This window comes from Vicia villosa, linkage group LG5, assembly GCF_029867415.1.
Source record: "Vicia villosa cultivar HV-30 ecotype Madison, WI linkage group LG5, Vvil1.0, whole genome shotgun sequence".
In the NCBI taxonomy this organism is placed as follows: domain Eukaryota; kingdom Viridiplantae; phylum Streptophyta; class Magnoliopsida; order Fabales; family Fabaceae; genus Vicia; species Vicia villosa.
In genome coordinates this window covers 146262642-146334730 of record NC_081184.1, presented here as the reverse complement: position 1 = coordinate 146334730, position 72089 = coordinate 146262642, and the positions used below count along the sequence as shown (strand labels likewise).

Below are 72089 nucleotides of genomic sequence, written 5' to 3'. Positions count from 1 at the left end.
ATTAAGGATTATCACGACACTTTTAGGTATCCGATAAAATTTCATTTTTTTTTATTTTTTTATTTAATGTTGTATTGTTTTGTAGATGTATCTATGGAACCGTTTAGAAACGTTAAAAAAAATTTTATATATATATATGAAACAATTCAACATTAAATAATTAAAAAAATATATATTTTCATAGATATACCTTGGAAAGAAAGCAAGGAATATATTTGAAAACGAACGTGAAAAACCCATATTATTAGGGATGTAAATTGATATTCATGAGGACGGATAGTATGATATTTGTGTCCGCCTCGGTAGATAACTATGATATCCACATCAGCCTCATATCCGTGCGAATATCTGCAAAACGGATAATCTGCGGGTATTAAAGTATCCGCGTATATTTACAAATATTCATGGATAATACTCTTTTTCTAAAATCATATTTTGAAAAAAATATTTTTTAGTTTTTTTTAAAAGAAACAAAACGTTATTATTACATAACATTCATATAAATCTCTCTTATTTTAACAATAGAATTTTATCAAATATTTCATTTTCACCAAAGTTTAATATCGCATACATTTCATTTTTAATAAAAAAAAATGATATTATGATTGTGAGTTATGGTGGAAGAGCGAACGACAGAGGAGTATAAAGGATGACACTAGTTAGAAGGAAAAATAATGATACAAGTTGATTGGACGGTGGAATTGTTGAAGTGAGATATGGAGTATAGAAGAAGCTTAAATATGAAATGCCCAATAAATTTTGTATAGAATATAAATGTTTTCTTTAAAGAAAACCTAAAAAAATATGTATATGAGGAGACTAGTTTGTTAGAAGATGAAAAGATAGTGTATAATAAACTAATAATATTTAAGTAATTTTTATAATTTATTAACGGATATAGATATCCGCGGGCACCGTAACATTAAATTCATATCTATATTCATTAATAAATGGATATTTAAATATCTACTTATTTTATCTGCAGATATCTATTAAACTATCCACCTCGTATCCATGACTGATTTTACCAACGGATGTCCGCGGGTATGGATATTTTTGTTATCCCTACCTAGGATTAGGGGTGGGAATAGGCCAGGCCGGCTTACAGGGGCCTACGGCCCAGCCTACATAGGCCTAGGCCAGGCCTATTTAATAAAGAGGTCAGGCTTAGGCTTTTTAAAAGCCTATTTTATTTAATAGGTCAGGCTTAGGCTATTAAAAAAGTCTATGAAGCCTTATAGGTCAGCCTATATTTTCATATATATTAGAGATATGTTAAATAAGTTGGTTCATGTATGCATATATATATTAGAAAAAAAAGCTAAATAGGCTACCCTATATATATATATATATATATATATATATATATATATATATATATATATATATATATATATATATATATATATATATATAACAAATGCTAAATAGGTTCACTTATATATGTATATATAGGTCGACCTACAAGACTTCTTAAGTTATACAGATTAATTAAAAACTTTAATAAGATACAGACTTTTTAAATAGGCTTTCAGGCCAGGCCAGGCTTTTAAAAAGGTCAGGCTAGGCTAAAAAACTGAGCCTATGATAGGCCTTAGGCCAGGCTTAAGCCTTTTAAGTTTATCGTAGGTCAGACTCAGGCCTTCTAAAGCCTAGCCTAGCCTAGCCTATTTCCACCCATACCTAGGATGGAGTGAAAGATTCTAAAAAAATTAAAAGACTAAAATGACTACCCTCCTACCAAAAACCAATGCTAGAATAATATTGACTCTATAAAGTAGTCAAACCAAAAAGGTTGTTGCAACTTGATAATGTTAAGAAAAAGTAGTTGGAAATAAGTTATTAGTTCTAAAATAAATGTTACATTTGAAAGAAAAAAAATTATTTTAAAATATTTGTTACTTTAGATTATCAATACAATTTTATATTTAATTTTCTAATTGTACTCTCTAATAAATATTCTTAATTTATTGTTTTTCACTTATATTATGTTATTTCAAATACATCAATAATTAATCAAAATAATTTAGTAAAGTCATCATTCTTTCTTTCATTTATTATTATTTTTTAATTTGTGTAAAGTGAGTCATTACGACAAATAATTTGAGACGGAGAAAGTATAAATTTACAATTAAAAAATCAACAATTTTGTAAAAAAAATAAAAATAAATAGATTTAATTTAATGAATCAATTTGAATCAAATAAACAGTATAATAATGAGACATGAAATCAAATAACACTGCACCAATATACAAATAAAATAAGGTCACATTAGGGACATGAAATAATTAATGAAACAAAAATGGAAGAAAATGCCATATTTTTTTATAGAACTCACTTATTTAAATTAAAAAGAGAAAAGTGCCCTGTTTATTTCAATTTAAAAAATATTTTTGTATAACATACTTTTTTTTGTTAAATAATAATATATAAAAAAAACTTAACAAAACTAAAATAAAAAATTTAATAAACTAGTTTTTTTATATAATATTATTTTAAGTATTTCATTAATTTGCTATGATATTTTTTGAATTTAAAAATATCATTTAAATTTAAAAATATCATTTAAATTCAAATTTATTTTGAATAATTTTTCATAAAAAATATTATAAGTTTTTTTTCATAAAAAATTATGTAATTTTAATTACGCTTTAATCTTAAATAATATATATTTATGTTATTAGATATCAAAATTAATGTTATTTATAAAACATAAATTTGATATAACTTTTATTTAACTTTTCTAAAATTCATAATAAAAAATATATAATTAAATAAATATTTTTGAAAAATATAAAAAAATTATTTTAAATAAAAAAAATACTCGTTAATCATAAAAAAATCAAAAATAAATTTTTTATAATACATGTTAGTTGAATTAAATAACTATAAGTAGTTGGTTTAAAGTTCAAATCTTCAATTATTCATTATATCAATAAATTGTAAATATTTTTAAATATATCATATTTTGATATAAAAGAAAAGAAAAATGTATCGATCCTATTGTAAAAAATCTTGATCGAAAAATGTTTATAATTGTTTTTGTTCATAGCTATTTGTCCATGCTATATAGGTTAGTTTTGAGAAAAAAAATTAGAAAAAAATTTTTAAATTTCGTCTCTAACATTTCAAAATTCTCCTATTTTGACCTATGTTGAAATCCAGGCACCAGAATTTATATGTCTTAAAAAATTTGATCCATGAGATTCGAACCTAGGGATAACAATTGTATTCATTCCCAGTTAATACCCTCAAAAATCATTCATAATGGGTAGGGTACAAACCCATAAAATGGATACGGGCATGGGCACGGACAATTATCCACACAATATATATATATATATATATATATATATATATATATATATATATATATATATATATATATATATATATATATATATATATATATATATATATATATATAGGGTTAATACCATTTTACCCCCTTGCCATATAGGTCATTTCTGGTTTACCTTCCTGTAAAATTTTTTTTTTCGAAAAACAACCTTGCCATTTCAAAATACTAACATTTTAGTCCCTAAAGTCAAAATCCGCAGGAAAATCCGAAAGAAAATCCGCAGGAAACCTGCAAATTTTCCTGCGGATTTTGACTTTAGGGGCTAAAAAGTTAGTATTTTGAAATGGCAAGGTTGTTTTTCAAAAAAACAATTTACAGGGGGTAAACCAGAAATGACCTATATGACAAGGGGGTAAAATGGTAATAACCATATATATATATATATATATATATATATATATGCTTATTAATTTTATTAACCACGTATTTATTAAACTTGTATGTATTACAATTGATCGATAATTTTTTATTAATAATGCGGATAAACAGTTACGGTATGGGTACTTAGGTATCCATAGAGTACGGATATAAACTTGATGTCCACACGAATATGGGTTCGGGTATAGAAATTTTTTAAACTGCGAATATGGAGATGGATACTATAGGATCCTATCCAGAGCCCACTGTCATCCATATTGGAACGCTGTATATTGACATGGCAGCAAATACCCTCTTCCACTAAGCTTGATGTGATTTCTAATAAATTTCTAGAAACAAATATATTTAATATTTTTAATATTTATTTATGTCATTTTATATATTTAAAATTTATTTATGTCATTTTTAATACTTTAAAATTTGAGATAAGAGATTGAATATATTTATTAAATAAAACTTATTCATTTCATATTTAATATTTTTAAATGTGATTTAATTTAAATATAACTATTTTTACTAAAATTATGTAATAATTATTTTCAAAATATATACTTACTAAAATGTTTTTTCAATATTTTTTTAAATGTGATTGAATTTTTTAAAATATGCTCAAATATTTTAAATTATTTGTTAAAAATATTAAATATAAAACAAATAATTATATTTATTAAATAAGTATTAAATGTTAAAATTTAAAAAAATTTAATCACATCTTAAATAATTATAAACAATATGCATTGATGATTTTGCATTATAATTTAATAAATTTTATGTAATAAATTTATAATTTAACAAACAATATGCTAATAATTTAATAAATTTTATTTAATAAATATTATAATAAATAAGAAACAACCTTAAATTTTGATCATCATCTTTTAAACTAATTAATAATTTATTACTTTAATTTAATTTAAAAGGATTCGTCAAATATAGTAAAGGATAATACAGTAGAAACTCTTTAAACTAATAATGTCAGGACTAGATAAATTTATTAATTTAAAGAGTTATTAATTTATTGATAAATTAATAATTATTAATAATAAGAGTTTTTAAGTAATTATATTGTACATACCAAACAAAAAGACAAATTAGTCTAAGCCTCTTAGAATTACGTTGTAGCGAATCTTGGGATTCAACGTAAATTAGTAACTACTGTGTTCATATGCATTGGAAATCAATAATGACTTTGGAAGTACACTAAATGTAAACAAGAGGAACAAATGTGGTCAATGTATCCTTAAAGGAAAACAAACAACTATTGAATCATATTTCAATAGAGTGTAATATTTTTTTTTTTCAGTTTCTATGAATTATTAATTTATGATTTTCTTGAGACCAAAAATTATAAAGGGATCTCCTAAAAAATTATTATTTTGTTACTTTATCAAGTATTTCAATTTTTTACATTGATTCAAGTCGGGACCGAACAAATTTATTATCTTAGAGAGTTTTACCGAGTATTAATATAAAGAGTTTCTCCTATATAGTACAAATTTTTAATTTATTTGATAATAAAATCAAAAAAACTAATTACAATTAATTAATTTCTTAATTAGTACGAACATAATTATTTTTATTTCTAATTTTATAATTGTGACCGAAGAGCGCATTTGATAAATTTAATACATCAAATTTTTTTAGGCTAAGTACACTGTACATAGTCCTTAAAACGTGTTCTATACTAGGACTGAATGTAAACATTGTTTTAATCTTTTTGATGAATGTACCAAATGAACAATATTTATTTATTTTACTATTTTTAGAGGATTTATTTTACCAATTTTAGTGTAGTATTTTAAGCAAAACAGTGTGATGTTTCGATCTAATCTTCCCAAGTAGTTTACCGATAATCTGACATGATATTAAGTGTAGTTAATAAAAGAATAAGAATGATTCAGAATATACACGTGCTAAACATTTCAGGAAGTATATTCGGAATCTAATTCATACTATTTATTTTATTCACATCATATTTATGGTACCTACTACGTGCAATGCATCGTCAACCCTACCTATAAAAAATGCGACCATTCGCATATTGTAGGAAAGTGTATTTCTTCCTCTGCTTTTATTATTATTATTATTATTATTATTATTATTATTATTATTATTATTATTATTATTATTATTATTATTATTATTATTATTATTATTATTACTTATTTATTTATAATTGTATATAGAGATTCTGTCTATCAACATTCTAATAAAAAATTTATATATCATTTAATAAAAAATATCTATTTAATCAACATTATTTTGTTATGTTTTTCACTTTAATTTTAGAGGTTAAAGATAGTGTAAAATATTTTACAATGCCATCCAATTAAGATTTATCAATCAGTCATATTATATAATTTTTTTTAAATATAATAATGTGATTTGACACTTAACATAGTCGTGATTGGTTGGCACTATAAAATTATTTTACATTGTCAATGTATATTTTTTGTTCTCTTAATTTTATAACTAGTAACAAACTCGTGCATATGCACAGGTTCTGGTTTGGTTCGTGTATTTGTTACATTATATACTTATTTTAAATAAAAGGTTAAAAAAGAAAAAATATTTAAATCAATAATAAATTTTTTTTGTATATAAAATATTTAATGGTTAATACAATTCCCCTTCCATTTGCACTAATTCCGATTTATACCTTCTAAAAACTATTTTTGCAAATGCCCCCTTATCATTTTAAGATTCCATCAATTTAAACCTTCGAGTGATCTGGCACATGCCAAATGCATGTATCAAATTGAGTGACATTTTTTTTTATTTCTCATTTTTTTAATGCAACATAGAAATATTCTGGCCACATCACTAATTAAGCTTTATAATGCTATTAGTGATGTGTTCAGAATATTCCTATGTGTTATTTAAAAAAATGAGAAATCAAATAAAATTGTCACTCAGCTTGTCACATATGCATTTGACATGTGTCAAATCTCTCGAAGATTCAAATTGATGGAATCTTGAAATGGCAAGGGGGCATTTGCAAAAAAAAAATTTACAGGGGGAAACAGGAATTAATGTTAATGGCAGGGGAATAAAATGGTATTTACCCAATATTTAAATAAATAATTTTTTTCCGTATATCATTTTTGAATCATAAATATCATCTTTCGTTTATAAAAATATTTAAATAAATAATAGATTTTTTTCTCGTATACAAATATTATTTGTGTTTAGGTATCATTTAGAAAAATATCTAGATGAATAATAAATTTTCCTATATAAAAATATTTAAATCAATAATCGATTCTTTTCTCGTATACAATTTTTGAATCAAAATTTTTTGGATCACAAATACCATTTTCCATATATACAAATATTTAGATCATTAATAGATTTTTCCCATATACAAATATTATTTATATTTAGGTATCATTTACAAAAATATTTGAATCAATTGTAAATTTTCGTATATAAAAATATTTAGATTAATAATAGTTTTTTTTTGGATCATAAAGACCATTTTTCGTATATAAAAATATTTAGATCAATAATAGATTTTTTCTGTAACACCGAGGCCGAAGAAGGCAAGGGTTGATTGCACCGCATGTAACACTCGAGGTCGAGGTCGAATATGGCAAGGATGGTCGCCACATCGGAATGAGAGGGATCCTGAGGCCGTGCAAGTATGAGACTGCATGGTTAAAGGAAAACTTATAAGGATTGATGGATACTACATATACCAACAAGATGCATCTTCTTTTCGGTAGCCCGTTCCAAAAGAACTCCATAGTTAAGCGTGATTGACTTGGAGCAATTATGGGATGAGTGACCTTTTGGGAAGTTTCCCGAAAAGCGTGTGAGTAAGGTCAAAGCATGCTGAAAAGACCCGTGTTGGTTTGTGGGGTCAGTCAATCATCTCGAAAGCAGTCTGAGGCATTACAAATGGTATCAGAGTCAGACCTCTCCCAGTACGATGTGGATCAAGGACGAACCATACGGAAGCTGGTATGCATGTAACACCCAAGGCCGAAGCGGAAGTTGGTGAGCATGTAACACCCGAGGCCGAAGAAGGTAAGGGTTGGTTGCACCGCAAGTTCGGTAGTCCGTTCCATAAGAAGTCCACAGTTAAGTGTGCTTGACTTAGAGCAATTCTGGGAAGTTTCCTGGAAAGCGTGTGAGTGAGGTCAAAGAATGCTGAAAAGACTCGTGTTACATTTTTCGTGTAAAAATATTATTTTTGTTTAGGTATCATTTACAAAAATATCTGAATCAATAGAATTTGATACTAATAGAATTTGACAATAAATAATAGTAGTATGTTACAATTAAATAAGTAATACATTTTTTTACGTAGATATATATTTCTCCTTTTACATTGATACCATATATTTGTGAAATGACATCAATAACAAATAATTTTTTTAATATTTAATTGTGAAAATATTATTTTAATTGTAAAAACTTTATTAATGACATATATTAATATAATAATATTTTAAATCATATAAATAGAAGTTAATCATAAGTGACACACATTTTTGTATTTTATCCAATAACACACATTTTCAAGTATATTTTTAAATTCATTTCTATTGAAATACTTTTTTTAAAAAACCAAAATTAGTAATATTTTCTTAAAAAATATTGTATCTTAAAATAAAAATTATTTCAAATTATATTTCTTCGTTATTAATATTCAGTTACTAAAGTTCATTTTTAAAAATTAAATACTATTTTAAATGTAAATTAACAATCATTTAAAATGATCATAGTAATTCTTTTTCTTAAAAAATAATTTGATTAAAATAATTTAATTAACAATTTATTATAAATAGTAATAATAAACTTATAAAAAGTTAAAAGTAAAAAGTGAAAAGTGAGTTGGAAAGTGAAAAATAAATTGGAAAAAACAAAAAAAAAAATACATTTTTTGCCCCTAAATTATTAATTTAGACTAAGCTAAAAAAGAACATTTTTGTTATTTCTAAAACAACAACTTTTCTCATATTATAAATATGTTTTAATTATTTTATTTTTTACTTTTTATTTAGAAAGACAGATATAATTTGCTAGTTTTGATGCTAGTTTTGTAGATAATTTTCTTGTTTTCCCTTAATAAGTTCTAAAAAATATCATAACCCCAACAAAAATTTAAAATATCATAATTCCACATGTTTATTCTTTAAATTCAAATTTTAAACATAGTCATCACACAAAACAAAAGTGTTAGAACAAGATTTGTTCTTATCAATTATCTTAGTTTTGATGATAACAATAATATGAATTGTGCTAAAGATAATATGGTACTCTAATCCAATGCAATTTTCCTTTCAGGAAATATATAAAGAGTACGCATAATTCAGCGCTCAGAAGTGGTGTCTCAAATGGTTCAGCATGCAACATCAGAACATGGTCTGGCAAGACATCAGAAGATGGTCGAAGCAGAATCAGAACATGGGTCTATGGAAGCATCAGAAGAACGTGAGATCAGAAGCACTGAAGATCAGAAGATGGTATCACGCAACAGAAGCACTTCAAGGTCAGAAGATCAGAAGATGCTTTGCACCAAGCTGTTTGACTCTGATGATATTCAAACGTCGTATTCACAAACATCAGATCAGAAGGAAGTACACGTGGCAGACTACGCTGACTGACAAAAGGAACGTTAAAGCTACTAAAGGCAACGTCAGTAGACACAGCGTGAACAAGGCTCGAGGTAGTTGACAAAAGCGTATAACATTAAATGCAATGCTGTACGGAACACGCAAAGCATTAAATGCACTCAACGGTCATCTTCTCAACGCCTATAAATATGAAGTTCTGATGAGAAGCAAGGTTAACGATTCTGCACCAAAACAACTTATATTAAACTTGCTGAAACGCTATTCAATCAAAGCTCAGAATCTTCATCAACTCACTACATTGCTGTTGTAATATCTTAGTGAGATTAAGCTTAAACTGTAAGAGAAATATCACAGTTGTGATTATAGCTTTTAAGAAGCATTTGTAAACTCTTGAATAGATTACATTAAGTTGTAAGGAACTAGAGTGATCGTGTTGATCAGTATACTCTAGGAAGTCTTGGCAGTTGGCTGAGCAGTTTGTAACTAGAGTGATCAGGTTGATCAGTAGACTCTAGAGAAAGTCTTAGGAGTGAACTAAGCAGTTGTTCCTGGAGTGATCAAGTTGTGATCAGAAGACTCTGGAAGACTTAGTTGCGGACTAAGTGGAGAACCATTGTAATCCGTGCGATTAGTGGATTAAATCCTCAGTTGAGGTAAATCATCTCTGCGGGGGTGGACTGGAGTAGCTTCGTTAACAGCGAACCAGGATAAAAATAATTGTGCAATTTATTTTTATTGTCCAAGATTTAAAGTCACACTTATTCAATCCCCCCCTTTCTAAGTGTTTTTCTATCCTTCAATTGGTATCAGAGCGCCGGTTCTAAGGTGCAAGCACTTAACCGTGTTTAGAAAAGATTCAGGAAGAGAAAAACGCTTCAGTAAAAGATGGTTGATGAAAGTGAAAAGACTACACCTACACCTGCATCTACATCTGGCTCTGCTGAGCAATACAACGGTAACAATGGTTATACTAGACCGCCGGTATTTGATGGTGAAAACTTTGAATACTGGAAAGATAAACTGGAAAGTTACTTTCTGGGTCTAGATGGTGATCTATGGGATCTTCTGATGGATGGTTACAAACATCCAGTAAATGCCAGTGGCGCAAAGCTGTCAAGGCAAGAAATGAATGATGATCAAAAGAAGCTTTTCAGGAATCATCATAAATGCAGAACTGTTTTGCTGAATACTATTTCTCATGCTGAGTATGAGAAGATATCTAACAGGGAAACAGCCTATGACATATATGAGTCCTTGAAAATGACTCATGAGGGAAATGCTCAGGTCAAGGAGACAAAAGCTCTTGCCTTAATCCAGAAGTATGAAGCCTTCAAGATGGAGGATGATGAAGACATTGAAAAGATGTTTTCAAGATTTCAAACTCTTACTGCTGGATTGAGAGTTCTTGACAAGGGATACACCAAGGCTGATCACGTAAAGAAGATCATCAGAAGCTTACCCAGAAGATGGGGTCCGATGGTGACTGCATTCAAGATTGCAAAGAATCTGAATGAAGTTTCTCTGGAAGAGCTGATCAGTGCCTTGAGAAGCCATGAGATTGAGCTGGATGCAAATGAGCCTCAAAAGAAAGGTAAGTCTATTGCATTAAAATCAAATATCAAGAAATGCACTAACGCTTTTCAGGCTAAAGAAGAAGATCCTGAAGAATCAGAATCTGAAGAAGAAGATGAACTGTCCATGATTTCCAGAAGGCTAAATCAACTCTGGAAGACCAAGCAAAGGAAGTTCAGAGGCTTCAGAAGTTCAAGGAAATTTGAACGTGGAGAATCTTCTGATGAAAGAAGATTTGACAAGAAGAAGGTCATGTGCTATGAATGCAATGAGCCTGGACACTACAAGAATGAATGTCCAAATCTTCAGAAGGAAAGTCCCAAGAAAAAGTTTCATAAGAAGAAAGGTCTTATGGCAACCTGGGATGAGTCAGAAGATGATTCAGAAGATGAGCAGGCCAACTGTGCGCTGATGGCGACAGAAGATGACGGATCAGAATCTACATCAGAATCAGATTCTGAAGAGGTATTTTCTGAACTTACTAGAGATGAGTTAGTTTCCGGTCTAACTGAACTTCTGGAACTCAAGTCTCAGATTAGTCTCAAATACAAAAAGCTGAAAAAGCAATTTGAATTTGAAACAAAGAAGCTTGAGTTGGAGAATTCTGAATTAAAAGAAAAACTTTTAAAATTATCCAATAATGTTGGATCTCCTTCTGATTCAGAAAAATCCACTCCCAGTCTAAACCATATTCTGAAAGAATATGACTTAAGTTTCAGGAAGTTCTTATCTAGAAGTATTGGCAGAAGTCAGCTAGCTTCTATGATATATGCTGTGTCTGGAAACAAAAGAGTTGGCATTGGTTATGAGGGTGAAATCCCATACAAACTTGAACCTGTTGATAAAATGAAACTCACATACAAGCCATTGTATGATCAGTTCAAGTATGGCCACTCTCATGATATTAGGCACACTTCACATGCACAAAGTTTTCACATTACACACACTAAGAAGCATGTGACACAACCTAGGAAATATCATGAAACTCACATTAAGAATTATCATGCTGTTCCTCCTGTTGCTTATAATGTCAAACCCAAGTTCAATCAGAACTTGAGAAAATCTAACAAGAAAGGACCCAAGAAAATGTGGGTACCTAAGGATAAGATTATTCCTATTGCAGATATCCTTGGCTGCAAGAAGGACAAAGCACAACATGTCATGGTACCTGGACTCTGGATGCTCACGACACATGACAGGAAGAAGGTCTATGTTCCAAGACCTGGTGCTTAAGTCTGGAGGAGAAGTCAAATTCGGAGGAGATCAGAAGGGCAAGATAATTGGCTCTGGAACTATAAAGTCTGGTAACTCTCCTTCCATCTCTAATGTACTTCTTGTAAAAGGATTAACACATAACCTCTTATCTATCAGTCAATTAAGTGACAATGGTTATGATATAATCTTTAATCAAGAGTCTTGCAAAGCTGTAAATCAGAAGGATGGCTCAATCCTATTTACAGGCAAGAGGAAGAACAACATCTATAAGACAGATCTGCAAGATCTTATGAGTCAGAAGGTGACTTGTCTTATGTCTGTTTCTGAAGAGCAGTGGGTCTGGCACAGGAGATTAGGTCATGCTAGTTTGAGAAAGATCTCTCAGATTAACAAACTAAATCTTGTCAGAGGACTCCCTAATCTGAAATTCAAATCAGATGCTCTTTGTGAAGCATGTCAGAAGGGCAAGTTCTCCAAACCTGCATTCAAGTCTAAGAATGTTGTTTCCACCTCAAGGCCATTAGAACTCTTGCACATTGATCTGTTTGGACCAGTCAAAACAGCATCTGTCAGAGGAAAGAAATATGGATTAGTCATAGTAGATGATTATAGCCGCTGGACATGGGTAAAGTTCTTGAAACACAAGGATGAGACTCATTCAGTGTTCTTTGATTTCTGCATTCAGATTCAATCTGAAAAAGAGTGTAAAATCATAAAGGTAAGAAGTGATCATGGTGGTGAATTTGAGAACAAATCCTTTGAAGAATTCTTCAAAGAAAATGGTATTGCCCATGATTTCTCTTGTCCTAGAACTCCACAGCAAAATGGGGTTGTAGAACGAAAGAATAGGACTCTTCAAGAAATGGCCAGAACCATGATCAATGAAACCAATATGGCTAAGCATTTCTGGGCAGAAGCAATAAACACTGCATGCTATATTCAGAATAGAATCTCTATCAGACCTATTCTAAATAAGACTCCCTATGAATTGTGGAAGAATAGAAAGCCCAACATTTCATATTTCCATCCTTTTGGGTGTGTATGCTTTATTCTGAACACTAAAGATCATCTTGGTAAGTTTGATTCCAAAGCACAAAAATGTTTTCTTCTTGGATATTCTGAACGCTCAAAAGGCTACAGAGTATACAATACTGAAACATTGGTTGTAGAAGAATCAATCAATATCAGGTTTGATGATAAGCTTGGTTCTGAAAAACCAAAGCAGTTTGATAATTTTGCAGATTGTGATATTGACATATTAGAAGTTGTTGAGCCAAGAAGCAACGCATCAGAAGCAGAACTTCTCAGAAGCAAAGAATCGGAAGATCAAGTATCAGCTTCTCTGGAGGATCTAAGCATTTCTGAAGAGCCATCTGTCAGAAGATCATCCAGACTCATCTCTGGTCATTCAGAAGATGTCATTCTTGGAAAGAAGGATGATCCAATCAGAACAAGAGCTTTCCTTAAGAACAATGCAGACTGTCAATTAGGTCTTGTATCTTTGATCGAGCCAACTTCTGTTGATCATGCTCTAGAAGATCCAGACTGGATAATTGCTATGCAAGAAGAACTGAATCAGTTTACAAGGAATGATGTTTGGGATCTTGTTCCTAGACCAGATGGATTCAATATAATTGGTACAAAATGGGTCTTCAGAAACAAGCTCAGTGAGAAAGGTGAAGTGGTAAGGAACAAAGCCAGACTGGTGGCTCAGGGTTATAGTCAGCAAGAAGGGATTGATTATACAGAAACCTTTGCACCAGTGGCCAGGTTAGAGTCTATTCGTCTATTAATTTCTTTTGCCACTCAACATAACATCACTCTCTATCAGATGGATGTTAAGAGTGCCTTCTTAAATGGTTATATAGATGAAGAAGTTTATGTCCATCAACCTCCTGGTTTTGAAGACTCTATGTCTCCTAATCATGTTTTTAAACTTAAGAAATCATTGTATGGATTGAAACAGGCTCCCAGAGCTTGGTATGAACGCTTAAGTTCTTTCCTTCTGGATAATGGTTTCACTAGAGGAAAAGTGGACACTACTCTCTTTTGTAAAACCTTTGAAAAGGATATTTTAATCTGTCAAATATATGTAGATGATATTATTTTTGGAACATCTAATGCTACACTTGGAAAGGAGTTTGCTAAGTCTATGCAGGCTGAGTTTGAGATGAGCATGATGGGAGAACTCAAGTACTTCCTTGGAATACAAATAAATCAAACATCAGAAGGAACGTATGTTCACCAAACCAAGTATGTGAAGGAACTTCTGAAGAAGTTTAATCTTCTGGACTGCAAAGAAGCCAAAACTCCTATGCATCCAACATGCATCCTAGGTAAGGATGAGGTAAGTAAGAAGGTAGATCAGAAGTTATACAGAGGTATGATTGGATCTCTTCTATATCTGACTGCTTCTAGACCTGACATTCTGTTCAGTGTTTGTTTGTGTGCTAGATTCCAATCAGATCCTAGAGAATCTCATTTAACTGCTGTTAAGAGAATTCTAAGGTATCTGAAAGGTACTACTAATGTTGGCTTAGTTTACAGAAAATCTAAAGAATACAACTTAGTAGGATTCTGTGATGCTGATTATGCTGGAGACAGAATTGAAAGAAAAAGTACTTCAGGAAGTTGCCAATTTCTTGGAAGTCATTTGATCTCCTGGTACAGCAAGAAGCAAGCAACTATTGCTCTATCAACGACAGAAGCAGAATATGTCGCAGCTGCTGGTTGTAGTACACAGATGCTCTGGATGAAGAGTCAGTTAGAAGATTATCAGATATTTGAGAGTAACATTCCTATATTCTGTGATAATACTTCTGCTATATGTTTATCTAAGAATCCTATTCTTCATTCAAAAGCTAAACATATTGAGATAAAACATCATTTCATAAGGGACTATGTTCAGAAGGGTGTTATATCTTTAAACTTTGTTGATACAGACCATCAATGGGCTGATATCTTTACAAAACCCCTGGCTGAAGATAGGTTTAAGTTCATTCTGAAGAACATCAGTATGGATTTATGCCCAGAATGAGAAGATGAAAAGTTTCTTTGCTTTTACATTCAAGTGTCTCTATTTGTCGTTTTATACATCTGAATCTTTTTAAATATTCTTTTTGATGTTATGACAAAAAGGGGGAGAAAGATAAATGATAAATGATTTGATTAAATCTATCAGTTGCTGGGTAAAGGCTCCCACACATTCACTAACAAGAACTGCAAGTTCTATATGGCTTAAGTGTTTTGCAGGTACAGAGAAGTGAAGTGAATCTTCAGAAGCAAACACCAGAAGCAAAACCATAAGAAGCATTATTCTGTAAAAGGAATAAGCTCTTGGAAACTGAAGCAAGCTGAGTGCTGTCAAGCTTCAGAGATCAGAAGCAAGAAAGAAGATTGAATCAGAAGCACTGATAATAGAATTTGAATATCATTGTCTATCCTGTTCTGACAAAATTCTATTTGCTCTGATACATATAATGTTATGGCTCTGATACATTATTTGCTCTGATAGAATTATTTCAGCCTATATGGCTCTGATTCATATAATGTGTTCAAACATACATTTTATGTTCTAACTCGCTCATGCTGACTTTTGTCGTTTAGTTTTTGTTCTGTAACATTTCAGGATGTAGAGATGCTCTGATGATGCTCTGGTACATTCAACAATGTTCTGATACAAATCTAGCATGAAGTGATGTTGGTAGACATTCAAAGTTCTGAAGCTATCCGAGGGAAGCAGAAATCAGAAGATGTGAATGTTCTAAAAGATCCAGAAAACTCAAGTTCTGAAGCTGTCCTGAATGGAAGCAGAAGTCAGAAGCTGTGAATGTTCTGAAGATCAAAGAAATTCAAGTTCTGAAGCTGTCCACGATGGAAGCAGGAATCAGAAGCTGTGAGTGTTCTAAGGATCTAAAGAAATTCAAGTTCTGAAGCTGTCCAATGGAAGCAGAAGTCAGAAGCTATGAATTCTCTGAAGGCAGAAGCTTATATGATCGTCTCTACCGAAATAATCAGGGAAGTCTTTTATCAAAGTTCTTCGAGTATTTATTTCAGGGGGAGATTATTTATCTCAGGGGGAGATTGTTAATCTCAGGGGGAGACATATTCATATGCTTATGCTATAGCTGTGTAATTTGTCTTTTGCCGTCTACTCTTTCTGATCGCAAATTCATATCATTTATATATGTTTTTGTCATCATCAAAAAGGGGGAGATTGTTAGAACAAGATTTGTTCTTATCAATTATCTTAGTTTTGATGATAACAATAATATGAATTGTGCTAAAGATAATATGGTACTCTAATCCAATGCAATTTTCCTTTCAGGAAATATATAAAGAGTACGCATAATTCAGCGCTCAGAAGTGGTGTCTCAAATGGTTCAGCATGCAACATCAGAACATGGTCTGGCAAGACATCAGAAGATGGTCGAAGCAGAATCAGAACATGGGTCTATGGAAGCATCAGAAGAACGTGAGATCAGAAGCACTGAAGATCAGAAGATGGTATCACGCAACAGAAGCACTTCAAGGTCAGAAGATCAGAAGATGCTTTGCACCAAGCTGTTTGACTCTGATGATATTCAAACGTCGTATTCACAAACATCAGATCAGAAGGAAGTACACGTGGCAGACTACGCTGACTGACAAAAGGAACGTTAAAGCTACTAAAGGCAACGTCAGTAGACACAGCGTGAACAAGGCTCGAGGTAGTTGACAAAAGCGTATAACATTAAATGCAATGCTGTACGGAACACGCAAAGCATTAAATGCACTCAACGGTCATCTTCTCAACGCCTATAAATATGAAGTTCTGATGAGAAGCAAGGTTAATGATTCTGCACCAAAACAACTTATATTAAACTTGCTGAAACGCTATTCAATCAAAGCTCAGAATCTTCATCAACTCACTACATTGCTGTTGTAATATCTTAGTGAGATTAAGCTTAAACTGTAAGAGAAATATCACAGTTGTGATTATAGCTTTTAAGAAGCATTTGTAAACTCTTGAATAGATTACATTAAGTTGTAAGGAACTAGAGTGATCGTGTTGATCAGTATACTCTAGGAAGTCTTGGCAGTTGGCTGAGCAGTTTGTAACTAGAGTGATCAGGTTGATCAGTAGACTCTAGAGAAAGTCTTAGGAGTGAACTAAGCAGTTGTTCCTGGAGTGATCAAGTTGTGATCAGAAGACTCTGGAAGACTTAGTTGCGGACTAAGTGGAGAACCATTGTAATCCGTGCGATTAGTGGATTAAATCCTCAGTTGAGGTAAATCATCTCTGCGGGGGTGGACTGGAGTAGCTTCGTTAACAGCGAACCAGGATAAAAATAATTGTGCAATTTATTTTTATTGTCCAAGATTTAAAGTCACACTTATTCAATCCCCCCCTTTCTAAGTGTTTTTCTATCCTTCAAAAAGCTCTTCTAGAATTTCTAGATTTCTTGTGATGACCCTTTTCCCTGTCTTTGTCAAGCAATGGACAACCCGATTTATAATGACCGACTTTGCCACAATTGTAACTGACACGCCGCAAGTGTGCGAAAAATATCAAACCTTTGAGACCAATGGTTAATTACTGAGTTCTATCCTATCGGTGTAAAGATATAGCAATCAATAATGGAAAAGAAACAAACTTAAGTGAAAAAGCACTTAAATCAAAATAACATATTTAAAAAACACTTTTGAAAAATAGCTTAAATATAAATAACTTGGACATAATCAACAAAAATATGATTTATGGTCACGATTTCTTACTCTAACATCTATGTATGGTTAAATTACTTCTACTACAAGAAATCTTGCGCGGGATTATACAAAAATAGATTTTATAGACAACACCTGCTTTTGCCAGCGTGTTGTCCTACTTTCGATGAATAATTCGTTAGCTTTCGCTTATTCAAATGATTAATCAAAAACTCGTTAATATTGCACATTTATTAAGATGAAACATTTCTCAACTTTGTTGAAGCACTTTCGTGTTATGGAACTTAGTTGTTTAAAAACCTGTTGTCGGGTATTGATACAAGTCCTTTCGGATCACTATCAATACTTGAGAACTCTTTAACTTTCATAACAAGAGCTGATTAAAAATCTGTTTTTAAAATAAACGCGCTTTGAATTCTTGTAATTGATTGAAACAACCATTGAGAGAGTCATGAGTTAGGTCTCATGACCCTTAATCCCTAAAAAAAAATACTCATTCATGGTGAGAGATAAAGAAATCAATTAGATTATAGAAATTGCATACATGATTGCTTCAACTATAAAGAAAACAATATTAAAATAATAAGATCCTGACAAAATGAAATACTTGAATATATGAAAACTTCAGATTCAACTGCTCCAATGGAGGCTTTTACAAAATGATCCAAATACTTGTAGAGATAAAAATGTAAGATAAAACTTGGATCATTTCTCTTACAAATTATGAGATTAAATAAAAAAATCAACTAGACCTAACGAATCCTAGACTTCAAGTGCCATCAAATTAACTCCTGAAATGCCAAAACTCCCAAAACAACTGCAATTGCGACGAAAAATGAAAGAATTGAAAGTTGGTGCGCCTGCGTGTTACGGGTGGCCGCAACAGGCCTCTGGAAATTGGCTTGGGACTTGGCATCATGCTGCTATGGCCTGTAATGGTTATAATTGGTGGTCGTAATAGCTCTCTGACTTTTGTATGGAAACTTTCAATCTTTCGTTCTTTTTATGTATTTATTTCAATTTCGATCCTTTTATCGTCTGAAATGCTTATTAAGGCCTGAAAACAACAAAAGCACAATACCAAAGCATAAAGCATAGCAAAATGAAGGAAAAATGAATAAAAGCGATGAAATAACAAATCAAACAACAAATAAAAAACGATACAAAAAATCATTTATCAGTAACATGAACCTTTTGCTTTTCCTTTCTTATTATCATATTCCTTTGAAGAGTTTGGTTATCTTCTAATTTTGATCAGGTTTTTATCAGAGTGTTTTACACCATTTATTTTGATGTACCTATTGTACCTTTTCACAAACAGCCTCATTTCATCATCATTTGAATTCTCGTTGTTGCTAGTATCACTATCACTTTTGCTCAATTATTGAGGACCTTGAATTAAAAGCCTTTAGAGCAATAAACTTAATTTCTACTTCCTTATTATTGCCTTTCTCCTTCTTCAATTTATTCTCATGTTTTTTCTCATGTTTTTCTAAGCAAGTGAATTCTTGCTCATGTTCTTCAAGCTTACCAAACAATATAGTGAGGTCTATTGTTGTAAGATCATTAGCTTCCTTGATTGCGGTGACCTTTGGTTGTCATTCCCTATTAAGACACCTCAAAAATTTATTAGTAGCAATTTCATTGGAATCCGGCTTACCAAGTGCACTCAAACGATTTATGAGATGATTGAACCTCTTTTACATTTCGAAAATGGTTTGACCATGATTCATGTGAAATAATTCAAAATCTTGGTGCAATGTATTGATTAAAGCTTGTTTGACAACATTAGTTCCCTCATGGGAAACTTGTAATGCATCCAACATAGATTTTGCGGTTCCACAATGAGAGACACGATAATATTCATCAACACCAAGTGAAGATATGAGAATATTTTGTGTCTTCCAATCATAAGAGACCATAATTTCTTTTCATTATCATCCCACTGTGCTTTCGGTTTAGATACAACAACAACATCGACATTGGTCATTATTATTTGATTAGGACCATTGATAATGATGTTCCATACTCCCAAATCAACCAAGTTGATATGGATACGCATACAAGCTTTCCAATAACCATAATTTTCACCGGTGAAAATAGGAGATCTTTTGTACGTTCCTTTAGGTTCCACAACCATAACCTAGTAAGCATTTTTGAAGCACATAATCAACCGGAGCTTGTGATACCACTTGTTAGACGAAGGAAACTTATCTATAGGGGGTGAATATATCCTTAATTAAAAATATTTGACAAAAATACTATTTTAAAACGTTTCAACTACAGACAGCGGAAAATGCCAGAATCAAGTCGTCTAATCCGAAATGTTATCCAAAAACTCGGATATGCGTTAAGCCATTAAGATTGAAATGTTAATGAAAAACAATAGAATCAATATGTTTCAACAATCAACCCAATACATTTGAATTTAAACACGCAAATAATCCATTTCCAATGAAATGATTAAACAAGAGGAAAGATAAGCAATTTATCGAACACTTATTGTGCAGTCAATTTTGATCAGAATTTTCTTAAGGTATTTTTGATTTGAAAACCAATTACAATCACAATGATTGTAATAAACACAACAAAAATAGTTTTGAAATGATATAAAATCAATCTAATCGTATTTGTTGCATAATTTCAGAATTCAATAATTTGCTACTAAAAGTAAATGAGAGAGATAGAGAGAGAGGGGACACAAGGATTTCTTTATGCAGTTCATCAATCGTCCTCACTATGGCTACGTATGCCCCTAATTTGAAACTAAATTGAGATAATCAATCTCACTTTGCAAAATTTGTTTAAAAGAGAAATGTAGCAATCCAACCATACAAACCCTATGATTGGCTTTGATCCCAACTCTTTCTCTTCCCTTGATCTTGAGCTCAATCAAGAACCCGATAATACCAATTGATCCTTCGGTTACCACTACTTCTTTGATAGAACCACTTTTATCGAAGCTACTCGACTCAATCCAATTTCAAATTATCATGACCCAAGGCTTCCGAATGATCATCTGGTTACCACTACTCCTTCAATAAAACCACCTTCTTCGAAGCTTTTACTCGGCTGAATCCGAATTGTAAAATCTTCGGCAAAAACCCCATATCAAAACCATGATCTTAGAGGACGAACCCTCATAGTTTTTTCCAATGAAACCCCCAAAGATTCTTTACCCAATTTACGATTCAATAACCTAAATTGGACGTTATCAACATAATGTAGATGGCACCCAAACCAAAAATCATTATGAGTAGTTTGTTTGTGTGTGTGCATAAATGTGAGGTTGAAGATGAAGAGCAATCTTTGTATGTTTATGGTTTCATTCAATTTGAAATGATGCATGTATGAGATATTTATATGTTTGCAAGTTGGAGGCAAAAGGAGGAACTAGAAGTTTAGAAAAGAATGCAATTTTTCATAAATTTCGCTGCATGTGTCGACACATACGAGTCATGTATCGACACATACGAGTCATGTGTCAACTCATATTAATGCATGTGTCGACCTATATCAGGTTATGTGTTGACACATGAGAAATAGAAGCTATAGGCTTTAAAAATGAACATCATGTGTTGATATGTAAGTCGTATGTGTCAAGTTTAAGAGGACAATTTTCTTCTGTGTGGACACATGCAAACAAAAGTGACAGTATGTGTCGACTCATGCAAACAGAGCCTATAGGCTTTAATATTGATTCATATGTGTCGACTCATAGCATGTATGTTTCGACACATAAGCCTATTTTTCTCTTAAAACATGATTTTTGATGCATAAAACCTTTTCTAAATTCAATCTAAGTTCCCTAATAATAAAATGCACAATAAGACTCAGATGATAGCGTCCAATATACAGAAACACTAAAATATCCTAATTTTAACATCATGCAAAACATCTACTAGGAATGTGCACTCACAAATTTTACCTTAAGAGGCGGAAAGGATCTTCGCCATGAAGTCTAATGCACTAAATATTGCCTTAAAAGGCGGCTAGAATGTTCTCCATGAAGTCCAGGACAAAAAACATTTCTTAAGAGGCGGCAAGGATCTCCGTTATAAAGTCCAACATACAAAATATTGCCTTAAGATCTGGTAATAATCTTCGCCATAAAGTCCAGCACAAAAAATATTTCCTTAAGAGGCGGCAATGGTCTTCGTCATGAAGTCCAGAACATAAAATATTGCCTCAAGAGGCGACATGAATCTTTGCCATGAAGTCCAACACACAAAATATTTCCTTAAGAGATGGCAAAGATCTTCACCATCAAGTCTAACACACAAAATATTTCCTTAAGAGATGGCAAAGATCTTCACCATCAAGTCTAAGACACAAAATATTACCTTAAGAGGACGAAAAATCTTCGTCTTGAAGTCCAGCATGCAAAATATTGCCTTAAGAGGCAAAAATGATCTTTGTCATGAAGTCCAGCACACAAAATATTGCCTTAAGAAGCTGCAAGGATCTTCGCCATGAAGTTCATCAGACAAAATATTGCCTTAATAGGCCCCAAGGATATTAGCCATGAAGTCTAGTTTGAAAAATATTAGAAAATTTCTATGATGGTCATAAACATTCAAGAAATTATTCATTAGTAAATACTTATGTTTCTTAAGAAATTATAAACAAATAATCTAGTTGTAATAATACTTAAGACTGAGAGCGTTCCAAGTTCTGGGTAGGAGTTGTTCGTCTTATTCCTATAAATTGTACGCCTCATGAGGGAGCTTCTAGAATATACGTTATGGCCCCTCTTAGTTAGGTTGTAGCCTTCCCTATTGTGTAGGCAAGACCACTTTCTTTAAAACCATATCTCCTTCTCACATCTCCCTTGGTTTGACTTTGGAGTTGTACCTTATGGTGGTTGTATGCTTGGCGGTGAATTCTCGGACATGGGTGGCTTCTCTCAATTCATCAATCAAGTCTGAGACGCATTTCAATCCTGCCTTATCTACTTCTTAATCAAATTAGAAGCATCCCCAAGAGGGCGGTCAATCTTCACAGGCAACATGGTGTCTACTCCATATACCACGACGAAGGGAGTTTCATTGGTGGAAGAGTGAGGGGTCATGTGATATGACCATAATATCTCGTGGAGCAGTTATGTCCATAAGCTTTTGATATCATCAAGCTTCCTCTCGAGTCCATAAGTCGCAACTCTCTCTCTCTCTCTCCCCCTCTCTCTCTCTCTCTCTCTCTCTCTCTCTCTCTCTCTCTCTCTCTCTCTCTCTCTCTCTTGTAACACCCTTCTAAACCCCGCGACAATTAAATAAATAATCAGAGTAACATGAAATAAGGGTGCCATAATTCAAATTTAAAAACAAACATCATATGTCATTGTCATGCATTCACTGAGGAAATTCATCATAATACATAATAACTCATGTTAACACAGCAGAAAATCAGTCATACGAATAAGTTCAACATATTTAATAAACTATATCCCTCAAACTCAAAATAAGACAAATAGAGTCATAAAAACATAAACTCAAAACTCGTGTTCCCCAGTGTTACAATATCAGAGCATGACAGCTGACGCTAAACTAAACACACTGACTCATGAGCTAATTCTCACCAAGTCGAAGGCCGCTATCCTCAATCTGAAAATGATAACATGTAAGGGTGAGTCTCATCATAATTAGCAAATATTATTGCATCATAAATAATAACACATCATAGTTATATTATTCACCCAATTGTATTATATTTAGACAATCACCATCATACAATCAACACATCATTAATTCATAATACTGAAACACATTCAATCATGTTATGAAAATCATGCATATGAATGAATTGACACTATGCATGTTATACTAACATCATCAATGGGAATAACCCACCGACCGATCCAACATCATCAAGATACGGCCCTGCCAGCACAAATTCCACACAATGGGAATTATGCCCTTCATTGATCCACAACAATCATCTGGATACAACCCTCAACAAATGATTATGAATGAATACAAACACACATATATATATATATAACATACTTATACCATCGTCGAATCTATGAGCAACATCATCTCATACTCAAATCATCATCATCATCATCATTAAAGCATGTATATATATATATATATATTAACATCATTCAAATACAATCATATCATCAATCAACACAAAGGTTATTTCATAAGGTTCATCATACTCGAAACGACACTCAAAACATGCCAACAGTTCAAAAGTTATGCATCGTCAAACTTTCAAAAATCACAAAGCGGGAAAATTCTGCACTCACGCTGGTCATACGCGTATCAGCAGAGGCTGATTTCCACACAAAAACACACCATACGCGTATCACTTTGTCATACGCGTATCACCTCCTCTTCATACGTGTATCATACGCGTACCGGCAGAAGAGTGCAATTTGGACGGGACAGGGCGCGTACCATACGCGTATGGCCTTTGGGAACGTCCCTCATACGCTTATCATACGCGTATCATACGCAAACCACCAGAGATTTTTCTAAAACCTAAAATCGTACTAGTTCGTCTTCCTCACGTTTTCACCATTTACAGTCTGCGATTTTGGGTCAAAACAGTATTTCTGCACACTTTAACATATAAGATTCATCTATCTTCAACAATCTATCATCCTATATCAATTTTACTCATTAAAATCTAACTTCTACTCAATTAGTTAGGGATTTATTTTCACAGATTCAGTTTCATGGATGAACACAACAACACATCAACAGAACACCATATTCATACCATAACATCAATTAACACACAATTATGCACATAATTTAACATAGATAATCATCAATTATATGATCTATTCAAAAATTATCCTAAACCCCAATCTAATCATATAATCAATTGACCTATACAATACCTCTAATCAACATTATCATCTATAATACGATAAGAGATGCTAACCAGAGAGTCCCCCTTACCTTAGCCAAAAGTTCTTGATTGGTCTCTCCCTCTTCTGTTCCTCTTTCACGTTCTTCGAGTTCCCAACTTCTCAGTTCTTTTCACGTTCTCCCCCTTCTTTCTAATTTCCTTATTATTTTATGAAAAATAACATTTTACTTAGTAAAGGACTTTACTAACATAACTCCCTCCTCCTTACTAATATCACACATGGCCAATGTCATAAACTATTCTTTTCCAAATAATTCCCACAAAACCCAAAATAATTCTAATTTAAGTTAAATTCCAATTAAATTAAAAATTAAAATATACGGGTGTTACATCTCTCTCTCTCTCTCTCACACACACACACACATTCACACACTCTCTCTCTCTCTCTCACACACACACACACACACACTCACTCTCTCTCTCTAATCAGTGTATTTTAATACATTATATTTTACTTTATGCTAAGACTTTTATATGACTTCTCACATTATTTTAATTGCTTTTAATAGGTTTCTGAAAGTTAAGTTGAGTTCTGTTTATTTTCTGAATAAGTGTTTATTCTCCGAATAAATAGTAATGTGACACTTTCTCGCTGTGCAGGTCATAACTTGAGCTACAGGATGTCGTTTGACTCATACTTGAGCTACATGATGTCGTTTGACTCATTCTAGTATGTATTGGAAAGCTTAAAGGATGAGCTATGAAAGGATGAACTACAAATTTGGTGTTGAAGTCATAAGCATATTCAGAGTGCAGAAGAGTCTATAATTTGTTTTCAATTCAGACTTAAAAAAATACTTAGTCTTGGGCCAGTTTTATATTTTTTTCCGGGTCGATTGTTATGAGGCCCGAATCCCCTTGCTCTATTTAAACAAATTAGTAGTTTTAGGATGATATTATTCAGCACTCACGAAATAAGAAAGAGGGATTACGGGTTCTATGGAGAGCTAGTTCCCAAAATAGTCGATTCCACTTTGAGATTTTTATAAATTTCAGTTTAATTTCAAAAAAAAAAAAAAACTCTCTTTTATAGGCACAAATCCATCATTGCAATACCAGTAGGCCACATCACAAACTAGTTTTTGTTATTATTAACATGAATTAAGATGGAAAAAAGATTGTGATCATGTTTAGGTGGAGTGCAGATCTGATACAAGGATAAAGATTATGAAAATTTTAGTAGAAGTGTAGTAGTTGAATAGTGCAGGGCAACATTTTTTTTAGAGACATGCTATCTATATAGCTCTTTCTCCTACACCGTACCATACACCCTAAATTTAACAAAAGAAAATTTCTTTGCACAAAGATCAAGGCAGATAAATTATTAAAGAGTATTGCTATTCTTACACCATTTATTACACCAAATACTTACACCAAACATTGTTTACCGTATTTGTTTAATGCATTGTAAAAATTTGATTAATGCAGTACTGAAGTTGGTTAATGCAACATCCAGGTATTAAAAATAATTTTTAGCAGTCACCAAACTTGGTTAATGCTGTGTAAAAACTTGGTTAATGCAACATTCAGGTATTAAAAATAATTTTTAGCAGTCATCAAACTTGGTTAATGCAGTGTAAATATTTGGTTAATGCAGTAATGAAGCTGGTTAATGCACGTCCAGGTATTAAAAATAAATGTCCGTACATGAATAGTATTCGCCCGTACATGAATAGTATTCGTCCGTACATGAACAATGTCGTCCGCACATGAACAATATCGTCCGTACATACGATGTAAGTGTAAGAATAACATTTTTGATTATTAAAAAAATAAAATACATGCATCATATATATATATATATATATATATATATATATATATATATATATATATATATATATATATATATATATATATATATATATATATATATATATATATATATATATATATATATATATATATATATATATATATATATATATATATATATATATACACACACGGTGTAAGGTGTATAAAATAGTATACATATATCATTTTCCTTTTTTTTTATGATAATGCATAAAAAGAAGTTGATTCATGCCGTCATTGATAAAGAAAATGCAGGAAAAGAGGTAGATTGATGCAAAAGGAGAAGGAAAGATGCAGCAAAATCAACACACAAAGTCTCTTTTTTTGTTTAGCTACCTTTGTCATTAGTACTTCCTTTTGTGTTTGTTGGACCAAATGGAAATTAATTTAAATAAAATTACATTATGCTCACAATTAAGAAAATGGAAATTAATTTAAATAAAATTACATTATGCTCACAATTAAGAAAGTGTGTTGGGATTATATTTCATCAATTAATCATCCAAAGTAGTTCTTGATCAATTATATGATTTCATATTGCTTAAGGATATCTCCACCTATTATCCGACATATATTTTTGTTCCTAGAGATAACCTCAATAAAATAGGTGAGTTCCATATTCAAGAAGTTAATGCAAATTAGGTGAGATTTTGCATTTAATTGGATTTGTATTCTTGGAACTTAATTCTCATTTAGTTGGTTTTTTTGCAGTGTTCGTTCATTCATAGTTGTTTTTTTAGCTAGTTAGTTGTCACTCACACAAATTACACAGTACAATAGATGTATTGAAGCAAACTATGGTTTCTGCACTCAAATATTTGCTATTTGTATATATTGTATGTTGTCACTATCAACACTAAAAATTAACAAGTAAGCTAGAAGCTTGTCATTCACAAATCTGAAGCATGCTGTAGAGAGGGTAATTCCATATTCTGAGATATTACATAATAAATATTACAGAAACTACATACAGGCTTGAGCCATTCAAGCGGCGACTGGAATTGGAGTAGCGGGAGTAACCCGGTTTTCAGCCGGAATTTCAACAAACTCAGACAGTAGAGCGCGGAATTCATCTCCACTCAATGTCTCCTTTTCCAGAAGGACTTCAACAATCTTATCAATTGCCTCGCGGTTGCTCCTTATCTGTGCCAAGGCAATTTCATATGCTTCATCGGATAATCTCTTGACAGCAGTATCAATGTCTTCTGCGAGCTTTTCGGACATTGAGTTCCTTGCCATCATTCTCATGATAACATCGCCGCTTTGCGCTGATGAGTCCATAAGTGACCAAGGACCAATATCAGACATTCCAAATGTGACTACCATCTGCAAGAGTATCATTGACATTCATCCAATTAATTGTAGTTGTATCTAACAATACAACTCGGATTGTGCGGATAAATTGAAATCAGATTGATTATTACCTGTCTAGCTATGCCGGTGATTTGCTGCAAATCACCACCTGCGCCAGTTGTAACCTCGGGCTCACCGAAAATAACTTCTTCTGCAGCCCTACCACCTAACCCTCCAACAATTCTAGCGAATAATTGTTGTTTTGAGATCAGGGTTGGGTCATCGGAAGGAATGAACCATGTAAGACCCCGAGCTTGACCACGAGGAATTAATGTTACCTTTTGTACAGCATCATGACCGGGAGTCAAAGTTCTGCAACCGAGTACAAATAGAATATTCAAAACAACTTTATGGGGATATTTTTATGGAATAGCTTATTAATGTGGTGTAACATAAAATTGTTACCCGCAAACGGCATGCCCGACTTCATGATATGCCACTAAACTCTTGCTCTTTCCATCAGTCATTAATGTTCCTTCCATTCCAGCCACAATCCTATCGATTGAATCATCAATCTCTTTAGATGAAATCCCTGACCTTCCTCTCCGACCGGCTAATATAGCAGCTTCATTCAAGAGATTTGCAAGATCAGCTCCACTGAAACCAGGTGTTCTCATTGCAATCACTTCAAGAGAAACATCATTTTCAAACTTTTTATTGTTAGCGTGAACCTTTAGGATATCAGTCCTTCCCCTTACATCCGGAACATCAACCGATACCTGCAAAAGCATTATGTTCAGTAGTCTATAATCATTTATAAACGGATAAGCCATTCTGTAATGAAATCATACCTGTCTATCGAATCGGCCGGGTCTCAATAAAGCAGAGTCGAGAATGTCAGCTCTGTTAGTTGCAGCAACAACAATGACACCGGTATTGCCCTCAAATCCATCCATTTCTGTCAAAAGCTGGTTGAGAGTCTGTTCTCTTTCATCATTCCCTCCACCAATTCCCGTCCCTCTTTGTCTTCCAACAGCATCAATTTCATCAACAAAGACGATGCAAGGAGCATTCTCTTTAGCCTTCTTGAACAAATCACGGACACGAGAAGCACCAATACCAACAAACATCTCAACAAACTCAGAACCTGATATAGAGAAAAAGGGAACACCAGCTTCACCGGCAATAGCCTTGGCTAACAACGTCTTTCCAGTTCCTGGAGGACCAACAAGAAGAACTCCTTTTGGTATGCGAGCACCAACAGAAGTGAACCTCTCAGGCTTCTTGAGAAACTCCACAACTTCCATAAAATCCTGCTTGGCTTCATCCACCCCAGCAACATCATCAAATGTCACTCCAGTGTTAGGTTCCATTTGAAACTTGGCTTTAGATTGACCGAATTGAAGAGGAAATCCAGGCCCCCCGGGACCTCCCATTCCACCAGATCGCCTAGAGAGAAAGAACAACACACCAACGACAGCAAGAGGGAAAGCCAGATTCCCAATCAGATTAAACAAAGCCGAACCCGAATCCTCTTGGTTATTATGAGCTGCAAAATCAATGTTCTTTTCCCTCAATTTCTGAAGAAGCTCTTGACTAAGTCCCGGAAGTTGAACCCTAACACGCTGCAACCTGTTTCCTAATTCAGGAGAAACAGCCTCAACAATAGCTATGGTTCCATTCTCATACAAATCCACTTTCGTAACTCTATCCTTGTCCAAATACTCAAGAAACCTCGAATAAGACATTCTCGATGAAGAAACACCTTGTTCATCAGCAGCATAAGCTTTTCCATTTCCCAATAATGCAGGCAAACCAACACCAACATTTCCAAGCAACAATTTCAGCATCCCCCTTCTACCTTCCTGCGGACCTTGATCTAAAGTAGCCTTTACAGAAAACACTTTTGATGCCTTATTCGTCGACGAAAACCTCCAAGATGAGAATAAGTATCTTCCATTCAAGTCCTTACCAAGAGAAATTCTATTACTATGAGTGGATAAAGCATTTCCAACAAGACATGCTGATGATGCTGCCATCTATAACCAAAATATAAGGGCTTAGTCTTAGTTAACTACAACTAGTTCAATATTTAACAAGAAAAGAAATATTGAACAAACAATTATAATTGTGGTAGTAAATCAGTTTCCTATCATATAAACCTACACAGAAAATTCATTCTTTATTGTAAGAATCAAGCAATTATTGTAATTAGGGAAATAAGTCTAAATTCAATTAAAATCTACAAAGACGAGGTTTTTAGATTAAAGGGTCCATAATTAACAGCTCAAAACAACGAATAGTGAAGGAATTGATAAAATAAGAGTAAAGGAAAGTAACATGACAGAAAAGAGATGAAAAAGTACAAACCTTAAATGTGAAAGAGAAACGAGAGTGTGTGTGGAAGTTCAGAACCTCTTGGAGAAGAGGAAGGTGATGAATGAAGAATAGTAGTGAGAATGTGGATTTATGAAGGATTGGGTGTGGTTAGAGGAAGACCTACGTGGCCTAGTTTTAACGTTTGATTGGTTTCACATCGGTCCTAGATTCATGTCTTTATATTTTTTTTTCGGTTTTTCCTTGGTGGTATTATTTCCACATATGTTTACTTCAAAAACGTACAAATTAGTTTCATTTTTTTATAGACAAATATATATAAAATATGAATTATTTTAAAGCTGTTGCAAAAATAATTATTTAAAAAGAAATAAAACATTAAGATTTAATCTTATTTTATGCATAAAATATGGACTTATATCATCTCCGTCAATTTCTTCTCTCCAATTATCTCCTTCATACTTTTATCTCTTTCTTTTTTTTTTTTTTTTATCAATTTCATTAATTTTATTACACTTTCTTTTAGTGAAGAATAGAAAAGAAGGAAAGAAAATGATCATATAAAATATATAAGGAAAAATTTAAAGTCTTCTATATTCATAAGAATATTGTCTAGTAAAAGACTAACCTTTTAAAAATGTGACGGGAGCATCGAGAGATGGGAAGTAGGGCGTGTTTCAATTAGAGGAGAAAAAAGTAATAATTAGAAAAAAATATAGATTTGGTCATGAAATATGCACATTAATTATCTTCGTAGAGAAAGAAAAAGTGGAACATTTGTTATTAGAATTAAAAACTGATATAATTTATTTATGCAAATTTGGTATATAAGATTAAGAGTGTTACTTTATATAAAGTCTTTATAAGTTCCATTTTTAACTAATGTGGGATTCGGAAAAAAAATTCAATATTTTTCAATTATATATCCTTAATATCTTAAATCAAAATGCATACATGTAGGGCTTGTAAGCGAGAGGTTCAATAAGAGTCGTATATTGAGAAGAATTTGTGTAGCAAACAATCGATGAAGCTCGTGTCTTTTGTGATAGAAATTCCCTGATGGACGGTATAATGCTTTACCTGGAGGAAAATGTAAGTCTCTATGTCATGTACCAGAAGAATTGCATATGCTTCTAGCATGACTTACACGAGTAGAAGCCCTAAGACAACTTTCGTCAATGTTAATAATAGTACAAAAGAGGTTGACGGAGTTTCGTTTGACGGGTCTCTTATCTTTGAGTTCATGATGAGTTTTGCTAAAACAAGAGAAGAAGGAATTGGTCATGTTGTAAGCAGCCATGGAAAGACACTATTAAGGAATGCTTTTGTAGGCTATGCCAGTATATTTTATTGGGGGTGTTCACTCCACCCCATGTAGTGTTCACTAACTCTATGCACCTTTCGGAGAATGAAATTCGGACACACCAATTATACAACAAATCTCTTTATCAAAAAGGCACCCAAATCAAGGTAAAAAATGTATAAGGATTTCATTCTTGACTAACTCCTAGAACAATATTGTTTGTATGTTTTGATTGTGTGTGCTAAAAATATGGGTGAGTTCAAATATCAAAATCGAACAAACCACTCGAAAGTATTTTATGCATTGCCTTAGTCTTTATTTCAAAAAAATGGAGTGATCCGTATCTTAAAATCCAGACAAACCCCTTGAAAACATTATGAACTCCTTGATAATAACTAGGAAGAAATTTTCATATCATTTTACAATCATACATTATTCACACAATAAATCATATACATAAGTCAGTCATAACAAAGATCAATTTTTTATAACTCATTCGTAAACTATACACCAATCATTCATAAAATACAACTATCCATACAAAATTTCAAATTGTTTAAAAAATACAAATAAAAATACAACTATTGTAATGCCTATGTTCCTCTATTGCCTCCTATATTGTAATGCACGTTGTGCCTCTGTTAAGATTGCTTATATGGTGACCCTCTCATGAGTGCCTTCATGAAACTCTTCTATAGTTATGGCTTATCTCCAAATAGTAACAATACAATAACATATCAACAATGCATCCACACCATGGTTCGCTCTCGTATGTTTCTCTTTTAGTAACTCCTGATAAGTTGGCCTAATGGGATCTCCTTCTGGAACTAGAGTCATGTAAGGATGTGACACTCTATAAAACCATTGAATGTAATTGTATATTGTACTCCATGAACAAGGAGCCGACACATTGCATACATCCTCTAGCACCATATGCTCATAGTAGTTTGTAAATATCGAATCAACTTCTCTACAAAGCATAATGGCAAGAGCAGTAATTGTGAGGTCTCTATGCATACCTTGTAAATACCCAAACTATCACGATACTCACTCAGGTAGATGCGGGTACATAAATCCAGACCCCCAAGGCAGTTATCTAAAGTACTAAAATATCACCTTCGATGGTTGTGTCTGACGATTCTCACTGTACAGCTTGAAGCAAATATCATCCGCCAAGATGCGGTTAATAGAAAGCATGTACAACTCATTCATCGGATTACCTTTGAGTGAGATAATTGAGCATATACGTGAAAAATCCTCATAGTATTCGAAGCACTCCCAACCAATGATACCTAAAAAATATTGGAGGATCCATGTCTAAAAATGGTTCTGATGAAATATTAGAAAGTATATAGCACAAGTATTGTGAAATTAATATCAGTAAAAGTGTAAATAAATTACCTGAAATAAATAATGGTTTCCTACCATATATATTGTCTTTCATAAACTACCTTCAGCTAACTTAGATTAGAGGTAAACCAAACAAGATACTCCCCCAATTGTACTCATAAGTCCTCTCAAAATTCGTGAAGTATTAAATATAGACAACATCGACATAGGTCACACTTTTGTTCATGAATATGCTCGTGCCAACTAATATCATGAAGTATATCCTCAATCCTCACACTCATTGATAGGAAACTTATGGCACATCACCTGCAACATCCACAACAACATTCAGGTGGTTAATATCATTTATCGATAAAAATGAGAATCTAACATGACATCCCATTATGTCTTCTTTCTCCCTATGGGTTTTAGCGAGATCAGCTATAAATTATGTCACCATCAGGTCAAAGGCCTTATGTCTACTAATTCTAGAATGAACCAATAATCTTCCATTGATCGAAAGATGTTTGAGGCATGATACATCATCAAGGGAGGTAGTTATCTCATTGATTGGAAGATTAACTAACGTATATATATGTCATCCCTTAACAATATAAGCATATCATGTCCTACCGAAGTCCTTCAGCCCAGATAGCTCAAAGACTTCCTGAAACCATGGCTCAACAGGTTGCAACATCTTTGATATTTCCATACCATGGTTTATACATTTCAACATGTCACAGTACTGCAAAAATAAACACATCAACATCTTACAGTTCAATTAGTATAAAACAAATGTTTAAAAGTGTAATTAAACATGTATGCTACCTATCCATCCCAAACGTGAATTGCAACATGATGTGCATATAGAGGAAGTACTAAAGTGTTTTTGGAACCTATTGAAACACTAACCGCGTGGTAGGATCAGGTTCAGTTGCAGGATGTTGATCATGCACATGTTCATCAACATGAATGAGAGCAGCTGAAGCTTCGACAATTCTCCAAGTGGTGTTTAGCTTTCTCCTGTGCATTGAAGCATGTTGGGTCACTCGACCATGTGTGTATTTGTGCTGTCTGTTAGCCATTTTTTCTATTGTAAAAAAGAAAAGGCATATCAAAATCAAAGAAGTGGAAACAATGTATTAGTAAACAGAATTAAAAAACATAATGAAAATTAGAGAAATTAATGTTTTGTTATCTATACAAAGGGTCGGTATTTTAAAATCCAAATGTCTCAAATTAAACACACTAGAGAACCAATTCATATGCATGTACCCTAACCAACAAATGTCTCAAATTAATACAAAATATTAGTAAGACAAAAAAATCGTCCATTTCTATTGGATTTACCATAATATAGTATAACTATAACATATTAAGAAACTTTATGCATCACAATTTTTTTTAAAAAAATGTACTTACTAAAAGTTACAATGAGATTGCCTTATGTTTGTAGAGATGTTTGATGTGTTTAGGGTATTTAGACAACATGTAAGGCTTGCTCACCCAGAGTGGTGAGAAGCTATGTATGTGTTTTTCGTGAGAAATTAGAGATATCTTTTTCAGTCCTGAGATTAAGTTATTTATAAAGATTTCTGTGGGCCTGGGTCAAGGAGTGGTGTCCCACTCCATTGCTAGATACGTCGGGAGGAAGAAATATCCGGTTCCTTAAATCCTGGAAGAGATGGCTATCCTTCCTAACTTCCTCTTTGACTTCGTTTTAGTGGGACACGTCATTTCCAACGTTCGAGGAGAAGTGGGTAATGGGGCTGGTTCAGACGGGTGAATCCCATTTTGGCGACCTAGTTAAAATATCCAAACAACCATAATGCCCACTTCGAGAGGCCTAAGGCTTCGTGGGGCAGCTCGCCCCTGTCAATGTGTTGGCCTTTAATATCTCTTTGGTGTATTATCCTCTCCAACAACCCAATAAAATTATAACGGTACATCAAGGACATGTGAAACATACAAAACGTGAGAAATGAATATGCTTAGCTTGAATGGAGAAGAGTAGAAATTGACTAAGATCATAAGTTTGAACGTACAGGAGTAGAATTTGAGAGAATGATCGGAACTATGTTAAAACATAAGTACACTCTAATGAAAGCTATGTTTCACTATGTTTTTTTTATTGGTTTCAAATGGAAGGGAAAGTAGAGGGAAAGATCGGACGTGAGTGCTTAAATTAAAACGTCAGGATTTTGAAAGTCGTATTTTAAAATTCCATCATATTTCTAACTTTGATTCGGCCTTAGTTAAGTGGTCGAGTTTATTGTGATGTGTTAGGGTGCATTCGAATTCCAAAATTTATAATTTTTTTACTTGTATTTGATGTGTGTTTTTGTAGCTTCTGTGGACACAGAGATTAATATAAATTTTGGCCGTTCCGCACTAAATGTAAAGGTGGGGTGGGCTTAAAAGCCCAACTTCCTGTTACTTTTGACTAAACTCCAGTTTTCGGAGGGAGCAAGTAAAATAATATTGAGTATTGACGAATGACAGTACCACACAGTGCAGTATGAGCCACGGCGAATAGAAGAAAAAATGGAAATGTTTGATTTTACATTGGTAAATAAATGGCCAATAAAAAATATGATACATGTACATCACTTAAGCAACAAAAAAACAAATCATTAATAGAAAAAAAAAAGGTTAAAAACAAAAACCAAAAAAGCCAATCAGAAACGGATTGGAGAAGATACAGATAATTAGATATATTGATACATGTGAATGATGAGTGGCATACATAAAATTTATCTTCAGACGCCTGTATGGGACTGAGAACTTCCTCATTGCAGATTAAGTCGCGACAAAGCAGCACAAACAGGGTGAAACTAGAACGTAATTTCACAAGGTGCGTGAAATGTTCGTCCTCGACATATAGGTTCCAGGTTTTCGCCCGCATATGAACAGAGTGGTGACACTTCAACACCTGAACAAAAAGCAACCAGTTTCATGTAAGGCAAGGAATAGTTAGATTAGATGATAATTTTCATAATGAAGAGTATATGTAAGAGCCTTGTGCCGTGGCTTTGATCACTACATAGACGCAACACCTGGCCCATAATTATAATTACTTTATGGAAGAATAGAGGGGGAACTTACCTGTTGCATATAAGGGCACTGAATGTGTTAAAAAGCCACCTGCAGCAACTACCCAGCGAGTATGGAGTCGAAAAAGAAGCATTTTAGCAGTATCTGGAGTGTCATAATTGGATCCATTTGCATTTTTTACAGGCGCAAATTCCTCATCCCGTAATACCTGAAATGGATGCATAAAAGAGACAATAAGAGTGGCATCCTTAAACAAGCATATCATCAGGAAAGAAACTGCACAAATTCACGTAAAAGTTAAAATTATAGTCACCTCAAAAAGTGCAGTGGTAGGAGCATATGGAAATGCATCAAATATAAACTGTTCAAGTTTTAATCCCATAGTATATCCATGTACGGAAGGGATTTTCTTCTCGGCAAGGTGGTAACTGTGTATAGAATCGATGCATGTATCAGTATCTACAAAACACCTAAAAGTGGTATCAAGATTCAAGACCATTTTTTACTATATTCCTATTAAAACTACATTGCTATTAAGACCAACTGCTAATAAATCTGACATCTTTCGGCACGAAAAGAACTTTGATTAATCTCCGCAGGAAGCCCATTTCATCTGATTAACTAGAGATGCAGCTGAATTTTTTTTACTATAGCAATATCACAATGTTTTTTAGTTTGAATTTGGTTATAAGACATTAAGACAACAAGATTGCATATCCAGCAATAAATTAATTTCTTGACACTTGGAAGTCGGATAGCAATGAGAATTGAGAAACAAGACACGTACATGCTGTCCTTTTCAAGTCCATTTGCAACTTGGTTTAGAAAATCCAAAGTAAACATGTGTAAGCAAACCTGAAATCAAAGAGTTAATAAGAAATCTGGAAGATAACTTACAATGCATCCGGCAAAACTGATAATCAACTTTCAAATACAGAGCAAAAAAATGTTATCATGGTTATACAAACTCAATGCCGATGCTAATAAGTTATACATAATTACCAATCATAGAAAATAGCTTGTTTGTCCCATGAATGGGGTCAGTCAAATAGGTTGATTCACACCATCAAAACATGCAATCTGATCTCTGAATTTAGGTTTTGGTTTATAACACAAATTGAGTTATGACCCATGAAATATTAGGACGGGATTGGCAACCACGTTGATGGATAGATAAAGAAGACCAAAAGAAGTAATAGTTGTTTCAGTTTTTTTTGTGCTGAACCTGAAGGCATTATGTAAGATAACAATAAGCAAATTAGATCACCCTAAGATTTTCATAGTTTCTAACTCTTTAACTGGTAATATATGACAGAACCAAAGCTCCTGTTTGGATTCCAGCGTGCCACTATCAACAGTTGATACCCATGAAGCAAGGACACACACGGATGCCGGACACGACACTGACAGTCGACAGCGTAATAATTTGAGAAAATGAATAAATTGAACGTAATCATAATTGTCGATGCTACACAGGGTTGATACTTGGTTTCCATTTAATTAAGAGGGTGCTAACTCTTTAACGGCTACCTTTTCGTTTTATAAGACCATGCCTAAATTCAAGGGAAATGATCCTCAAGTCTCACAGAAATAAGTTTAGAAAGCAGAAGACGTGAGATTATAAAGAAAAAGAGCAGACTAACATTGCTCCAACAAAAACGAAGACGGCCAGTTGCTTGATTGACCGCGGAAGCTAGTGATGAGTCCAACTCGCTGTATTCAACTACGGTGAGAGGACCACCTTTACCTCTCTGTACAAACACCCCAACCTTTTCTTGGGGATATGCCTGTCATATAACAACCAAATTAATAAATTAATAAACTAGCACAAAATATATTGAACTTTTTATCAACAAAAACCATACTAAGCATACAACAAATATTATAGACCCTAAACGAAATAACAATGACCAAAAGGAGTCACATTTGCAAGGAATAAAAACATTTTAAACCTTAAATTAAGTAATAGATGCTGACCTTGTTTTTTAGACTTTTAGATTAGAAAGATCATTTTACTTGTAATGATCAAAAAAATAAAGGTAATGGATATCTAGTCCTCTCGAATTCAAATATACACAACAAAGATGACCAAGTGACTAGTCAGGAGGGACTTAATCGATCTGTTACCTTGCGAACGACTTTTGCTGCAGCAGCGACACCCTTATCAATGAAGTAACCTAAAAAAGATGGATCAGCAACTCGAACCTGGTTCATAAGTCCAAGTCAATACATACTTCTTTAAATAAGAAGTAAGAAATGACCAAGAAAAAAATTGATTCAACAGTTAAAAACGGAATCAAAGAAAATTCACCAGTGCATTGTCTACTCCATAGCAATCAATATATTTAATTCCTTTTGAGGCCATGTCCTCCAATAATTTGGTAGACTTCAGAGCTGAAAACACAACAAAAAAAAAAAAGACTTCAAATAGATCCAATTTTATCCAACCTGGATCATATATTGTAATAGAGGGCACGTAAAGGTACCTGAATACACTCCACCGTTCCCATCAGGAGCTTTTGCTACCTGGATTTAAAAGCATTAATTAGTAATCCACCAGACAGAACTCAAATAGGGTCATAAAACAAAGGACTACAAGGTTCAAATGTAGCAATACAGACATGAAATTAGATAGGCAAAGCTGTAAGTTGTGAATAAAGAATCTCATCCTTAAGTGCTAATTCCAAATTAGATTATAGAAGCTTTATACGACTGAAAATAATTGAAAAAAAATAGGAGGGTAGAGGAAGAAAACAAATTTTTTTTTTTGCAGTTTAATTTCTTACTATTTTTATGATTTAAATGTCTGAACAAGTGATATGGGCTGCTTTTTTATTGTAAAAAAAACAAAAGTGGACTCTAAGAAGAGCCTAGAATGGCCCGGCCCTAAACATTTCAAGCTATTGATGAACAAATTTGCTTTTTCCAACCAGAAATTCCTGGTTTTGAATGGTTGCTTTCTTTTAAAACCCAATTTTTAAAACAATCCAACAAATGAAAATATTCCCGGGACCAAATAATTTTTGTACCAATGGAAGTATTTATTGAATTGAAGGACAGCGGAATTTTTGTGCCAATGGAAGTATTTATTGAATTGAAGGACAACGGAATTTTTGTGACAATGGAAGTAGTTATTGAATTGAAGGACAACGATTACGCCCGGAAACATAAATAGTTAAAACATAAGAAGTAAAGTTGAAAGAACAAGAAATAAGTACAATGTTAGTAATAGGCTCCTATCACTAGGGATTGTGTTAGTAATAAGAAGCCTCCTATCACTAGGACTGAAGTTACAAAGAAGCATAGAAATCAAATCAATGGTGGGGCGGAAGTTATACAATATTAGCAGGCAGTTTATTTTATTACTATTACTATTAAGTGTTGTGTATGCAGTAACTGACATGTAACTCTGCCTGTAGGGAGTCAGAAACTACTGTAGGAACTAAGAACTTACAATAATAATAATATAGGCTGAAAGAGAAAAGAGAGGACATTGGGTATTTTGTATGTTGGCTGATTTTGAAAGCGTTAGTTTTTAACAGGTATTATAGCCTCTGATCAAATAGTCAAATGTTTCATCCTAGCCGTCCCTATTTTTCAAAATATATAAATAAAACAGAACTTCCGCACAAGGCAAGATGGATTTGAGCATTGTCCATGCTTCAGTTCTAGGGCTCTTGGCCTGGTAAGGGTCATTTTTAGCTATAATGTATAAACCCATTCATAAATTTCATTTAAAAGCTTAAGCTTTTGGAAAAGTTGTTTCCTAGCGAAAGCTAATTTCTCATATTTCTTTGATCCGCCATTCTTCTCTTATAAAATTTCTTCTTTCATAGACTAAAAACTGAAACGAATGAGCCCCATGCCTAGTTGGTTGCACAACAGAAGTATTGGTAAACAAATTCTACTAAATAAATCACCATTTGATTGTATGTAAGTAGTATATCATTATTAGTCAGCTCTCGAATGCTGAACTATGTTTAGCATTGAGAGAGTTAATATCTGTAGTTATCAATGACTGGAATTTCAGAAATTCTCTATCCTGTGCACTATTTCCCAAAACCCTCTGTTTTCTAATAAATCTAATTACGTATTAGTTTACACAAATTTAAAAAAGAAAATAATGAGAAGAAAACATTTTTGGCTTAAGCTCAGTAAAATAAGGAGACCATACCCTATACGGAGTCTCCAAAATAATTCTACCATCCTTCGAAACACACGGGATGGTCCCTTGCTGGAAAAAGGTAACCTATATAACAAAGAGGTGACCCAAAAGTCAGCAAACCATTATAAAATAAGTACTACTAACACAAGAAAAATAATTGCAGACATATTACCTGTTCTGCTTCAAGACCAAAAAATTTATGACTTTCAAAGAATTTACGCGTTGCCTCATCAGTGAATGGACTAGTCATTATGTACCAGTGTATTTGCACCGAAGAAGTAGAACCTGCAATAGACAAACAGATGAGGATGATACAGAGAATAATGCATGAACAAACTGAACCAACATAAATGAGACTTACTCTCATTTGTAGCTTGAGCAGCTAATCTCTGCACACACAAAATCTTCTCGGCTTGGAGTTGAAAAAGTGATTTTCCAGATGGAAGTCCAATATCTAAAATAAAATATGAAAGCATACAATTAAAAGATATATTTCATGATTTACTCTCGGAACACCTTATAATGATAGAAATATCTCATGTAGATATGATTTCAGAAAAAAGGAAGACTTGTGCAAATGTCAAAGGAATGCATACTATTTAAAATTTAGAAGAAACTTTGGCAAGACAAAAGGTAAAGAAAATTCAAGCAGATTAGAGAAAACTCATCTAGTGCTCATTTAGAATCAGTAAAAATGTCAATAAACCTAGGATCAGAAATATTCAAATGCCTTCTATCTATACATGCAAATATTGACTGGCTTGTAACCAGGTGCAGACCCAGAATGAAATGGTAGGAAGGGCCATAAGCAAAAATAAACGTATCTCTCATCCTATGAAAACTCTTTTCAAGTTAAGCAAAAATAAAGTCATTTAAATATGATTCCTGAAATTGAGGGAAGAAAATACTATAGTGATTAGAACTAAATTTATAAAAGCAATCGATAACTATTATTGTAATTTTGCACTTCATTCATTATATATTTAAAGAATTATTTTATATTGGATAAGGCGGCCACAGCACAATCTATATCCTTTATGAAATCTATCCAAGGATACCTGTAAATTTATGCAGCAAAAGGGAAAAACTGGCAGGGGCCTTTGCTGCTGTAGCCAACAATATAGGTTCACCCCTGCTTGCAACCCATTCATGCCTAAACATTCAACGACTATCTTTATGATTTACAAATTCTGTTTTCTTTCTACCAAGGACTTGAATTAAAAAATGCATATATAAATAGAAACTTAGTTTGTTTTCATTTCTTTCAAAGTTGTAGTCTTCCCAAAATTGTTTGTTTGGAAGAAGCATCTACCAAAGTTTTCAGTAAGAATGTACCAAGAAGGGGTGAGTACATCAATAGATAGTAAGCTATAAACACCACAAAAACCCGTAAAAATGTAAAAATTAAGAAAATAAGAACAAAACACACTTCACAATTTTGTAGAAGTAGAAAACAAATTAACCTAAGGCCCAGAATCATGCATCAGATATCAAATGATGAATACAATGAGTAGTGAATAGCGATAAGTATTGTACTTTGTTGAGAGCTTAAACAGACATAATTGTTTTAACACTACAAAAATTTAAGAATTTCCTCGAAGTTAGTAGTAAACAGAAACACATGCCAACAGAAGAAAGTCAGAAATTCAACGCTTGAAAAATTTGCTTTCCATATCAAGTGAGAATACTCACTGAAACATCCTTTTGGATCTGAACTTCCAAGCCTAGTCCCCTGCATTTATAGTTTTCAGATATTCTCAAGTCAGCCAAACAGGCAAACAATTGAAACTTAAAAGTTAAGATCAGAGACTGAATGGAACATAAAATAGCCCATGTGCATCAAGTCTACTTAGAATGTAGTGCTACATAACTAACATTCCTAGGTTAAAGGCATAAATAGATAGGTTTATGGATAGATAGATAGATCCATTCCTCTTTTCCATACATATAAATTCGAGAAGTGAGATGAATTTATTCATGAGTTTAGTATTTAAAGTGATTTTTAATTTAGTAGCATGAGATTTTCTTATGAGTAGTAGGCTGAACTTAGATGAGATATCTACTTTGGTTAAGAAAACAAAAGTGTAATATGCAATGAAAAAATGTAAAAATTATTTGATACTTATTTTTGTAATCATAAAAAAATTTACTATAGTATATTTGTATTCATCAGTATATTTAAACCTTGTAAGCAAAAACATATCATAAATTACCCTATCAACTTGGTTCAGACAGTGCCTCTGTATTGACCCAAAATATGTTATTTGAATGAACACATTCTCAAAGTGATAACACTCGATTGACCCCAATTTGTATTGTAAAAAAAGTGATGAAACTGACATTAATTTTACTTAGAAGAAAAGGCAACGCCATTGCCAATTAAGACTTTGAAAGGATGGTAAAAAGGGCAATGGTAAAGCAAGACTCAAAATGTAGTCTTGATGTGGGAGACTAAGAAACAAAATTGTCTTTTGAAGCCTTCAAGTTAAATGATCAGCTATATTAATACTAGTATATTACTATTAACAAATTAATAATATTAAAATAATAACAATATCAACGTTGATGACATTTATACTCTATTTGCTGTTTGATTAGAATCCAAGGAGATAAAAGAGACTAGGGGTAACCCCATAATATAAAGCAACTTTATTGAGTATATATCGTACTTAATCATTACAATAAACCAAGGGCCAATGCTTTATAGTTTATATCATACTAAATTACTAATAGTAGCATATGATAACATTTGAATGCAGATTATTACACCCTTTTTTTATGATTAAAAAAAAAGCATCTGCTTTTACACTCTCACATCTTTTCAGCCAATGATGTTGCTTTTTAGGGACAATAAAAATGGAAAACTCCCGAATTCTAACTTGCCCCTATAGAGTAAAGACCCAAAAAGTGTAGAATTATAACAAAATAATGCCTATAGAGGAAAAAAAGAGCAATCATATTGTTGTTATCTTTATTATTGTTCTCGGCACATACACAATGCGCCTACTAATAAAGGTTACATAAAGATAAAACTAAGCCAAAAAGCACCATTACATGAATAGTTAGTGGCATAGAAAAATAATATTATTAAAATATCTGATTAATATTATCATATTTTAAATTTAAAAAAGCATGTTTATGAATATTTGTTAATCTTCATCAGAATACCTGGCCACCGGATAAAAGCAAAACAGCTAACTTGCCGTCTGAAATAGCCTTCAACCCCATTTTCCACCATTTTTCTCGTTGCTCTTGACTTCGCTCTTCCACCTTTGAAACATTGCTCTCCGGCACAGGTTCAATGGCAGCTGCCGGCAGAGCTGGGAAAAAAAACCAACTATCAATCGCACAGCACAAAACAAAATCAATAACATGCAACAATTCGACTATAAGAATCAAAATCAAAACCTTGAGATCGCAATGAACACCTAATAATCCGGTCAATTCTCGAAAGATCTAAACTCTGCAAAAACAGAACGAAATTCCAAAACCGTAAATTAAGAACGAAATTGAGATGCAAATCTAATACTTCGAATTGAATTTGTTATTATGGATCGCGGTGAATTTACCTCAATCTCCTTGACGAGAAAATCGCGTTCCTCGTGAGAAATCTCATCCCAGAGAGCCAAAACGTCTTCCTGACCGTAGTCTTTGAGTCTCTCGAGAAGTGCTCGAGGCGGCGGCGGCGGAGAAGCGACGCTGTTGCTTTCAGTTCCCACCGACGACGGTTCTCTCATTTCCGTTTCTCTCTCTGATTTCAGATCTCGAAATATTGTAACTGATTGAGTTTGAGTGTTGTTGGTGTTAAATTGTTAATTGTATAGTTAGTTGGTTATGGTGACAGGGGAACTGTGGCGAAGAAGACAAGAATCGAATCAGTAACCACCACCCTCCTTCCTTCTTTCACATCCAATTACCAAATTGCCCCTCTCTCACTCCTATCCCACTCTGGATAGCAATGCTATATTGCTAATTTGCTGTCATCATAAAAAAGAGAGGGAAAAAATTAATTCAATACAGTTGTCTAATCTAATCCACTTGAGTATTACTAATACTGTTTACCGCTAATTAATTAGTGGTTAGAAAGTTACTTTAGTTGATTCTTTTGACTGTATGAAATAGTAGTAGTTAAAAAGTTGACTATTTCATTGGATAGAATTGGAGTGCATGTTATTGTGAATTTGTGATGCTAGATCTAGATTTGTTGCAAATTTATTTTAATTTGTGAATACAACATTGTTTGTTAAGTATCTAAAGTGGAAATTTGCAGCTTCAAGCAAGCTATATGTCGTATAATAATTAAGTGTTGACAGTTTACCTTAACACACCCAATCGACCAAGGCATATTATTGTATTATTGTAATGTTATGGAGATAGGCAAAGCATATTTTAAATACATACATTGGATATGCTCTTTATTTATCAAATATTTTAACATATTCTGTTCTGTGATGGTCCCACTAACCTAAATTTCCATTACATTTTGTTCTCGTTTTGTTCTATCATTGGAAAAAAAAAATAGTTTTACTTACACGGGTAAGATACTGTTGTTTGACACAGTCAAAGCATAATTCAGATTAGAAGAAAAAAACAAAATAAACAATTGCGTGTCTAATAATATTGCACGAAAATAAACATCACAAGTTACAAACTATTCTTTCGTACATAAAAGGAAAAGCATAACATAAAGCTCATGCATTCTTAAAGATCGTATAAGCAATAATTTATATAGTTGATTATAAAGGTTTGCACAGTTTATTCAATTTTAATCCTTATTTTACTATTATAAGGACTATTTTTTAGTCCTCCAGGGCCTAAAATTTCCAATTTTTCATTTAATAAAATTCAAAATCATAATATGAAATTGAATAGGATTTACACCTAATAAACTCAAAAGATTGCGATGTTATGAACACTAATAACATGAAATAAACTTTAGATACATGATGTCATAGTCAACCATTTATTTGTTCAAGGTCATATTTAAACATAAGAATTAAGATTGCATATATATGCTCTCGGTTTTAAAATGTCCGTCATATTTCTGCATCCAAATTAAGAAATATAATAATATTGTTCTAATTTATTACACTGTTACTAAATTAATCTTATAAATATGTTAAAAGTAGTGTACAAAGTAATAATTAAAGGGTACAATTGAAGAAATAACAATTATTCTTCATTGAAAAGTAAAAATGACTTTCATTTTGAAACAAATTTTATTTGTTAAAACGACATTTATTTTGAAATTGAGGGAGTATAACACTATATCTTTATATCTATCTTGCACTTACTCATGCATACGCTGATTTCTAAAATATATAACAATAGTGACAGCCTATTTGGTGTCCACTTTTGATATTGAAACATCATTACCATTTTTTATTATCTTAACATTCACGAAATTTATGGTTTTAATTGAACAATGTATCTGTAAAAATAATGAACAATATCTTGTGAGCTAATCTAGAAGTGATAGATATCAAACTAGGTTTGAAATAAAAGTCTCTTACTAGAAATAAGAGTTAGAGGGGGGAAAAGTACATGGAAGGATAAAAAAAAGGGACCTCCAACTCAAGCAAAAGGCATAACAGAAATATGATGTAAATATACTATCTGAGGAAGTCCAATCATCTCAGATCCCGTATGAAATATAGCATAATTGATGGGAAGGTTCGCATAACTGGAGCTGACAACAAAATAAAGAAGCTCAACAGTAGAATCATCCGCTTATCGAATATCACAAGGATGATGCTTTCTCATTGAGGGATTCTTTAACTGCTCTTAGAAGCGAAGGCATCAAGTTCTGGTTTGTAACAATAATACCAGTATCAACATCAAGAAACTTTCCTTTTGAGAAGTCCAAAGGGTTCCCTGCAGCATCTGAGACAATGCCTCCAGCTTCTGCACAAGTTCAATTGTCAAACAATTATAAGTACAAGATTAGAAGTTGAAGACACAATCAACACAGACCTTTTTAACTGTACCGGAATGACATACTGCAACATGTCAAGCAAAGTCTTTTCTGCTCCAATCTCAATCATAGAAATATTATCCTAGCTGCATAAATTTCTATTCTGTTCGTTACAAATTTTAGTCTTGCATTTATTTTCTTGAAAACATTTATGTTTCCCTTTGAGATGTTAAAACTCAAATCATTACTGCATTTAAATTCCAAGACATTTTATGTTTCTCTAGATCAGTCTCACTGCAGATCCTTCCCTGAATCATAGAAATACCATTAACCTTTCGACTTCTAACGTTTCAGCATGAATGGTGCAGTGCAACATTGACTTAGGATTCAAACGGAAGCAGTTAAAGTTGTATGATAGATTTATGGTAGTAAAGTAGAAAAATTGAAGGCTTGTTATTCGTAAAACAGAATAGCTTGATTCTGTAAGCAATATCAAGATGTTTAAGAGAAAAAAAGACAAAAGTCAGACTTTGTGTATGTTCAAATTCAATGGCTTCTACCAAAGTCGATAGATGCGAGAAAGAACCAGTAAGGATTTAGTAATCAACTTGTTGGTTCTCACATCTAGAGCAGTGTTGCCGATGGCAGATGGCGGTCCATGGCGGAGAGCCAAAATCCCGCCATAACAGCCGCTTTGCGGTGCCATTATAGCAGATTATGGCGGAAAAACCAGCAATATCGGCCGATTTTTTTCCATTGCGGTGAACCCAAAAACCGCCATCACCATGTATATCCGCCGCTATTTGATAACACTGAACTATAGTTCCTTGGCATCATACTCTTAATTCCTAGAATGCAATTGTTGTAATTAATCCATTCAATTTAGAAGCGTTATCTAATTGCAATAGCATGGAAAAAAATCCACCTTAGCTATGTAAAGTATATGAATTTATGAAAGATAACATGAATTGAGCAAAACACCTTTTATAAATAATATTAAATAATACGCTCATAAGAATACTCTTAATACTATTCATGACTAAGGGATCTGTTAGACCATAGTTTCTAAGACTGCTTTTGTTTATAAAAGAAAGAAATAAAAAAAAGTTGTTTGAGTCGCTGTGTTGTCTCCATAACCTGAAACATTCCACTGTTAGTGCCCAACATTCTCCATTGTTGCTTTCAAGACCCGACACCCTCCGTCTTAGTCACTACTATCAATTCCCAACACCCTCCACCACTGCCACAACTACAATCTGACACCCTCCACCATCTATGTTGCTTCCATTGCCCAACACCATCCGTTGTTTCTGCCAATTGACACTCCACCTCCTCTGCCATCCAACACCCTACATCATCGTCATGACTTCCACCTGGCCCGACTCACCCGTGCTTCTCTCGCCCTCCATTTTCAGAACGTGTTCTCACTTTCAAAATAAATTCATCAAGCACTTTCTTATGTTCCAGAACTAGCTGAAAGATGGGGACAATAAAGCACAGATACGCTAAAATCTTTGCCAAATTGTACCGAATACGCTGTAATATGGCGTTGATACATATCGAAGGAGTATCCAAATTTTTTGTTTTGAAAAAACAAAAAAAAATTCAACACGTCGATGACTCGCCGTTGATAGATCTCCAATACGCCAAGAAACGGCTAATTAATCAAACTTTTCCTTCCTTAATTACTACTCTTCTCTCAACTTTAATTACCTCTTCTCTCTCTTAAGTAACTTGTGATGCCCCATTTAATATTCTCTCACGGTTACCATTTTTCAGGATTGCTTTCTTTTTCCTAAAACTCTATTACCAATTATCAATTGTTGCAAATTCAATTCCCTTGATTAGTGAGTTACTGATCAATATTATCCATTATTCCAATATCTTGGTTTAGATTTAATATTTATTAATGTGTTAAAAGTTGTGTTTTATGTTTGGTTTTTGTAAGACAATTATTTAACTAATGTCTAATTTTATTTTTTATACATGCATCTTAAACGTATTGTATCTTATACTTTTCAATGACTGACGTATTTGATACCCGTATCTTATTTGTGCTTCATTGACTGAAAGGAAATCATTTGTAACCAAAAAGACAAAAAGAATGAAACACACCTGTCACAACAATACTTCCAGCAGCATGATCCCATATTTTTTCACGGTATCCTTTGTGGGGGAAACGCAAATATATAGCTCCATCTCCTCTAGACAGAGCTCCATATTTTGCTTGGCTGTCAATTCTGACTGGCGGTGCTTTGACACCGAGTTTCTGTTCATGGAATCATAATGTTCAATTCAAGGAATGTCATCAAATTAAATATAAAAAATGCAAGAGATAAGAGAATAAATAAATAAATAAATAAATAAATAATTAAAAAAAGGAAAAACGGTTAACAGTAAGCATTACTTCTGCAATAGTGCTGGACAAGTCATGTGAGGAGTGTGCTGCTTCATAAGATTCAAAAAATGACGCTTCTTCTGGATTATCAACAGCACTAACATTCACCTGGATGGTGATAACAAGACAGGTTGTCATGACATAGTTGTCATAAGCAATAGTTTCAAGTAAGACAACATTCTATCAGAACAACCTTAGTCTGTGTAGAGCCATCCAATGCCTGCATATATGTTCCATCACCAACTTTAGCAAAGAAAAGACACCCAACTTCATTTGAAGAAGAATGCTCCTCATTACGGCCAATGGTTGCCAGTGGAAGATTTGGGCAAGCCAAAACACCCAATACAACTTTCCCTTCATCTAGCAAAGCTAATGCAATGGCATATTGGTCTCCTCTTACAAACCTGTAATGTCATCAGACAAGCAAGATCTACTTGGTGACTCAGCACAACAAATTTTAATCAGCACAGCGAATTTTTGTTTTACGAACGAAACATACCCTTTAGTCCCATCTATTGGATCCAAAACCCAGTGGCGACCAACGGAACCACCTTCAGACTTACCACTATCAATGGCCTTAAGCACATCATCCGTTGTTAAAGTAGAAAAGCTATGTGATCCTTCGTTAGCGATAGTATCATTGACAAGATCTGTAATGCGCCTCAGTGTATCCTGGCCACTTTCCTTACGAAGATCCCCTGAATCCTGATTAGAGTTTAAAAGCAGGATTTTAAAAAAAACAAAGCAGATTCTGCATGTCCAAGAAATTTGTAAGAGTTGCCGTTTTACCTCCTCGGCTACTAGTGAAAATGATTGAGAAGGAAGCTCTCTCTCAAGTGTCAAGCTGACCAAGGCCTGTGAACCTGTCAACCAAATGTAAGCAACAGAAGTTATACCAAGCAAACATGCGATTTCAGACAAACTTCAACTAATGAGATTAGAAGCTATTCGAAAACTAAGGGCCTATTTAAATTGACTTATTTGAATTTATCTATAGGGATAAGCACTTGTGAAACTACTTTGGGAAAGCTTATGAAAACAAACAAGTAATGACATGTCCAAAAGCTAGTTTTAGCTTATTTCCATAAGTTCTTCGTGATAGATCATGAAAACAGCTTACAGTTTATATGAAAGCATTATGACTTTATTTTATATTGTTATGGAAATAGTGTATAAATAAGCACTTATGTGAGAAGTGCTTATGCTATAAGCACTTAATTAAGTCATTTATACAAATAGGTCCTAAAAGCTAAAGTTCATTGGTGAAGGCTCGAAAATGATTTCGTGTCAATACCAGTGTTGTCGATGGTGGATGGCGGTCCATGACGGAGAGCCAAAATCCCGCCATACCACCAGTTGCTTTGCGGTGCCGTTATATTGGATTATGGCGGAAAAACCCACAATATTGGCCGATTTAACTATTACGAGGAGCCCAAAAACGGCCATGTTATCTACCATGGCGCCACTAACTTATTAGGTACAAGTCGAATTAGTTAGATAGAAATTAATGGAATGCATAATAAACTACTCACAACAGAAGCAGTATGAATGTTAGAATGAAAAAACAATGGAAATGAAAGCGTTTCTAACCATAATCAGCAACAGTGACAGGACTTTTATCTGATTTAGAGTGAACATCAGATTGCAAAAGAGCCTTCTGTACTTTCTGAATCAACAAACCAACCCATACAACACAAGCAAGAAAAGAATAAATATCCGTTGTTGTTTTAGGGTTAGAGAATGAAGAGATTGGGGAATGGCGTACCTGACAGAGACGAGCAGCGAGAGTGGCTGCTTTCTTAGCAGCAGCGAGCTCCTTGTCGTAAGACATTGAAGAAACTATTGTCGTGAATGGAGACCAAGTACAAGAGAGTGAAGAGGATCTTGTCGTTGACGAGAAACAAGAGACGGTGGTGGTGATGGATTTTTTGCGGAATGTTTCGCAACAACTCCAATCCTTTATTGCTACTGCTCTTGTTGCAACCAACCAACGTGTCTGTGTCCCCATTTTCCGTTCTCATTTCATTTTTTACACTCTTAAAACATTGTTGCGGCATTTTAGAATATTGGTAACACCTTTTATTAATTAAAAAATAAATAAAATATTTGTAAGGATTTACACAACTCAATCCTAAAAACTGAGAGAAAATTAAAAGGAAAAGATCCTCTCATGCTTATCTCTTCAGCCATCCTCATGTTTAGAGGTGTCAATTTATGGGGCCAATTAATTTGAGCCCCAGCCCCATAATAATGGGGCCTAAAACAAATTCAAAAATAATAGGCCCTTAAACACATAGGGCCCAAACTTAAAAGGCCCCAAAATTTAAAAGAGGGCCATTAGGCCCCAAATCAAATAAAATCTTAATTCAAGTTGAATTCTTGAATCACTGGAAAATTATCTATGTTAAAAATCCTTTAAAATCAAGTAAATGATTTTTATTGGGAAGGATGAGTAAGTAACGGTGATGATTATATTTTCTTTGATTTCGTTTCAACTTTCTTTGAACGTGGCAACGAAACAATAAATCATGGATATCCACCAAAATAAAAAAGAAGTAGATAAACATGTTCGGATTTTGTTTTTACATAAGAAAAAGAAATTGAAAAGGAAAAAGTTAAAAAATTTAAATAATTATGTCGTAGTAATTTACAATTTTAATATTCTCTCGGGTCACAATTACAGAATTATAAAATAAAATCATTATTTTCGCACCAATTAAAAAAATTGATTAAGTGTAATTAATTTTTTTTAATTTCATATACAATCTAAATAAAATTTATTATAATATTCTTAGCTATAGTTGATGAATCAACTACTAACATATAATATTTTTGAATTAAATCAATAGTATAATAGTAATACGATTTGCTTATAATTGTGAGTTTGTGACTAAGATTTAATGTAATTTTTTGTTTATAATAGTATCAGGAGGGAGTATTAAACAGAGACAAAACACATGTTAAATTATTAAATTGTGCATCTGACCATCCTAGACACTTATTAGTTGTAGTAAGAAATGGAGTGTAGCAATGATCTCAACAGTAAACATAGTTTTAAAAAATTGAAGTGCAATTTATAACTAATAAAGAAGTTATAATAAATGTAGAGTATATGGAATTAATATAGAAGGAGAAAGAGATAGTGATAGTGGAAAGAAGTTTCAAAATCATGGTAGTTTCTTTAGTGGGATCGAGTAGTGGATTAATTGTTTTATTTATTTAATTAAATATATATATTTAATATATAATTTAAATTAATTAATAATTAATTAATATTTATTAAACCATAGTTGTTTCTTTAGTGGGACCGAATAGTGGATTCATTTTGATGCAGTTATCCATTTATTTTTTGATTTTTTGACGAAGTTATGAAAACAAAATACATAATTTGAATCAATTTTTAAATTGATTATAATAATTAAGAAAGTGTTTTTGAAATAGTGGGAGTTTTTAATTCATTTAATTAATTTAATTATTTATATTTATTAAAAAAATTGGCGGAAAATTTTGGTGGAAGATCTTCTAGAATTATAATTTAGTATGATGATATGATGATGATAATCCATATTGAAACTAGAAATGAAATTTTTGAAACAAAATAAGGCCCCTCAATAGGGCCCAAAAATAACATATTAATTAAGGGGCCTAAAATTATGGGGCCTAAAAAATTTCTCATTAACAAAGGGCTTAATAAAATAGGGCTTTAGTGGGGCTAAAAAATTGGGGTTTTGAAAAATTGGGCTTATTTGACAGCTCTACTCATGTTCATGATCCAATGGATAAAAATTTATGAAAAACAAATAAATAAATAAAATAGATTTACTAAGAGTGTGTTTGATTCAAGATAAATGGAGATGAGAGAAAGGGAGGGGAGGAGAGAGGAGGAGGGGGAATATTTATAACAAAATGTATTTGGTTCAATTTTTAGGAGGGAAGAGGAGGAGAGGGGACAGGAGCAAAATCCCTTCAAGGCTCTGTTTGGCATGCCACTTTTTGAGCTTATGTCTTATAGTTTATAGCTTATAAGCTCATATAATAATAATAAAAGACCTGTTTGGTAATGGTCTTTTCATTACGAGCTTATAGCTTATTTTACTAGCTTATAGCTTATTTTTCAGACGCTATTTCAAATAGCGTTTTAGCTTATAGCTTATAGCATATCATTTTTTCTTCCATTTTTACCCTTATTATTTTAACTAAAATCCACTTTTACCCTCTATAATTTATTTTAATTTAAAATAAAATAATTATATATTAAATGTCCTTTATGTCATTTTAATTAATCAGCTAGTTGAACCGCTAATTTTACCAAATATTTTAATCCGCTTATCAGCTATAAGTCATCAGTCATCAGCTATAAGCTATAAGCTATCAGTCATCAGCCATCAGCCATAAGCTATCAGCTATTAGCTAACTTATCAGTCAACCGCTATTTTTACCAAACAGAAATCACATTTTCTGTGTTCCTCCAAATCGGAGGGATTCAAATGGGAGGAGGGGAATGTGACCGTTGATATTTAATAAATTAATACATTTACTAAAATATCCTAAGTTTTATTTTATTATTTTAAAATTATTATTTTCTTTCGTCTGCTTCTTCTTTTTTGTGATTTTTCTCTATTGCTTCTATCAATTTATTATAATTATTTTTTACTTTCAAATAATTATTTTTATTTAATAAAAATTATATCATTGCAATTTTTAAATTTTTGTTTCCAAAATAAATAATATATTGCAAAATGAACTAGAGGTGTAGGAAGAGGTCTACGAGCAATAAACGAAGTTCTAATAGTTAAAGAGCAAAATGTGGATAAAGAGTTAAAGAATTATTGTTTAGCATTGAATGTGTAACTGGTTCTTATAATATAACTTAATTTGTCATATCATAATGATGTAGATCAGATTGAAATGTTATATATTTAGTGAGTATTGGCGAAATAAGTATAACATATGATTTACAATAACCTATGTATATATCACAATGGTTGTTTAAAAAATCGTTGTTAAATGTTATGAATTATAATGTATATCACAACAGTTGTTTGAAATAAGAGCAAATTGTGAAGAAGAAGTATAATCTTGTGGAATCTTAGAAAGAAGAAGAGAAGACGAAGCATTAACAAGAAACATATGGAACCAAGTTTTACAAGTTTGTAATCAAATAATCTCTCCTGAAGGTCAATGTGCTTTTGATGATGATAAAAAATAATAGCCATTGATAATAACATGTGTGGTATTGATGAAGTAAATCATAAAAGTTTTGGATAGTTTTGCATTGGCCAATCGATTGACACTTAACATCAACATTGTTGCAACTCTTATGAAGAAAACAAAGGCTAATTTGACATTTTCCCCCTCAGGCCATACGCGTATCCATACACATATAAAAGCTGTAAAAATTGAATTTTCGGCTTATACGTGTACCCATACACGTACCCATGTGTGTATGGAAGCATGGGACGTGTATCGGTACATGTATGGACATCCAAAATCACCCAAAAAAAGCCCAAAATACGTGTTTAAATGGTGGAAACCTAATTTTCATTAAGCACGCTATCTTTAACCGTTGACATTATCAACTTCATAACCAAAGTTGACCTAGTAAGTGCCACAACAAAAGCTTCTCAATTATCAAACAAAGATCTAAGGAATAATAAGTCTTGCAACTCACCATCCAACTTAATTTCAGTAGTTGCAATCTGATTCACAGTATTTTGAAACACACTCAAATGTTTTTGAGATTATGGCACAAACAGAACAAGTATCGTATATGATGTCAAGACACTAGGATATCAAATGCAATGTTAAGACATTGTAACAACATAACAATAAACCAATTGAAGTAATCTGCAGGAAATAAATAACGCAGGTCAATTGTTAACTCAATTCGGTGTAATTTCACCTATATTTGAGGACATCCAAGTCAGGAAGGAAATGCAATATAATAGTATTAGTTTGAAGTTCTAAACAACCTCTAATTTTACAAACTTCACACCTAATCACTATCCGTGATATTTCTATCTAAGACTTCCCGGAATATGAGATCCCTCTCACTTCCCTTTAATCACACAATAGTGATAATCAACAATGACAACAAATAAAAGACACACTTTGATAAGTGCCAAAATATCGTTATTTTGAGTATATATTTGTGGCACTTATCGATTCTATTCTTTTAGTTTTTATAATAAAATCCCAACTTTTGTGTAAATATTTGTATATTTGATTAAAACGGGTTGAGGGTTCATTAGATCAAGATGTCAATTTCAAATGAGTCTAGATAGACATATTCGATTCATTCAAATAGGTTTGCGGATAACCGAACCAACCCGAAATAATATTAAAATTTTACTTTTATACAGGAGCATGGTAGAAATTTCTCTTACTTAGAGCCATTCATTTTCTAGTTTATAATTAACTAAACTCTATTTTAGATTTTCAATGAGTGATTAAGCTTGTTAAAGAAGCAATTTAAATTGTAACTAAAAAATAAATGTGTAATTTAATTTAAAAGTACAATTATATTTATAATTCATTTTGATTTAATTTAAAATGTGTATAAATATTATGTAGCCTAATTTAAATGTTTGACATATTTTTACATTTAAAATTTATGTTAAGATCAAATAATAATATCTTATTAATTAAAGTTGTCGAGTCATTGAAGTATATTTTGGAGTTAAAATTCAGACTATTTGAGTAATTTCATTATTATTTATTTGAGTTAAAAGGTAGTGCACTGACAGTGTAAAATAGTTTTACACTGTCATCCAATAGAAAATCATAAATGTTCCATGTCATTAATTTTTTTTTAAATAAAAAAGTGGTTTAATTAGATACATGGGTGGTGATTGGTTGACAGTGTAAAAATATTTTACACTGTCAGTGCATCACCCATTTTCTCTATTTATTTAATTATTATAACTAATAAATACATTTCTATAACCTCGCATCTTCACTTTTCATGTGCAGCATTTGCATATTTATAATTCACTTCATGATCATACTCTTCTTTTCATTGTTTTTCACTTTCTTTTATTTTTATTTATTTGCCAATGATTGTATGTTTTATTGTTGTTGTTTTTCTCTGTGTCAGATCATCATCTATCAACTTCATCCGAAGCATTTTATGCTAGAGGATTTAAGCACTGTTTTTATTATTAGATCTTCTCTCACGTAATAACTATCACCAATTTAGTTGGTTTTTCCTGTTGTTTGACGCATCGCCAACTAGGGGTGGACAAACTAACACCGTCCGAGAGTAACCGTTCGATCCGAAACGAATTTTGGATTGCCGGTCGGATTGTTTCGGGCCACGGATTCAAGCGGACCATTAAATAGGGTGATGTCAGACACTTTCAGTCGGTTTTGGTTGGTGATATTTAGCCCGTCGGAATCCGAATCCGACCGAAGCTACACTGATAGCTGGACTTCAATTATTTTTGGCCCAAGCTGACCATCAATCCTTGGCCCAATGTGAGCCTTCATAAAGTTGGATTAGGGTTGTCATCTTGCACTCTGTAATTTCATTCTAGGGTTGTCGTTCTCAACTTGGCTCTCATTTTAGGGCTTCTGTTCTCAACTTCATCGTCTTCCATAAAGAGCTTTGCAGCCATTCAACTTATCTCATACAAATCTTCCACTCGATGCTACCTATCTCTCCATTCATCCATGGTTTTTGATTAAGTTTGTTTCCTCCTCTCACTTTTTCAGATCTATGATTTCAGTGGTTATCAAACCCTTTTTCCCCTCTTATTTGACTTGTCTTATATGTTTTCTGTATGTCTCAGTTAATTTCTTTATTTTGCTAATAAAGTACTATCAAATCTGAATATTTTCTTATAAAGATTGTTAGTTGTCAATGATGTATGTGTGTTCAGTAGAATTAGTGTTAATGGTGGACTTATGGTTTTTCAGTTTCTATTTCATTAATTTGTATAGTTGTAGTTGGTTAATAATTTATGATTGGTTTAATTTGTTCTTGGTCTTTTGTATACAGAACGAGATGCAACATGTTCTTTTGAGAGTTATTTTTATCAGATGTTGCAGGAAGATAAAGAGAAACTTCTCTAGAGATGACTGATTGCAAAACAAGCATGGTAGTTTGTGAGTTAATGAATTTTTTAACTACTATTTTGTTTGTTGGAGAAAGTTTTGGACACTATTTTTTTCAATACTATGTGCTGATCTTGAATTTTTAAGATAGTGTTAGTACTTTAACGGGTGAAATTGAAGACTCATATAAAACTTTTACAAAAGCTTTGTTTTTGCTGGATTGTTAACTTGTTTAGATCTCATTACTTAAAACCTAAGGTGAAGGAACTCATTTCTTATAATCTCATTAGTTTTAGTTTATATTGTAAGAACTAACATAATTTTAGTATTTGTTTTATTCTCTTTTTAGTTAAAACCTAAGGTAAAGGAATTCATTTATGATACATGTTATTCTCATTGATGTTCTTGCCTTCCTTCTCTTGGTATGTATCAGGTATCAATTTCTGGTTTATAGATTAGTTGGTCTCCATTGGTTATTATTCTTGAAGCTGTTATTAATATTTTCAGATCTAGATCTATTTTGTCTGAGATCTTCATGTTATTGTTATTCTTCCCTGCATTATTAATATTTTCATGATTGATTTGTTTCATATCTTTCTTTTCCCTCTTCTTCCAGGGTTGAAGAGAGTATCAGTAAACAATGTCAAGGATACCTTCTTCAAATAGTAGGTAAATTGATCTATATTTGATTTTTTTTTCTCTTTATTGTTTATATTTTGGAATTAGTGTTGTTTTATGTGAAAGTATTAACTCTAGTCAAGCTCACAACAACTGTTTTTATGTTTGTTTATGGATGATTAATTTTGAATTTATGAGTTTTAATGTCAAAAAGTTAAATCAAAAATTGATTATAAGAAATTAGTTATAGTTTTAATATATTGAATTTATGAACTTTAATATGAAATTCAAATTAAATTTAAAAAGCATTAAAACTATGGTTATTTTTACTATTTAATAATTTTGAATTTTACTTGTTTATGAATTTATTAGTTGAATTGTAATTATTGTTTATTATCACTTTCGTTTAATTTTTTATTTTTAATCATTAAAATGGTAACAACTTATAACAGGTTTTTGCATGAATTCAGTTGGAGGAAGAATAGAAGAAGAATGGACAAATCTCTTACATTGGACAGAACAAGATTAAATCTCACAATATTGAATGGACAAATCTCTTACATTGGACATTAAATCTCCCAATATTGAATGAAATATATTAAATAAAATATGAAAATATATTAAATGAATATAATTTCCTTTTCAATGAAAATATATTAAATGAAATATGAAAGTAATTCATTACAAATTTTAAGATGTGTTGAAATGAAAAATTAATGAATTAAGTTGGGCCATAATTTTAAACTGGCCCAATAATTATTATGACTGATTTAAACTGTAAAAAGAGAAATTGATTTACTTAAAATTTGATTTGGCCCAATAAAATGGTAACCGAAAAAAACCGATTTTGTTAACCGAACCGAATTAAACTGAACCCGAAAAAACCGAATAAAAAAATGGTCGGAAGTTGGGCCTACACTTCTCACCCGTGGGTTGGTTCGGTTCAGTGGTTTGGGCCCGAACCCGAACCGAACCGTTGTCCACCCCTATCGCCAACTATTTTTGTAGTTTTGTTTTGGCAAAATACTCTTTTTGGTCCCTTAATTATACCCCAAGGTCCATTCTGGTCCCTTATCTTTAAAAAGTGTCAAAGTGGTCCTTTAATTGTTCAAAAAGGACCACGTTTGTCCTTTCCGTCAGCCCCGTTAGTCAAACTCAATGGAATGGTGTATGTGGCATACATGTGGCTGACACGTGTTTATTTAAATTGCCAGATAGATTATTTTAATTGCCATGTGGGTTATTTTGTGTGAAAAATAAAATAAAAATAAATAATAATAATAATAATAAATAATTACCAGATTTGTTAAATTGATTAAAACAATAAATAGATTTATTAATTAAATTAAAAATAATTAAACTAGATTTAATAAATTGGGACCAAACAATTATCCAATCATATTTGATTTAGTCTTAATCTCTGAAACTCACTTTCTCCTTCAAAACCCTACTCTTTCCATTTCCAATACCCATTTCCAATTCCTCAAAATTGCACCTCTCAATCACTCTCACTTTCACTCCCTCCTTCAGATTCACCGTCTAATTCGCCGTCCATGGAAACGACAACCGAGTGGTTGTTTGGAATCGCAAGAAATAAGAATCATGAACAAAATTGCAAGAATCTAAAAAGAGTTGTTGTTTGGATCTGAACACAAGTTGTTGGAGGTGAAACGTTAGTGGTTGGAACGTGTTGAAACGGTTGTGATTTCAGCAAGGGAGAGAGCCGAGGGTATTTCTCTCTTCTAGTGCTTCTTCATTATTTTTCTGGGTGTTGTTCTATGCAATTGTTGGTGGAAACAAAGTGGCTCGTTTTTGGAGAGTTTTCTGGGTTTTAGTTATGTTACATCCACGTTTTTAACTTTACCACTACTAACATTATTTATTAATAATTATTCAAAGATTATAAGATTCTTAATGTGATTGTTTGGAAAATTAAATTGAATTAAATTACCATAAGTCTATATAACACTAACATATGAGAGTGATGGTAATAACTATATTTAATTATGATTTGGTACTAAAAATATGATTGCAGAATATAGAGGTAATTCACCTTTGTCTTTATATACATTCTTTTTTATCAATTTGTTCATGGCTGTTCCTGGATGATATGTTTCTTTTTTTGTATTAGATATTAAATTATATTTAGTTTATAAACTATACAAAATGGGCGAAGTAGCCTAGTGGTTACTTATTCTGTCTGAAATTAAGAAGAGCCTGGTTCGATTCTTAATAGAAAGCCATAAATTTGTTATGTCATTAAACTTTTTTAAAAATAAAAAAATATTTTAATTGGATACATGGTGGTGATTGGTTAAAAGTGTAAAAATATTTTACACTGTCAGTGCATCACCCATTTTCTCTTTATTTTTTATATTTTTAATATGGAAGGCTATGTGACACATGAACATAAGGTTCTAGGATCAAGTTTGGGTACAGTAGCCAGTTTGAAAAAGATAAGTCTTTCTTTAAATTTTGATTTTAAGTTGTACTCCCTCCATTCCTTTTTAAGTGTCATTTTAGCAAAAAGCTCTTCAACCAAGATAGTGGATTATTAGAGTTATTTTTCCTATTATACCCTTATTTATTTTTCTCTTTCCAAATAAATTCAATCATACATTTATGTTGTTTTCATTCTTACATTTTTTATATATAAATTTTTCTTATTATGATTATTATTATTATTATTATTATTATTTGAAGAGTATTGCAACATCTTAAATAATCCAGTGCTCATTATGTTTATCATTATTTATTAAAATAATGAAAATTAATTTAACAAATTTTAAAACTCACTATTATGCTTTGATCCACTTTCTTTCCAAATCTATGTATCTCCCACATCTCCATCACTTTAAATATGAAAGATAAAACAAATTATAAATATCCTTCCTCTTCATAATGCAATTATCATTATCAATTACTAGTATATGTTTTCTTCTTCACCATACAATCATCATTTTCGTGCTTTTTTATTTATGAAAAATGACAATTTCTTTGATAATGAAGAGAATAAACATGACATGGTTGAAGGTTTTGTACAAGAAATTAAGGTTTTGTTGAACTTTTCTATTTTATCAAGTTATTACTGTTAGTTGTTATTAATAATAATAATAATAATAATAATAATAATAATAATAATATTATATTGATTAATTATATATTTGTAAGGGTAGTTAAGTCTTTCTTAGCATTTAGTATTTATACTTTGGTGTAACACTTACTCTTTACGTTTTTGTTCATTCTATTGAAACCCTAATTAAAAGGGTGTTTCTCCTTCTCTATGTTTATATATACTAGATTGTTGACCCGCACGGGTATTTTAGAATTGAAAAATTATGATATTTATTAAAAGTTGATATTTAGTTTTTTATTAAGATGATAAACTATATTATTAGTGTTAATTTATAACAATTATATCACATCAAAACGCTTTTTATTAATATTATTCTATTATATAATGTTATCTTTTATTAACCATATAAGTTGAATCATTCATAATTTTATTAAAATAATAACACAAAGTTTTAATATTAATTTTAAGAATTTTTTGATAAAAATTTCTAAAAGTTAAACTTATAGTATTTTGAGGTTAAGTATATAACTTGTGTGTTGCATGATTTTTATTATAATATATTTATAAGAATTTTTTATGTTGAAATATGATTATTATTTTAAAAAAATTCATAATTTTGATAAATTATAATTTTACTAATAAATATGAGAATTTTGTGATGTTTTATGTCACTTGCTTCTTTTTTAATTTTTAAGGATCTTCAAAACATTATAACAATATAATTATAATTAGGTATAAAAACTTTAATAGTTCAATAATATCAAATTTTCTATCAAACAAATATTTCATTTTTTAATCATTTAAATTTAAATTTTCTTTAATTTTTTATAATCTGCTACCTTATATATTAAAATTATTATCATTTGTTTAAAATTTTGAAATTTAAATAATAGAAAAACTACTTAAAATTTTTTTAATGGCCGAAAATCTACCATACCAAACAAAAGAATAAAGGAAAAATGAAAAGAAAAAGAAAATAAAAAGATTGATTTACCATGATTATATTTTAAACCACTTATTTATAACTCTTTTAATCTCTAACGTGTTTCATAAAAAATATCGCACATGTCTTTAATATTCATAAAAACATATACTTCTATATTCTTATTAAAATATCCATTTTTTTACACCATCACCATCGAATTTGTCCATTAACATTCTTCAAATAATAAAATCCAAAATAAAATAAAAATAGATTATCTTATTTCTCAACTTAAAGATTATAAAATAGATTAATAATAATTGTATTTTTTTTAGTTTTCTTTTTGTTTGTTGTATAAACAAACTAAAGTTTTTGTGTTTAAGAAGTGTTATAGTCGTAAGTGTATATGATGTTTAATTTTTATTAAAATCGAAAGGATAAGAAGAATTTTAAAACTGGTATCAAAATGAGTATACATTACAAAGGTGTTTTTTATAAGACTTATACATAATGAATTCTAAAAACTATTTTTTATATCATTGTTGAAATCAAAAGTATAAGAATAATTTTAAAATTAGAATAATTTTGAATCATATGAAATATAAAGGCGTGACATTTAGTCTTGATATGTGATATTTACTTCAGATGTGCGATATTTAATCATTGGTAATAAGTTGGCTCATACACCGAGAGATCGTGCGCTCAACTCCCATAGATAATGTGAGGATCCCCTTGATGGATGATCTGTAAGTACATCTTAAGTGCTCTTTGATCCTTGAGGTCTGTCTTACCATGGTGAACCCCCAAAGGAAAACTCACCTAAACTTTTTCACAACAAAAAAAAACTACTATCTATAAAAGTTAATCGATATGAATTTTTATACAAATAAATATGTATGCAATTTGTTTAAATATTGTTTAAATGATCTAAATATTAGAGTTAAAAACATCTAAATACTTACATGAGGACATGAGGTGCCATTAACAAATGAATAATCTTTTATCCCGCCACGGAAAAAATTAATATTCAATCCATGTATATAAAGTAAGAAAAAGAAGATAAAAACTATCATACAAATTTGAAAAGTAGCACAAAAGTGAAGATATGAAACTAAAGTGCCATATTTATACTCATCTAAGGCTAGAGCAAGTATATCAATAAAAATTATAACAGAAAAACCTATTATTAAAATTTGATATTATTACACATTATGGGAGTAGTTGAAAGATTGTTAAAGTTTTCTTTTTATAAATATAAATGACAGTAATAATTTTTCAAATTGTAACGTTCCAATTCACTAATTGTTTGGTTATATAATTTATAACATTGTATATTATTTAAATTTATTATAATTAAACGTTTTCATTAATATATTTATTTGTCATAAAATGTATAATAGACCTATAAGTTATGAGAATTAGATGATAATGGAATTGTTACCTAATTTAAGAAACTATTAAATATTCTAATGATATAGGAGATTTCTCGTATAGAATAATTTTTAGGAGATGTATCAATGGATATTAAATTAAGTTAATAAAAAATTTAGAAATTAAATTAAGAAACCAAAAGCATTATACATATACATTTTAATAATACCAAAAGCATTTATTTTAAAAACTCATTAAATGAGATTATTTAATGGTGGAATTAAGAAACTCCCTCTAGTTAAATGAGATTTTAACGGAATAGAATTCACAAATATACTAAATAAAATTTAATGACTTTATTTAAAATATTAAATTAATTAATTAGTTAGATGTAGAAATAGTGTAACGACAAAATTTTTGAAATTGATGTGTATAATGATATTTTGTCATTTAAAAAAATATAAAAAAAATTATCGTAATTTGTAGCAGGGTCCTTTCAAAAAAATTGAAAGCTATGTTCTAATTTTAAAAGTTGGTGTTTAATAATTTACATTTATTAAATTTTAAATTAATTCTTGTCCAAAAATCTTTTAAATCTATTAATTTAATTATATATATTTAATCATAATAATGTAGTTAAAAATTATATTAAATATTAAAAATAATACTAATAAAATTATAATAATGTTAATAAGAATATTTATATAAATAATATAATAATATGTTAAAATCATGATAAATGATATATAATTTTGATTTAATTTAATAAATTTATTTAATTACAAATTTTTCTTATGTATGTAATATTATTAAATTATTTTATTTTTTATTTAGCACTAAGAAAATTTATTTTAGTATACAAAAATAATAATAATGTTAATAGTAACATTTATATAAATAATATTATTCTTAATAGTAATAGTTGAATATTATATTATTATTATTATTAGTTGATCAATTTTAAAAGAAATATAAAAATAGAGTAGGTGTTGATTTTAGATTTAAAAAGTTAGAAATATGATTGGTGCTATAGTGGATATTAGAATGACATGTGTGTAGGTTAATTTGAGAGAAATTATTAGAATGACATGTGTCTAGGGTTGTCATCATGACAACCTTAGATTTATATTAAGTAGATTTACAATTGTTAACATGGTATCAAAGAACTCGGTTTGATTTCAGATCTATCGTAAAGTGGTCCATATATTTTTTTTAAGATGTTTATTCAGTAAAGTGTTTGGTTTACGGTGCTGTTTCATTGAAATTTTATGGCATTGGTTCATTAGAAGCTGACGGCGTGACTTGGTGGTTTGTTGATCACAATGAATAATGAAAAAGATGACTCTCTTCAGTCAGTTAGTGTCCAACTCGTTGGTGACAATTGTTCCTATTGGAGTTACGTAGTGAAAAAAATTTTGAAAGGAAAAAGGATGTGGAGTTATGTTGATGGAACCTCGGTTAAACCTACAGATAAAAAGGATGAAGCAAAATATGCACAAGAGTTGGAAACATGGGATGTTAGTAATTCGAAGATTCTTACTTGGATCAATAATTCGATTTCTCAGTTAATTGGTGTGCAACTAGCAAAATATGATACTGCTAAGGAGGTTTGGGACCATTTGAAATGTTTGTATGCTCAATCTAATTTTGCAAAACGGTATCAGTTGGAAAGTGATATTAGAGCTCACAAATAGAATAAGATGACCATTCAAGAGTTCTATTCAGCAATGACTAATTTGTGGGATCAATTGGCTCTTATGAAATCAACTGAATTGAAAGTTGTTAAAGCGTACATTGATCAAATAGAAGAGCAACGCTTGGTTCAATTTCTGATGGCACTTAGGGTGTGTTTGGTTGAGAAGAGAAAATGAAAAGAGAGAAATAAGTGAGAAAGAGTATGAGAAGAGAGAAATAGGTGAGAAGTAGAGTGAATTTAAAGAATTGTTTGTTATAAGAGAAATATGAGAGAAATAGAAGAGAGAGAAGTGTGGTTATTTTTTGAAAAGTCAATTTTATCCCTAAGCTAAAAAGTATGCAAATAGTTAAAATTAATTATTAAAATAAACTTATACAAATATTTAAACAAAATTATACGTACAAAATATTTTAAAAAATATTACTGTACTTTTTTCACACATATCATGCTGAAATAAAATTATAGGTGCAAAATGCTCTAAAACAAATTATTATGTAGATTTTAATAAACAAATTAAAAAAAAGTATGCAAAACAAGGACTAAAATGGAAATGAGGAAAAAATTGTTTCAGCTAGCTAGTTTCTTCGCTCTTTCTCTTCAAAAGTGGAGAGATCAAAAAAAGTGTGGGCCCCCCAGTTTTTTAGCCTCTCTCCTCTATTTCTTGGATGCTCCGAACAGAAGAAAAAACTCTTCTCTCTTCAACTTCTCTCTCTCCTTAATCTCTCTTCTCTAAATCTATTATACCAAGCAGACCCTTAGGGATGATTTTGAGGGACTTCATTTGGGTATTCTGCATCGTAATCCTCTTCCTAGTGTTGATTCAATTTTTAATGAATTGTTGGCAGAAGAAATTAGACTCAAGTCCCACTCAAATTTGATTCCAGATAAAGGAGTTCTATCCACTCATCTGTCTGTGTTTGCTGCTCAATTTCACAAAGGAAAACCTCAAGGTAGGGTTGAGCTTGGTATTGATGAATGTGCTTTTTGCAAGGAGAAAGGTCATTGGAAAGCACAATGTCCCAAATTGTTGAAAGCAAATAAGAATATTTTCAAGAGTCCATCATCAAATGTCGTTGCTGCTGCTCCTACTACCGTTAGTTATGGTTCTGATCGTGCATATCCATCTGAGACTACTTCCCAAATATCTGATATTACATAGTAGCTTCAAAAGCTTCTTGCCACTCACTCACGTGCCATGTCTGCCTCCTCTACTAAAGGTTTGAACTCTTCTAGTTTTTCAGGTATATCTCCTTCCATCTGGATTTTAGACTCTGGAGTATCACACAATATGTCATATAATTCTAAATCATTTGTGTCTTTGAATGTTGCACCATCTATGTCGGTTATAACTGTTGATGGCACTCATATGCCATTAGCAGACGTTGGTTCTGTCTCCTCACCTAATTTGTCATTTTCTGAAGTTTATTATACTCCTAACCTCACTTTGAGTCTTGCTTCTGTTAGTCAAATGTGTGATTCTGGTTACTCAATTATGTTTTCTTCCACTTCTTGTTGTGTGCAGGATCCTCATTCCGGGAGGCTGATTGGGACAGGCCATATACAAGGGGGACTTTATGTTTTGGATGAGTTGAGAGTCCCGGATACTGCAACCTCAACCTCTACTTCCACAACTGATTTACTATCCTATTTTCGTTTGAATTCTTCATCTTCTAGTTTTTATTTATGGCATTACCGTCTTGGACATGTCTCTGCTTCTAGATTAAAGTATTTGGCTTCTGCTGGAGCTTTAGGAAAGTTACAAACCAGTGATATCTCTGATTGTTGTGGCTGTAAACTTGCTAAATTTCCAGCTTTACCATTTAGTAAAAGTGTTTCCATTTCATATGCACCTTTTGACTTAGTTCACTCTGATGTATGGGGTCCATCGCCGCTTCTTACTAAGGGTGAATCTAGATATTATGTTTCTTTTATTTATGACTATACTCATTATTGTTGGGTTTATCTTATGAAAAGTCGTTCAAAATTTTTCGACATTTATTGTATGTTTCGTGCTATGGTTAAGACTCAACATAATGTTGTTATAAAGTGCTTCCGTTGTGATTTAGGCGGTGAATATACCTCTAATAAATTTTCTAAATTGCTTGCTTTTGATGGTACAATTCATCAAACATATTGTACTGATACACCTCAGCAGAATGGAGTTGCTGAAAGGAAACACCGTCACATTATTGAGACTGCTCGCTCCCTTTTGTTGTCTGCTTCGGTTCCTAGTGAATTTTGGGATGAAGCAGTTCTTACTGATGTTCATGTTATTAATAGAATCCCATCATTTGTAACATCAGGTTTGTCTCCCTTTGAAAAATTGTATAACTCTATCCCTGATTATTCATCGTTGAAAGTGTTTGGTTATACTTGTTTTGTTCTTCGCCCCCAAGTAGAACATAGTAAGTTGTCTTCTCGTTTTGCTATATGTGTTTTTCTTGGTTATGGGGATTGTCAAAAGGGTTATCGTTGTAATGATCCTAGTACAAGAAAATTGTATGTTTTTCGTCATGTTGTTTTCCTTGAACACATTCCTTTTTACTCTCTTTCTTCTGATTCTTATACTACTAACAGTTCAAAACTCACTCATATCAATCCTTTTGACCATAATGATAATATTTCTAGTGATTGTAGTTTTGAGAATTGCAGGACTGATACTACCAATACTCCAAATACTGACATCCCTCTTTCCCCCACGGCTACCCAACAACCTCCTACGACTATTGATCCTCCGCCTTCCCGTTTTCCCTCTCGTGACCGTAAGTCTACTCAATTGCCTGATTTTGTCTATTCCATTTACTCTCCTTCTTTTGCTTCTTTTCTAACCTCCATCCATAGTTTGTCTGAGCCCTTTTCCTATAAAGAGGCTATTCTTGACCCTCTTTGGCAGCAGGCTATGACAAAAGAACTTTCTGCTTTACACAGAACAGATACTTAGGAATTAGTACCTCTTCCTCCTGGAAAACATGCTATTGGGTCTCGTTGGATATACAAAATCAAAACTAAGTCTGATGGGTCAGTTGAGCGCTACAAAGCACGCCTTGTTGCTAAGGGTTTCTCTCAACAATACGGTATGGATTATGAAGAAACTTTTGCTCCTGTTGCTAAGATGACTACTATTCGCACCCTTATTGCAGTTGCATTTATTCGTCAGTGGCATATTTCTCAAATGGATGTTAAAAATGCATTTCTAAATGGTGATCTTCAAGAGGAAGTTCATATGGTACCCCCACAAGGTGTTTCTCATAATCAAGGGGAAGTGTGTAAGTTGAAAAAGGCATTATAAGGTTCGAAACAAGCTCCACGATCTTGATTTGAGAAGTTTACCATTGTGATTACATCTATTGGTTTTCGCTCTAGTGATCATGATTCAGCTTTGTTTGTCAAGACCACTTGTCATGGTCGTATTTTACTCTCATTATATGTTGATGATATGATTATTATAGGTGATGATATGGATGGAATTAATGATTTAAAATTACAGCTAGCCAAATAATTTGAGATGAAGGACTTAGGCACTCTTCGCTACTTCTTGAGCATTGAAGTTGCCTACTCTCCTAGAGGCTATCTTCTCTCGCAATCCAAGTATATTGCCAACATTCTTGAACAGGCTCGCCTTTCTGATAATAGAGTAGCAGACAGTCCTCTTTAGTTGAATGTGAAATATGCTCCATCTGATGATGTTCCTTTGCCAGATCCCACTTTATATTGTACTTTGGTTGGAAGCCTGGTATACCTTACAATTACTAGACCAGACATTTCTTATGTTGTTCATGTTGTTAGTCAGTTTGTTATCTCTCCTACTACAGTGCATTGGGCAGCTGTTCTTCGCATATGTCGTTATCTTCGGGGAACCCAGTTTCAAAGCCTCTTATTTCCTTCATCGTCCTCATTGGAACTTCGTGCTTATTCTGATGCGGATTGGGCTGGCGACCCCACAGATCGTAAGTCTACCATAGGGTTTTATGTCTTTATTGGAGATTCTCTTATTTTTTGGAAGAGTAAGAAACAAGATATTGTTTCTCGTTCTTCTACAGAAGCTGAGTACCGTGCTATGGCATCCACTACTACTGAAATAGTTTGGTTGCATTGGTTAGTTTCTGATATGGGTGTCATTCTTTCTAAACCAACTCCTATGTATTGTGATAACAAAAGTGCCATTCAGCTTGCCCACAACTTGGTCTTTCATGAACGCACCAAACACATTGAGATTGATTGTCACTTCACTCGTCATCATCTTCATCATGGGACAATTACTCTACCGTCTGTATCCTTCGTTTTGCAGATTGCTGATTTGTTTACGAAGACGCATTCCATTAAACGTTTTCGGTTTTTTGATTGACAAACTCTCGATGCTCTCTGCTAATGCATCTTGAGTTTGAGGGGAGTTGTTAGTTATTATTAATAATAATAATAATAATATTATTATTATATTGATTAATTATATATTTGTAAGGGTAGTTAAGTCTTTCCAGCATTTAGTATTTATACTTTGGTGTAACCCTTACTCTTTACGTTTTTGTTCATTCTATTGAAACCCTAATTCAAAGGCTGTTTTTCCTTCTCTATGTTCATATATATTTACAATTGTTAACAATTACATTGTTGAATTCTTAATTTCTTTTTTATTAACTCTAATATAATTGTTTGTTAGTTTATAGGTTTTCACAATTTATAATTTTATCTAACTTTTTGTAGTTATTATATTATGTATTTATTTAGTCAATTTTTAAGTTATGATACTTATATTAGATTAGAGAGTTTGACAAATTTACTATTTTACTCGTTTATAAATGTATTAATATTGCAAATCTTCTATACAATTGTTTGCCTCATTATAATTCATATATAAATATCATTGTTTTTCTATTTTATTTATTCATTTTAAAACCGATGTATGACTTTTTGATATATAATAGTTTTATTTTTCAATTTAAAGAATAAAAAAATATTCTAATTATTACTAGTCTTATTTATTTTTTTAGAAAAAATAGTCACATTCATTTCATCTTTTTATGATGTTTGTATTACTTAGTACAAATTTTTAATATCTTATTTTATATCTAAATCAATTATTTGAAATTCAAAATTTATTTGATTATTTAAACTAATACTTTGACATATATTGACATTCCTATGAAAATAGGAATTAAATTATTATTTAAACAATAATATTTAACAATAAAAAGTAAATTATTTATAAAAAAAACACAATCACATATAAAAAAAACATTTAATATCACAATATTTTAAATTATTTTCTAAATATATTTAACTATTAATAATAATCTAATAAAATATATCCGTGCATCGCACTAGCGAACGTCTAGTTGAATCTAAAACTAAATAAGTCTACCAATTTGAATAAGCCGGCGAAACAAATCATAAGTCGTCTTAATCCAACCCCCGTCAAAATCGATTTAAAAATTAAGTAAAGATAAGTCTTGCTAAATCAATCCCGATTTAAATTGTATATCACTTTTGAGCTCGAACCCGTCATTGTTGTTGTCCCATACTAATGAAAACCGAAGATGATAATGAAAAAGTAAAGAGACAAGGACAAAGAGATGATCATAATTATCAGTTCCTTACACATTTAAATATATCCGTAGTCCTTAAGCACAGACACAGTCATATATACATATTACTAGTTACAATATACCATAAAAATATTCAAATTTTTATTTGGTCGACATACTATATGATGCTAATTAGTACTAGTAGTTAATTAAACTTTTATCTTTATGCTCTGTCTTTATTTAATTGAATAGTAACATTGCAATAGCAGTAGTACTCTATGACAGAGGAGCTCTCTTAGGAGCACCCTTTCTCCTGCAGCTTCCAAGAGAGAGGAAGAAATTACCATTGCCTTTACTATTGTTGAGATCTTCTTCACATGATGAAATACTATTATTCATAGAACGGCTTGTAGCTTCCTCAGTAGTAGGGGCAAAATGGGCATTATGATCTTCATCAATAACTTCAGAGCTATCAACCCTTAAACCCTCGAACTGGGAATAATATGAAAAATCTGATTCATTGAATTGATGTAATATCCTCGATAACCTTTCGCCCTTGCATAGCATATAATCAACCTGCATTATTTTACGTTATTGTTTTTTTTTTTTTTCTGTTTACAACGTTAATTTTCATGTTCTAGAAAAATAACAATGATATACTCCCTCAACTTTTTATTATAAATCGTTTTAGAAAATAAATTGTATTTTAATATAAGTCGCTTTATAATTCCAATGAATAATTAATGTTATTTTTTTTATTATATTCTTAAATATTTATTATTCTCCCTCCTTTCAATTATATAAATTTATCTTCCGCATGTCATTAATGAAGGATAATTTTGTAAAAGCTTTCATAATTTTTTCATTTTCATACGATAATTATTATTTTTCTTAATCTGTGTGAAAAGTCTAAAAACCCTAAACTTTTTAGTACTTTATTTAATTCTCTCTCTCTCTATCATAATGATTAGGGGTAATTTTGACAAAACAACAAAAATACTTTCTTGAACTTTGAAATGTGACACTTAAAATGAAACAAATTTTTTTCACAAAAGTGACAATTATAAAGGAACGGAGGGAGTAATAAAAAACGAAGAGAGTACTACTACTATAGTACTACTATCACATTTTGATACGTATCCCGAAAAACAGATAAATTAATGAAAGCTGCAACGTTGTACCTGCATTGATTAATTTATTAATTTAAGTATTATTAGCTGTCTTTTTGAAGTTTTCAAGAAAAGAACTCCTAAAGACACATGTAAAAACAACTATGGCAATTCCAAGGATAGGATATAATTCACCGCTAATATTTTACCCAATAATACATGGTATATCGTTTTTGTAAGAAAATAATACAGGGAATAACAATTTTAAAAAAGTTAAAAATATTAACACAAAATTAAAATAATAAAAACAAATAATAAAAATAATAAAAATAGCTCAGGTTATATAAGGCTTGAGATTGGTATACTATAAATTTAAAATATTTAAGTTTGATCATAAGTTCGATTTTTTTTCCCTTTTTAAATGTCATGTCAGACATGAAAACTTATTTAAAAGCTTACATCTCATTAAGAAATCTTTTAGATAGTCTATAAATACATTATTTAACAATTTTTTCTAATATATATGCATGCATAGGCCAATCTTTTTAATATATATATATATATATATATATATATATATATATATATATTTGATGAAATAGACTTTTAAAAAGATTTATTTTTATATGATCGATTTATTTTAATAAATATGAATAAATTTATTATTATTATTAATAGTTTATTTATTTTACTGAATATGAATAAATTTATTATTATTATATTTTATATTAATTTATAAGTAAATTTTTATTATGAAAATAAATTTAAAAGTATATTAATTTTGTATTTTATATTCAAAGTAGTTCGGAAGGTTTTATAGAGAATTTTTATGTTATTTTTATTCAAAATAAAAAGCTTTTTTTAAACTAAACCAGTAACTTCTAGAAAGTTATGTTTGGCCTGGTCTCTCCTTTAAAAGAGAAGAGTGGACAAAAACAAGATAAGAGAAACACAACCTTAGTCATAGCGGACAAAAACAAGCTAAGAGAAACACAACCTTATTAATATAAAATTAAAGAATTAAAGAATTAATAAATATTTGATATGAACATTTGATTTTATGAATTAAAGAATTAATTTGAACATTTGATTTTATGATGATAAATATTAATTTAGATAGTTGAATGTAAATTATTTTATATTTATGCATATTAATATAAAGGTGAGTTTAATAATAAATTTTATATAAAAAGTTTTTAAATTCTAAAAATAAAAAATTTTAATTTCAAGTTAGAATAGATTATGATTCAATTTAGTTACAAATATTGTTGAAAAACTAATTAGCGTGTGTGTGTGTGTGTATATATATATATATATATATATATATATATATATATATATATATATATATATATATATATATATATATATATATATATATATATATATATATATATATATATATATATATATATATATATATATATATATAA

The 72089-nt window shown here is 31.7% G+C and overlaps 4 protein-coding genes across 4 annotated transcripts in view; all 4 read right to left on the bottom strand.

Moving 5' to 3' along the window:
* Positions 1-27295: 27295 nt before the first annotated feature.
* Positions 27296-30315, bottom strand: LOC131603039 (ATP-dependent zinc metalloprotease FTSH 2, chloroplastic). Its single transcript, XM_058875280.1, has 5 exons — positions 30158-30315; positions 28639-29826; positions 28253-28566; positions 27919-28159; positions 27296-27820 (listed from the first exon to the last, which is right to left on the bottom strand). Exons 2-5 carry the CDS (start codon positions 29824-29826, stop codon positions 27479-27481), a joined length of 2085 nt encoding a protein of 694 aa, XP_058731263.1. The 5' UTR covers positions 30158-30315; the 3' UTR covers positions 27296-27478.
* Positions 30316-35289: 4974 nt separating this feature from the next.
* LOC131603038 (UDP-N-acetylglucosamine diphosphorylase 1-like) lies at positions 35290-43926 on the bottom strand. The gene is made up of 15 exons (XM_058875279.1): positions 43545-43926; positions 43384-43438; positions 43144-43295; positions 41668-41707; positions 40337-40429; positions 40148-40260; positions 39985-40059; positions 38297-38336; positions 38122-38204; positions 37938-38015; positions 37454-37597; positions 36598-36665; positions 36124-36238; positions 35862-36018; positions 35290-35688 (listed from the first exon to the last, which is right to left on the bottom strand). The coding sequence occupies exons 1-15, from the start codon at positions 43710-43712 to the stop codon at positions 35591-35593; spliced, it is 1479 nt and encodes a 492-aa protein (XP_058731262.1). The 5' UTR covers positions 43713-43926; the 3' UTR covers positions 35290-35590.
* Positions 43927-45429: 1503 nt separating this feature from the next.
* LOC131603037 (SAL1 phosphatase) lies at positions 45430-50324 on the bottom strand. The gene is made up of 8 exons (XM_058875278.1): positions 50053-50324; positions 49878-49953; positions 49077-49150; positions 48787-48992; positions 48481-48691; positions 48297-48395; positions 48005-48158; positions 45430-45879 (listed from the first exon to the last, which is right to left on the bottom strand). Exons 1-8 carry the CDS (start codon positions 50293-50295, stop codon positions 45716-45718), a joined length of 1227 nt encoding a protein of 408 aa, XP_058731261.1. The 5' UTR covers positions 50296-50324; the 3' UTR covers positions 45430-45715.
* Positions 50325-69609: 19285 nt separating this feature from the next.
* LOC131607686 (protein RGF1 INDUCIBLE TRANSCRIPTION FACTOR 1-like) overlaps positions 69610-72089 on the bottom strand; it is a 5943-nt gene continuing 3463 nt past the window's right edge. The window contains exon 4 of the mRNA XM_058879664.1: positions 69610-70123. Coding sequence (XP_058735647.1) covers positions 69824-70123 — 300 coding nt within the window. The 3' untranslated portion in view covers positions 69610-69823. The remainder of the gene's footprint in view (positions 70124-72089) is intronic.

What these genes read in the sequence shown, in the direction of transcription:
- LOC131603039 (XM_058875280.1), bottom strand. Translation starts at nt 29,826, where the DNA reads ATGGCAGCATCATCAGCATGTCTTGTTGGAAATGCTTTATCCACTCAT. An exon ending in CCGGCCGATTCGATAGACAG is followed by an intron (nt 28,567 to 28,638) that starts GTATGATTTCAT and finishes ATGCTTTTGCAG; the next exon opens with GTATCGGTTGATGTTCCGGA. An exon ending in TCACCGGCATAGCTAGACAG is followed by an intron (nt 27,821 to 27,918) that starts GTAATAATCAAT and finishes ATACTCTTGCAG; the next exon opens with ATGGTAGTCACATTTGGAAT.
- LOC131603038 (XM_058875279.1), bottom strand. Translation starts at nt 43,712, where the DNA reads ATGAGAGAACCGTCGTCGGTGGGAACTGAAAGCAACAGCGTCGCTTCT. An exon ending in TGCTTTTATCCGGTGGCCAG is followed by an intron (nt 41,708 to 43,143) that starts GTATTCTGATGA and finishes CTATAAATGCAG; the next exon opens with GGGACTAGGCTTGGAAGTTC. An exon ending in CTACCACTGCACTTTTTGAG is followed by an intron (nt 36,019 to 36,123) that starts GTGACTATAATT and finishes CATCCATTTCAG; the next exon opens with GTATTACGGGATGAGGAATT.
- LOC131603037 (XM_058875278.1), bottom strand. Translation starts at nt 50,295, where the DNA reads ATGGGGACACAGACACGTTGGTTGGTTGCAACAAGAGCAGTAGCAATA. An exon ending in CCAATAGATGGGACTAAAGG is followed by an intron (nt 48,692 to 48,786) that starts GTATGTTTCGTT and finishes ATGACATTACAG; the next exon opens with GTTTGTAAGAGGAGACCAAT. An exon ending in TGTCCAGCACTATTGCAGAA is followed by an intron (nt 48,159 to 48,296) that starts GTAATGCTTACT and finishes TTCCATGAACAG; the next exon opens with AAACTCGGTGTCAAAGCACC.